At 45.5% G+C, this 72,089-nt stretch overlaps 2 protein-coding genes across 2 annotated transcripts; one reads left to right on the top strand and one right to left on the bottom strand.

Annotated features, from left to right (window-relative positions):
- Positions 1 to 50,333: 50,333 nt before the first annotated feature.
- LOC127305115 (uncharacterized) lies at positions 50,334 to 51,358 on the top strand. The gene is made up of 2 exons (XM_051335491.2): positions 50,334 to 50,408; positions 50,772 to 51,358. The coding sequence occupies exon 2, from the start codon at positions 50,873 to 50,875 to the stop codon at positions 51,356 to 51,358; it is 486 nt and encodes a 161-aa protein (XP_051191451.1). The 5' UTR covers positions 50,334 to 50,408; positions 50,772 to 50,872.
- A 10,608-nt stretch (positions 51,359 to 61,966) lies between these two features.
- Positions 61,967 to 64,533, bottom strand: LOC127309125 (protein neprosin-like). The gene is made up of 6 exons (XM_051340100.1): positions 64,390 to 64,533; positions 64,217 to 64,303; positions 63,687 to 63,872; positions 63,015 to 63,227; positions 62,768 to 62,914; positions 61,967 to 62,388 (listed from the first exon to the last, which is right to left on the bottom strand). The coding sequence occupies exons 1-6, from the start codon at positions 64,531 to 64,533 to the stop codon at positions 62,017 to 62,019; spliced, it is 1,149 nt and encodes a 382-aa protein (XP_051196060.1). The 3' UTR covers positions 61,967 to 62,016.
- Positions 64,534 to 72,089: the final 7,556 nt, after the last annotated feature.

The following is a 72,089-nucleotide window of genomic DNA, read 5'->3' as shown; positions in this document are numbered from 1 at the left end:
ATTTCTGGATCGTAGACTCGTACATGGGCTTCGCCCCACGACCTTCCCGAACCGCACTATATAAGCGCGGATGTAAACCCTACCCTGCACAACACATACCATATGTGACCGCCTCTTTCCAGTTCATTGCGCCGCCACCTTCGTCTTCCTCATCCCGTCCTTCGGCGTGCACCGAGCGGTGGGACATAGGCCTCCGGAACCCTGCCCCTCGTAGACCTGTACGGGTGAGGGGCAATCAGGTTTTTGGGGAGCGCTAACGCGCGACTATTGGCAACACGACATCGTCCGACGATGACCTCTTCCCAAACATCGACAACCTCTTCGGCAACCTCAACATGGGCGACAACCAGGATGATGCCACCTACATCGCTGATGCTGCGGCTGCTGCCGCCAACGCTGGACGGTACACGTTTCTATCCTTCTCGTTTCAGATCTTACTAGAGTTCCTAGTATTGGTGCGATAGGTTTATCTTATCTAGATGCTATATGTACTTCTACTCTGTTGATCTGCATGATTAGTTCATTTGCTATCTATGTAGTCATGATTTATCAAGTATTAGTTCAGATTAATTCATATGATAATTTGCTTATATATTCAATAATCCAAAAACCTGATTATAGGCAAATGAATTCAAGTGACATTGTCGCTGCTACTAGGCCTCCTCTCTTTGATGGTTCGCACTATAAGAGGTGGCGCACGAGGGCAGTTCTCTGGTTTCAAAACCTTAACTGCGATAGCGCCCTTCTTGGCAAGCCTGAGGGTGATCTTTCTCCTGCTCAGCAGGAAGGTTACAAGAAATTCGATGCCATGTTTAAGGCGGCTCTCTTCAGGATTCTTGCGTACAACATTGTTGACCCGTACATGACTTTTGAGCATGGTAAGGATGCATGGGATGCACTCGAGGCCAAATTTGGGGTCTCTGATGCTGGCACTGAGTTGTGTGTCATGGAGCAATACTATGACTACAAGATGACTGGTGAGCGCTCCGTTGTTGAGCAAGCTCATGAGATACAGTCACTTGCCAAAGAACTTGAGCAGTTTAAGTGTACCTTACCGGACAAATTTGTGGCCGGTGGCATTATTGCCAAGTTTCCTCCTTCATGGAGGAACTTTGCTACTTCTCTGAAACATAAGAGACAAGAGTTTTCCGTTTCGGATCTCATTGGGTCTCTTCATGTGGAAGAAGAGGCGAGAGCAAAGGACACACGTGCTCGAGATTTTGAGGGAGGTTCTAGTGCCAGTGTGTACAGAAGAAAAACTTCCAATCCCACAAGTTCAAGAACAAGAACAAATCTGAAGGCAAAGGCAAGTTTGATGGCAAGAACAAGGCCTCACACTCTACCAACTTCAAGAAGAAGACTCATAAGAAGATAGGGGCTTGCCACGTCTGTGGTGAGCCTGACCATTGGGCTCCTAATTGCCCTAATCACTATGATAAGCATGGGAACGGCGGCAAGACCGCTAATGTTGTTATTGTTGGCGATACTGAGATGAAGGACGTTGGGTACGGTATTTCCCCTACTGTCCTTTCAGTATGTAACTCTCCTGATTGGTGGATTGATACGGGTGTCAATACACACGTATGTTCTGATGTTTCCATGTTTTCTTCTTATCAGGTCGCAAGGACTTGGTCCGTGCTTATGGGAAACGGCTCACGTGCTTCTGTTCAGGGTGTTGGTACGGTAAATCTGAAGTTTACTTCGGGAAAGACCATCCAGCTGAAGAATGTGCAGCACGTTCCCTCCATCAATAAGAATCTCATCAGCGGATCGCTCTTATGTCGAGATGGTTTTAAGTTGGTTTTTGAGTCCAATAAAGTTGTAATTTTTAAGTATGGACAATTTGTTGGAAAAGGCTATGAGTGCGGAGGCTTGTTATGCTTATCTTTATCAGACTTATGTACTCAAATTATTAATCATGTTAGCAATAATAGTGAGTCCAATATTTGGCATTCACGACTTTGTCATATTAATTTTGGGTCCATGACGCGGCTAGCCAATATGAATTTAATTTCGAAATTTACTACTGCCAAGAGTTCCAAGTGTCAAGTGTGTGTGCAAGCTCAGCAACCTCACAAGTCTCACAAGACCGCTGAGGTAAGTGATTTGTCACCGCTGTAACTCATACGTTCAGATCTTTGTGAGATGAATGGCGAGTTGACAAAATGTGGAAAAGGATACTTCATGATGTTAATTAATGACTCCACTCGATATTGTTATGTGTACCTTCTGAAATATAAAGATTAAGCTTTTAATCACTTCAAACTCTATATAGCTGAAGCAGAAAACCAACTTGATCGAAAGATTAAACGGCTTAGGTCTGATCGTGGTGGAGAGTATTTTTCCAATGAGTTTGATTCTTTTTGTGCGGAGCATGGTATTATCCATGAGAGGACGCCTCCCTACTCACCTCAATCTAATGGGGTGGCCGAAACAAAGAACCGTATTCTAACTAATTTGGTTAACGCTATGTTAGATACATCGGGTCTATCCAAGGTATGGTGGGGGGAGGCGATAATGACGACGTGTCATGTCCTAAACAGTGTTCCTACAAAGAACAAAACCATTACTCCATTTGAGGAATGGGAAAGGAAAAGGCTGAAACTCTCCCACTTATGTACTTGGGGTTGCTTGGAGAAAGTGAATGTGCCAATACCCAAGAAGCGCAAGCTTGGACCAAAAACCGTGGATTGTGTTTTTCTAGGATATGCATTTCATAGCATTGGCTATAGATTTCTGATAGTGAAATCTGAGGTTTCTGACATGCATGTTGGTACAATTATGGAGTCAAATGATGCGACTTTCTTTAAGGACATCTTTCCCATGAAAGACAAGCCTAGCTCATCAAATCAGGAGATACGTAATTCATCATGTCAGGAGTTAGTTACAATTCCTGAACCTACCATTGTGATAGAACACTATGATAATCCTGTGGAGGACGACAATGAAGCTCCCAAAAGGAGCAAGAGACAGAGGACTGCAAAGTCCTTTGGTCATGATTTAATCGTGTACCTCGTGGATGACACTCCCACTTCTATTTCAGAAGCATATGCATCTCAGGATGCCGACTACTGGAAGGAAGTTGTCCGGAGCGAGATGGATTCCATCTTAGCTAATGGGACTTGGGAGGTTACTGATCGTCCTTATGGGTGCAAACCTGTAGGATGCAAGTGGGTGTTAAAGAAAAAGTTTAGGCCCGATGGTACTATTGAAAAGTACAAGGCACGACTTGTGGCCAAGGGTTATACTCAGAAAGAAGGCAAAGTCTTCTTTGATACATACTCACATGTAGCTCGACTGACCAGTATTCGAGTACTACTTTTCTTGGCTCCCTCACATGGTCTTCGATCTTGTTCATCAAATGGATGTTAAGACAGGTTTCCTAAATGGAGAGCTCGATGAGGAAATTTATATGGAGCAGTGATGCTGTCCAGGACTGGCGCGTGGTTGACGAGGGAGGAAATCTCTGTTGTGTAGCTTTTCGTTCCCCGGCAACGGCGCCAGAAAATAGCTTGATGTCTACGCACACTACTTTTCCTATAGACAGTGTTGGGCCTCCAAGAGCAGAGGTTTGTAGAACAGCAGCAAGTTTTCCCTTAAGTGGATCACCCAAGGTTTATCGAACTCAGGGAGGAAGAGGTCAAAGATATCCCTCTCAAGCAACCCTGCAACCACAATGCAAGAAGTCTCTTGTGTCCCCAACACACCTAATACACTTGTCAGATGTATAGGTGCACTAGTTCGGCGAAGAGATAGTGAAATACAAGTGATATGAATGAATATGAGCAGTAGTAACGGCGCTAGAAAATAGCTTGCTGTCTATAACTGGCGTGCAGTTGATGGTGGTAATATTGCAGGAAGTGCGAGATGCGATGAAACGATAAACAAGCGATGATTGCAGTATTTGGAAACAAGGCCTAGGGATCATACTTTCACTAGTGGACACTCTCAACATTGATCACATAATAAAACCACTCTACACTCTATTGTTGGATGATGAACACCATTAATTGTGTAGGGCTACAAGAGCACCTCAATGCCGGAGTTAACAGGCTCCACAACATCGATATTCATATTTAATTAACCTTAGAGTGCATGATAGATCAACACAATTATACCAAGTACTAACATAGCATGCACACTGTCACCATAACACTATGAAAGGAGGAATAGATCACATCAATACCATCATAGTAATAGTTAACTTCATAATCTACAAGAGATCACAATCATAAACTACGCCAAGTACTACATGATGCACACACTGTCACCATTACATCATGGAGGAGGAATAGACTACTTTAATAACATCACTAGAGTAGCACATAGATGAATAGTGATACAAAGCTCATATGAATCTCAATCATGTAAGGCAGCTCATGAGATCATTGTATTGAAGTACATAGGAGAGAGATTAACCACATAGCTACCGGTACAGCCCTTAGCCTCGAGGGAGAACTACTCCCTCCTCATGGGAGATAGCAGCGGTGATGAAGATGGCGGTGGTGTCGATGGAGATGCCTTCCGGGGGCACTTCCCCGTCCCGGCGGCGTGCCGGAACAAAGACTCCTGTCCCCCAGATCTTAGCTTCGTGATGGCGGCGGCTCTGGAAGGTTTCTCGTACCGTGGCTTATTCGTCTCGAAGATTTAGGTCAGGGGGCTTCTTATAGGCGAAGAGGCGGAGTCGGAAGGCTGACGGGGCCGCCACACAATAGGGGGGCACGGCCCCCCTCTTGGCCGCGCCGGCCTACTGTCTGGTGGCCCTGTGGCTCTCCTCTGGTCCCTCTCGGGTGTTCTGGAAGCTTCGTGGAATTATAAGATGCTGGGCGTTGATTTCGTCCAATTCCGAGAATATTTCCTTACTAGGATTTCTGAAACCAAAAACAGCTGAAAACAGGAACTGGCACTTCAGCATCTTGTCAATAGGTTGGTTCCGGAAAACGCATAAAATCATCATAAAGTATGAACAAAACATGTAGGTATTGTCATAAAACAAGCATGGAACATAAGAAATTATCGATACGTTGGAGACGTATCAGCATCCCCAAGCTTAGTTCCTACTCGTCCCGAGTAGGTAAACGATAACAAAGATAATTTCTGAAGTGACATGCTACCAACATGATCTTAATCATACTATTGTAAAGCATATGAGATGAATGCAGCGATTCGAAGCAACGGTAAAGACAATGATTAAACAACTGAATCATATAGCAAAGACTTTTCATGAATAGTACTTTCAAGACAAGCATCAATAAGTCTTGCATAAGAGTTAACTCATAAAGCAGTAAATTCATAGTAAAGGCATTGAAGCAACACAAAGGAAGATTTAAGTTTCAGCAGTTGCTTTCAACTTGTAACATGTATATCTCATGGATAGTTGTCAATGCAAAGTAATATGATGAATGCAAATATGCAAGTATGTAAGAATCAATGCACAGTTAACACAAGTGTTTGCTTCTAGGATAGATGGAAATGGGTAAACTGACTCAACATAAAAGTAGAAGAAAGACCCTTCGCAGAGGGAAGCATTGATTGCTATGTTTGTGCTAGAGCTTTTATTTTGAAAACAAGAAACAATTTTGTCAACGGTAGTAGTAGAGCATATGTATTATGTAAATTATATCCTACAAGTTGCAAGCCTCATGCATAGTATACCAATAGTGCCCGCACCTTGTCCTAATTAGCTCAGATTACCTGGATTATCATCGCAATACATATGTTTTAACCAAGTATCACAAAGGGGTACCTCTATGCCGCCTGTACAAAGGTCTAAGGAGAAAGCTCGCATTGGATTTCTCGCTTTTGATTATTCTCAACTTAGACATCCATACCGGGACAACATAGACAACAGATAATGGACTCCTCTTTAATGCATAAGCATTCAGCAACAAATAATATTCTCATAAGAGATTGAGGATTGTTGTCCAAAATTGAAACTTCCACCATGGATCATGGCTTTAGTTAGTGGCCCAATGTTCTTCTCTAACAATATGCATGCTCAAACCATTCAACTCATGGTAAATCGCCCTTACTTCAGACAAGACGAACATGCATAGCAACTCACATGATATTCAACAAAGTGTAGTTGATGGCGTCCCCAGGAACATGGTTATCGCACAACAAGCAACTTAATAAGAAATAAGATACATAAGTACATATTCAATACCACAATAGTTTTTAGGCTATTTGTCCCATGAGCTATATATTGCAAAGGCGAAGAATGGAAATTTAAAGGTATCACTCAAGCAATTTACTTTGGAATGGCGGAGAAATACCATGTAGTAGGTAGGTATGGTGGACACAAATGGCATAGTTATTGGCTCAAGGATTTGGATGTATGAGAAGTAATCCCTCTCAATACAAGGCTTAGGCTAGCAAGGTTATTTGAAGCAAACACAAGTATGAACCGGTACAGCAAAACTCACATAAAAACAAATTGCAAGCATTATAAGACTCTACACTGTCATCCTTGTTGCTCAAACCCTTACTAGAAAATATCTAGACTCTGGAGAGACCAATCATGCAAACCAATTTCAACAAGCTCTATGTATTTCTTCACTAATAGGTGCAAAGTATATGATGCAAGAGCTTAAACATGATCCTCATGAGCATAACAATTGCCAAGTATCAAATTATTCAAGACATTTTACCAATTACCACATGTAGCATTTCCCGTTTCCAACCATATAACAATTAATGAAGCAGTTTCAACCATCGCCATGAAAATTAAAAGCTAAGAACACATGTGTTCATATGAACCAGCGGAGCGTGTCTCTCTCCCACACAAGCATTTATTCAAACATAAACAAAAACAAAAACATACAGACGCTCCAAGTAAAGTACATAAGATGTGACCGAATAAAAATATAGTTTCAAGGGAGGAACCTGATAGTTTGTCGATGAAGAAGGGGATGCCTTGGGCATCCCCAAGCTTAGATGCTTGAGTCTTCTTGAAATATGCAGGGATGAACCACCGGGGGCATCTCCAAGCTTAGAGCTTTCACTCTCCTTGATCATATTGTATCATCCTCCTCTCTTGACCCTTGAAAACTTCCTCCACACCAAACTCAAAACAAACTCATTAGAGGGTTAGTGCATAATCAAAAATTCACATGTTCAGAGGTTACACAATCATTCTTAACACTTCTGGGCATTGCTCAAAGTTACTGGAAGTCAATGGAACAAAGAAATCCATCAAGCATAGCAAAACAGGCAATGTGAAATAAAAGGCAGAATCTGTCAAAATAGAACAGTCCGTAAAGACGAATTTCTAAGAGGCACCAGACTTGCTCAAATGGAAATGCTCAAATTGAATGAAAGTTGCGTACATATCTGAGGATCACTCACGTAAATTGGCAAATTTTTCTGAGTTACTTAGAGAGAACACTGCCAAAATTCGTGACAGAAAAAAATCTGTTTCTGCGCAGTAATCCAAATCTAGTATGAACCTTACTATCAAAGACTTTACTTGGCACAACAATGCAATAAAATAAAGATAAGGAGAGGTTGCTACAGTAGTAACAACTTCCAAGACACAACAAAACAGTAGCAAAATAAAGACATGGGTTATCTCCCAAGAAGTGCTTTCTTTATAACCATTAAGATGGGCTCAGCAAATTTAATGATGCACTCGCAAGAAATAAGAGTTGAAGCAAAAGAGAGCATCAAAAAGCAAATTCGAAACACATTTAAGCCTAACCCACTTCCTATGAAAAGGAATCTTGTAAATAAACAAGTCATTTAAGCATAATGCAACAAGCATAGGAAAACTAGACAAGCTCAACTTCAAGATTTTAGGCATGTAGAGAGGTGTTTTAGTAACATGAAAATTCCTACAACCATATTGTCCTCTCTCATAAAGATTTTCAGTAGCATCATGAGCAAACTCAACAATATAACTATCACATAAAGCATTCTTATCATGAGTCTCATGCATAAAATTATTACTCTCCACATAAGCATAATCAATTTTATTAGTAATAGTGGGAGCAAATTCATCACCATAATCATCAAATGTAGGAGGCATATTATAATCATAATAAAATTTATCCTCCATAGTAGACGGCACCAAAAGACCACTATCATTATAATCATCATAAATAGGAGGTAAATTATCATCAAATAAAATTTTCTCCTCAATGCTTGGGGGACTAAAAATATCATGCTCATCAAAGCCAGCTTCCCCAAGCTTAGAATTTTCCATAGCATTAGCAACAGTGGTGTTCAAAGCATTCATACTAATTACATTGCCATTAGCATGAAAATAAGGTTCCATAGGTTTTTTAATTTTTGCAACACACCATTTATGTCTTAACTCAGGAAATAGATTAAAAAGCTCATAGTTGCTTTCCATTATGCCAAACTAGTGATAAACAAGAAACAAAAAGATGCAATTGCAGGATCTAAAGGAAATAGCTTCGAGCACTTACAACGGCGCCGGAAAATAGCTTAGTTGCCGAGATCCGGGGTGTGAGTACCTTTTACCTTTCCTCCCCGGCAACGGCGCCAGAAAATACTTGATGCTGTCCAGGACTGGCGCGTGGTTGACGAGGGAGGAAATCTCTGTTGTGTAGCTTTTCGTTCCCCGGCAACGGCGCCAGAAAATAGCTTGATGTCTACGCACACTCCTTTTCCTGTAGACAGTGTTGGGCCTCCAAGATCAGAGGTTTGTAGAACAGCAGCAAGTTTTCCCTTAAGTGGATCACCCAAGGTTTATCAAACTCAGGGAGGAAGAGGTCAAAGATATCCCTCTCAAGCAACCCTGCAACCACAATGCAAGAAGTCTCTTGTGTCCCCAACACACCTAATACACTTGTCAGATGTATAGGTGCACTAGTCGGCGAAGAGATAGTGAAATACAAGTGGTATGAATGAATATGAGCAGTAGTAACGGCGCCAGAAAATAGCTTGCTGTCTATAACTGGCGTGCAGTTGATGGTGGTAATATTGCAGGAAGTACAGATGCAGTAGAACAGTAAACAAGCGATGATTGCAGTATTTGGAAACAAGGCCTAGGGATCATACTTTCACTAGTGGACACTCTCAACATTGATCACATAATGAAACCACTCTACACTCTATTGTTGGATGATGAACACCATTAATTGTGTAGGGCTACAAGAGCACCTCAATGCCGGAGTTAACAGGCTCCACAACATCGATATTCATATTTAATTAACCTAAGAGTGCATGATAGATCAACACAATTATACCAAGTACTAACATAGCATGCACACTGTCACCATCACACTATGAAAGGAGGAATAGATCACATCAATACCATCATAGTAATAGTTAACTTCATAATCTACAAGAGATCATAATCATAAACTACGCCAAGTACTACATGATGCACACACTGTCACCATTACATCATGGAGGAGGAATAGACTACTTTAATAACATCACTAGAGTAGCACATAGATGAATAGTGATACAAAGCTCATATGAATCTCAATCATGTAAGGCAGCTCATGAGATCATTGTATTGAAGTACATAGGAGAGAGATTAACCACATAGCTACCGGTACAGCCCTTAGCCTCGAGGGAGAACTACTCCCTCCTCATGGGAGATAGCAGCGGTGATGAAGATGGCGGTGGTGTCGATGGAGATGCCTTCCGGGGGCACTTCCCCGTCCCGGCGGCGTGCCGGAACAGAGACTCCTGTCCCCCAGATCTTGGCTTCGTGATGGCGGCGGCGCTGGAAGGTTTCTCGTACCGTGGCTTATTCGTATCGAAGATTTAGGTCAGGGGGCTTCTTATAGGCGAAGAGGCGGAGTCGGAAGGCTGACGGGGCTGCCACACAATAGGGGGGCGCGGCCCCCCTCTTGGCCGCGCCGGCCTACTGTCTGGTGGCCCTGTGGCTCTCCTCTGGTCCCTCCCGGGTGTTCTGGAAGCTTCGTGGAATTATAAGATGCTGGGCGTCGATTTCGTCCAATTCCGAGAATATTTCCTTACTAGGATTTCTGAAACCAAAAACAGCAGAAAACAGGAACTGGCACTTCGGCATCTCGTCAATAGGTTAGTTCCGGAAAACGCATAAAATCATCATAAAGTGTGAACAAAACATGTAGGTATTGTCATAAAACAAGCATGGAACATAAGAAATTATCGATACGTTGGAGACGTATCAAGCAGCCTGATGGATTTGTAGTAGATGGTCAAGAAGGAAAGGTGTGTCAGTTCCTGAAGTCTTGGTATGGTCTTAAACAAGCACCTAAGTAGTGGCATGAGAAGTTCGAAAGAACCTTAACTGCTGAAGGCTTTGTTGTAAACGAAGCTGATAAGTGTGTATACTATCGCCATGGTGGGGGCGAGTGAGTTATCTTTTGTCTCTATGTTGATGACATATTGATATTTGGAACCAGCCTTATTGTCATTAATGAGGTCAAGGAGTTCCTATCTCGCTGCTTTGAGATGAAGGACTTAGAAGTAGCTGATGTGATCCTAAACATCAAGCTTCTCAAGGATGATGATGTGGGGATTACATTGCTTCAATCCCACTATGTGGAAAAGATATTGAGTCGCTACGGGTATAGCAACTGCAAGTCTTCTCCAAAGCCTTATGATCCTAGTATGCTAATTCAAAAGAATATGAGAGTTGCTAAAGATCAATTGATATATTCTCAAATCATTGGCTCGCTTATGTATTTAGCCAGCGCCACAAGGCCTGACATCTCTTTTGCTGTAAGAAAATTGGCTCGATTTGTATCAAGACCTGGAGATGTTCATTGGCATTCTCTTGAGAGAGTTTTGCGCTATTTGAAAGGCACTGCGAGCTATGGTATTCACTATACTGGGTATCCGAGGGTACTTGAGGGTTATAGTGATTCCAATTGGATTTCTGATGCTGACGATACTAAGGCCACAAGTGGTTATTTGTTTACACTTGGTGGTGGCACTGTTTTCTGGAAGTCTTGCAAGCAGACCATCTTAACGAGGTCAACAATGGAAGCAGAACTCACAACACTAGACACTCCCACTGTTGAAGCAGAGTGGCTTCGTGAGCTCTTGATGGACTTACCTGTGGTTGAGAAATCAATGCCCGCTATTCCTATGAACTGTGATAATCAAAATGTGATCATCAAAGTAAACAGTTCTAAGTATAATATGAAGTCATCAAGGCATGTGAAGAGGAGATTGAAATCTGTCTGGAAAATGAGAAACTTCGGAGCTATTGCGTTGGATTATATCCAAATGGAAGATCCTTTCACAAAGGGTCTATCACGAAATGTGATAGAGAATGCATCGAGGGAGATGGGCTCGAGACCCAAAATATGAGTTGCCTACAGTGGTAACCCACTCTATGTGATCGGAGATCCCGTGAATTAGAGCTGGGAGACAAGCTGTTAGTCAGCTGGGAGGAGAGTATCCCTATACTGAATTTACCCTCTCCATGAAGATGCAATACTCTCCTGATCTGCATGGTAGGTTGATATTTATCTTAATATGTTCTAAGTGGCTTATTCAAGCAACGATGTTGTCCTGCAGAACATCTTTTGAAGAACACACCTATGTGAGTCTGATTGTTAAACGTCGCAATCTATGAGAGTTGGATGCTCTCTAATAAGCTCATGAAATGCCCTGGAGTACGACGTATAAGCTCCACACCGCGAGGAAGCCTCGCGGCAGTCCTGTATCGGTCTAGGCTTTGTGTGAAGCTAGTTCGCAGAAAACATGTAGTTCAAGGCCTAGTCCACTATCCAAGTTGCAAACTAGTGTAATATGAAGTTCTTAGTGGAAGTTCAACTTAACAGTCTCCACCGTGCACCGGTATATAAAACAATGATTCTGGAATAATGGTTTTAGATGTGCCAATGAGACTTTGTGGGGGATTGCTGGAATTTGTCCTTGGGCCTTAGCCCATGTCCCAATACAAATTCTGAAATTCTCCTGGCCCATGTGGGAATGGCAAGGGGTGGGACTAAAGTTTAGTACCACATTGCTAGTTGGGAGAGAGTTTGAGTGGTATATAAGGTGGGTTGTTCAAGTCCTAGTAAGTGAGTGAGAAGGAGAGAGCCCTCGCGCACCCCTCCTCCTCCACCGCCTGCCTCGCCTCGTCACGACGCGCCGCGGGTTGCGGGAATCTCGCCGACCCGAGCTTATCTTTTTGCTGTTCGGGAAAATTAATTGTGTAATAAATTACGAGTCATTAACGGACGCGTTAACGCAGCCGTTTCGTTCCGGTATTTCTGGATCGTGGACTCGTACGTGGGCTTCGCCCCACGATCTTCCCGAACCGCACTATATAAGCGCGGACGTAAACCCTACCCTGCACGACACATACCATATGCGACCGCCTCTTTCCAGTTCATTGCGCCACCGCCTTCATCTTCCTCATCCCGTCCTTCGGTGTGCACCGAGCGGCGAGACAGTAGGCCTCCGGAACCCTGCCTCTCGTAGACCTGTACGAGTGAGGGGCAATCAGGTTTTTGGGGAGCGCTTCGGCAACCTCAACATGGGTGACAACCAGGATGCTGCCGCCAACATCGCTACTGCTGCGGCTGCTACCGCCAATGCTAGACGGTACATGTTTTTGTCCTTCTCGTTTCGGATCTTACTAGAGTTCCTAGTATTGCTATTTGGAGTAGATGCGATAGGTTTATCTTATCTAGATGCTATATGTACTTCTACTCTGTTGATCTGCATGATTAGTTCATCTGGTGTCTATGTAGTCATGATTTATCAAGTATTAGTTCGGATTAATTCATATGATAATTTGCTTATATATTCAATAGTTGTAACGAAATCAAAGCAGGGATTTGGCTAGACGCTCACCGGAAATGGTAGCCGCCAATGTCGTGCTTGGCGCCGCACTTAACTCTCCTACCTAGGACCTTCCGTCGGAGCAGGTGCGCTTCTTGCGAGTGAGGAAGAAGATGGATGTCGACGAGCTTCGGGTGGCGGATGACGGCCCTCCGAGGAGGCGCTTCGTGGCGATCGGCAACCCGTCGCCGGCTTGCAGTAGCAGGTCGGGGAAGAAGCCCGCACCGGAGGGCCACCATCAGCCCCTTCCTCCGTTGCTCCTCGCCGTTCGTGGACAACGCGCTAGGGCCACTACCGTCCCAGTAGCCCCTTCCTCCGGAGGCGGCGACGCGGTGGCCACGTGAGGAGGATGACGGAGTTGGGCTTCATTGGCGCATCGACGAGATAGACTTAGGGTTAGATTTTTTGGGTGGAAGATACCACACGAGCAAGAATAACTGAATTTTCTTGGGCTAGGGGGTATTGGGCCCTGGCCCGTCTACGCAACTTTTTTTGTTGTGCCGATTTTCCTCACCAGTATGAATCCTACTGGTCCACCTTTTGCCAACAGTATGAATTGTTACGGACCATTAGATGCACAAAAATTAATGGCTGATATTTATTCGAGGGTACCACAAAACATCTCGTATATAAACATCACGCGGCTCGATATGTGACATCGAGTAGAATAGCTTCCACAGTTTTACATGGTATCAGGAGCCACCTATTTCTAGATCCAATCTACGATCGAAACTACCTTACCCATCCTCACTTCAAGATGTCGTCCTCAAGCTCGGCGTCGCTCACCCTCTGCTCCCCCGTTCTGGCGGGTGCAGGTTTTGCCGGCCATCCGAGGGGCTCAAGCGATGGGATACCTTGACGGTACTGATGCAGCAACGCCAAAGACATTGGCGCAGGACAAATCTGATGCTGACTAGCCGCCGGCGCCAAATCCAGCATATGAAACATGGTTTGGCCGAGACCAACTCGTCCTCGCCTACTTGACTACCTCCTAAACTCGTTCTCGCCAGAGATACTTCAGCATGTTCTCCGCCTTGAACACGCTGCCGATGTCTGGATAGCGGTGGAGGCCATGTTTGCATCTCAAAGTTGCTCCAAGGTCACGAACCTACGGATCGCCATGGCAAACACCAAGAAACTAAACATGAGTACTCCAGCGTATTTTGCAAAGATGCAGAACCTCGCTGACTCTCTTGCTGTAGCTGGGCGCCCTGCTGATGACGAAAGCTCGTCTCCTTTATTCTGGCCTGACCAGGCCATCCATACAGTGGACTTGTTGAGGCCATTGGTCTCATGACAGTACCAATATCGGTAATTGAGTTGTACGCTCAGTTTCTTGCCAAAGATGAGCGTGATGAGATGCTCTCTAGGACACAAGGTGGAAGCTTAGACAGTTCCGCAAACGCCACTATGAGACGTGGTGGCTACATCCGAGCACGTGGTGGCAAGGGTGCTCCTCGCACCGTGATGATCGCGCTCGTGATGGCCGTTCTCGTGATGATCGATGCGATGACCTCCCTCGTTATAACAATAAAGGGGGTGGTCGCGGCACTCCGGCTGGAGGAGGACGTGGCCGTGGCCGCAGTCATCGTTGAACCTATGAGGAGGTGACTTGTCAAATATGCAACAAAGAAGGCCACCGTGCTAAGGATTGTTAGTGGCGCTTTGAGGATGATGAAGATGATGACTCATATCAGGACAGGGAGGTGAACGTTGCTTCCTATGGTGTCGATACCAACTAGTATTCTGACATCGGTGCCACGCATCACATCACTGGCGAGCTTAACAACCTTACTGTCTGTGACAAGTATAGAGGACGTAACCAGGTGAACACCGCCAATGGGAAAGGTATGGAAATTTTCCATGTTGGTCATTCAATAGTTCATAACCATGTTCAAAATTTCCATCTTCGACATATTTTACATGTTCCAAATGCATCAAAAAATCTCCTTTCCATTCACCGATTCACGTACGATAATAGACTCTTTATTGAGTTTCATCCTTTCTTCTTTTTGACAAAGGATCAGGTCACGGAGAAAATAATTCATAGAGGGAGGTGTGTTGGCGGCCTCTACCCACTTATTTCATCCTTGGTATTTTCCAGATGCCCCAAGTAAGATCAACAAAGCTCATTGCCGATGCGCCGCACGCCAAGCAAGCTTTTGTTGCCTCTAAGCCATCCCATGAGAAGTGGCATAGATTTCTAGATCATCCCTCGATTGTAATTGTTAAGAAAATTCTTAGTAAAAATAAACTTGCTTTCTTTAGAGATTCTAGTATTCAATCTATTTGTGATTCATGTTAAGAGGCTAAGAGTCATCAACTTCCATATCTTCTGTCCACCAGTGTATCTACTGCTCCTCTTCAGTTAATATTTTCTTATGTACGGGGTCCCGCTCCTACCTCTAATGGACGTCATGATTAATATCTTAGTTGTATTGATGATTATAATAAGTTTACTTGGATATATCTTCTCAAAAAGAATCCTGATGTGCTTTCTCCTTTTGTCAACTTTCAAAAACTCGTTGAACATAAGCTTGATCGCAAAATTGTTACGGTGCAATCAGATTGGGGAAGCGAGTATGTCAACTTAATGCCTTCTTTAAAAATAAGGCATTTCACATCATATGTCATGTCCTCATGCCCATCAACAAAATGGTTCTGCAGAAAGAAAACATCGTCATTTTATTGAGGTTGGTCTAGCTATCTTGGCGCATGCATCTATGCCTTAAATTTTTTGGGATGAAGCTTTCCTTACCGCTACATATCTCATCAATATTCTTCCTAGGAAAGTTGTCAATAATGACACACCGGTTCATCATCTCCTTAACACTTCCCCAAATTACTCCTCTCGGGTTTTTGGGTGTGCTTGTTGGACTAATCTTCGTCCGTACAACAAAAGAAAGCTTGTTTTCCGTTCCTAATGGTGTGTGTTCTTGGGATATAGTCCTATGTACAAGGAAGTCAAATGTCTCGATGTATCCACTGGACGAGTTTATATCTCTCGTGATGTTGTCTTTGACGAGATTTTTTTTCCTTTTGCCCTTCTTCATCCCAATGCCGGTGCACAACTCCGCAAAGACATCATCTTACTTGATTCCTCATGAAGGAGAACTGCTAGGGCTAGAGGACAACACCAAATACAGGAGTATGAGTTGGTGCATTGCAGTATTTAACTCTCACAAGACCTGATATTTCATATGTAGTTAACAAGGTTTTGTCAGTGTTTGCATGCTCCAACTACTCTAAATTGGACTGCTGCAAAATAGATTATGAAATATATTAAAAACACGCCTAGTGTTGGACAAACCTTCATGAGATATCGGTCTAATTTGGTTAGTGCTTTTTCAGATGCTGACTGTGCAGGTTATTCAGATGATTGTCAATCCACTGGAGGCTTTGCTGTTTTCTTTGGACAAAATTTGAGTTTTTGGAGTGCAAAGAAACAAGCTACAGTTTCTAGTCTAGCACGGAAGCAGAATACAAGTATCTTGCAAATGCAACAGCCGAAGTGATTTGGGTTCAGTCTTTGTTTGAAGAACTTGGGATTGAGCTAAGCCAACCGTCGTGTGTATGGTGTGATAATTTGGGAGCTACATATCTATAAGCTAATCCTGTATTTCACACAAGAGCTAAACACATTGAAATAGATTTTCATTTTGTGAGATAAAGAGTTTTAAGTAAACAACTGGAGATTCATTTTGTTCCTTCCAGGGAAAAAGTTGCATACGGTATTACAGAACCACTTCCAGTACACAACTTTGAAGAGTTCAAGCGGAATCTCATCTTAGCTAAGTTGTGATTAAGGGAGGGTCTTAGAAGTAGCACTATTAAAAAACAGGTCTTTTGTTTGAAGCGAGCATTAGTCCCGGCCGTGATATGATTCGGGACTATTAGGGTTAGCTTTAGTCCTAGTTCCAAAGGCTAGAACGCGCTGCCACATCTAGTCGCAGTTCAATCGGGCAATTTAGTCCCGGTTGGTATTACCAACCGGTACTAAAGGGCTGCCTCAGGTGCGAAACCCTTTAGTCCCGGTTGGTGTTAGCAACCGATACTAAAGGTGTACCCTTTAATCCCGGTTGGGGATAACATCCGGGACTAAAGGCTTTCTGGGTTTTTTGCTCCCGGCGCAACCTCCACACCATCCCCTGGTGGATCGCCTTTTTTGCATTGTAAAATACAAAAGAAAATGATAGAAAATTCAAAAAATAAATATTTTCACATTCATGTATGTTATGCAACGTACTATTAGGGGAAACTAACAAAATTGAATTTTGATATTTTTTGCAAATAAAGTTTGAAAGATAGTAAAACGGTTTTTCTGGTTGCATATGATGTCAGGAAAAACGTATAATTTATCAAACTGGTCGTGGGAAAAAGTTACATCCGAATTCACCCGGTTAGCTAATTATTATATCATCAAAATTCCAAAGGGAAGTATGAAAGAAAGATTTTACTTTTTACCAGAAATTCAGGATTATATATATTTTTTCAAAAAAATTAAAATTAATAATAGCAAAGATTATTATTACACCATTACTAGTATGAAAAGTTTTTAGGTTTTGCAAAAACAAATAAGAAGTAAAAAAATTAGAAAAATATTAATTATATATTCAAGATTATTTTAGCATCATTACTTTAGTATCAAAGCTTCAAAGAATTATTTGGAATTCAACCAATATAGAAGTGGGACATCGTGAGCAACATGTTAATAGGATTGATATGATACTAGTATCAATAACATCCACGCGAAGCACTTGGAAATGGTACACGATAGGACTTGGAGCAGTTTGAGGATGGGGGAGCGAGCGGGAAGTTTGACCACGAGTAACTAATTTGATTAGAGATTAAGTGTAGTTACAAACTAAACTTGTCAAATAACTGAAATACTATAAATTCTTAAAGGATAAGGCAAGATGACGTCGTTTAAGGAAAAGATAGATTAGATCTTGTTGTAATCTAGTCGAATCCGTGTAGGACTCTCGGGACCTGGCCTCCTATATAAAGGCCGGGAGAGGGCCTGCCGGAGGACACCTACACAATCCCACATACACCAAACCCTAGAAACCTTGATTCTCGGCGAGATCATCACCACGTAGTCTACCGGCTGCCCATTGTAACCTTTTTCACCAATAATCAAGATTAGACAAGCAGGAGTAAGGTTTTTACCTCATCGAGGGCCTCGAACCTGGGTAAAATCTCACCTTCTGTTCGGTTGGTATCCGATATCTTGTGCTAACTTGAAGGATTCCATCAACCCTAAGCCCCTCATGGTTGTCATTGCCAAGGATCCCCCTCGACAATTGGCGTCGTATGTGCGAACTCTGCTCATTCAAGGCACATCATCGGCTATTCTGATAACGCCGGCCACTCCTGCGTCGGCATCAACTTCATCGACACTGTCGTCACCGATCTTAGAAGACTCGATCTGTTTCGGGTCCTTCGAGTTCACCCCCCCCCACACCTTTGCATCGCGTTCGGCCTTCTCGGGTTTACACGGCGGGATGGACCTAGCTATCGGGAGCATCCACCTCAGTGTCAGCTCCGGTGGCATTCTTCGACTTCCTGGCCCGATCTGCTCAGGACCTGTGGCAGTCGTGACTTCATCGACTACTACATGTGCTGCTTCATCACCAATCGTGTCCGATCTATCGGCTACGACTTCATCGACTACACCGACAACGCTGATTGTGTCGGCTCCTTCATCACCATCGGCGTCCTCACCGTGCCATACCACGTCTACAATGCATGTCGGATCTGATAACTCCAAGTCATCGGATCTAACGTTGTACTACTACATCAGCTGCGACTGCAGGCATGAGTGATACGTCTCCAACGTATCGATAATTTCTTATGTTACATGCTTGTTTTATGATGATACACACATGTTTTATACATACTTTATGTCATATTTATGCATTTTCCGGCACTAACCTATTAACAAGTTGCCGAAGAGCCAGTTGCTGTTTTCTGCTATTTTTGGTTTCAGAAATCCTAGTAAGGAAATATTCTCGGAATTGGAAGAAATCAACGCCTAGGGGCTTATTTTTCCACGAAGCTTCCAGAAGACCGTAAGGGAAACGAAGTGGGGCGACGAGGCGGCCACACAGTAGGGCGGCGCGGCCAGGCCTGGGGCCGCGCGGCCCTAGCGTGTGGGCCCCTCGTGGCGCCCACTGATCTACCCTTCTGCCTACATAAGCCTTCATCGAGAATAACTCTAGTACCGAGAGCCACGATACGGAAAACCTTCCAGAGACGCCGCCGCCGCCAATCCCATCTCGGGGGATTCAGGAGATCGCCTCCGGCACCCTACCGGAGAGGGGAATCATCTCCCGGAGGACTCTTCACCGACATGGTCGCCTACGGAGTGATGTGTGAGTAGTTCACCCCTTGACTATGGGTCCATAGCAGTAGCTAGATGGTCGTCTTCTCCTAATTGTGCTATTATTGTTGGATCTTGTGAGCTGCCTAACATGATCAAGATCATCTATTTGTAATGCTACATGTTGCGTTTGTTGGGATCTGATGAATATGGAATACTATCCTATGTTGATTATCAATCTAGCTATGTGTTGTTTATGATCTTGCATGCTCTCCGTTATTAGTAGAGGCTCTGGCCAATTCGTTACTTGTAACTCCAAGAGGGAGTATTTATGCTCGGTAGTGGGTTCATGCCTCCATTAAATGCAGGACGATGTGACAGAAAGTTCTAAGGTTGTGGATGTGCTGTTGCCACTAGGGATAAAACATCAATGCTATGTCTAAGGATGTATTTGTTGATTACATTACGCACCATACTTAATGCAATTGTCTGTTGTTTGCAACTTAATACTGGAGGGGGTTCGGATGATAACCTGAAGGTGGACTTTTTAGGCATAGATGCATGATGGATAGCGGTCTATGTACTTTGTCGTAATGCCCAATTAAATCTCACAATACTCATCATAACATGTATGTGCATGGTCATGCCCTCCTTATTTGTCAATTGCCCAACTGTAATTTGTTCACCCAACATGCTATTTATCTTATGGGAGAGACACCACTAGTGAACTGTGGACCCCGGTCCATTCTTTACATCGAATACAATCTACTGCAATTCTCGTTCTACTGTTTTCTGCAAACATCATCATCCACAATATACATCTAATCCTTTGTTACAGCAAGCCGGTGAGATTGACAACCTCACTGTCACGTTGGGGCAAAGTAATTTGGTTGTGTTGTGCAGGTTCCACGTTGGCGCCGGAATCCCTGGTGTTGTGCCGCACTACACTTCGCCGCCATCAACCTTCAACGTGCTTCTTGGCTCCTACTGGTTCAATAAACCTTGGTTTCTTACTGAGGGAAAACTTGCCGCTGTACGCATCACACCTTCCTCTTGGGGTTCCCAACGGACGCGTGCTGTACGCGTATCAAGCACTTTTTCTGGCGCCGTTGCCGGGGAGATCAAGACACGCTGCAATGGGAGTCTCCACTTCCAATCTCTTTATTTTGTTTTTGTCTTGCTTATTTTATTTAACTACTTTGTTTGCTACATTAAATCAAAACACACACAAAAATTAGTTGCTAGCTTTACTTTATTTACTGTCTTGTTCTCCATATTAAAACCACAAAAAATTAGTTACTTGCATTTATTTTATCTAGTTTGCTTTATTTACTATTGCTAAAATGAGTAATCCTGAAGTTGAAGTTCGTTCGTTTAAGCAACAAGGGGGAGAATGTTTAAAAGATGCTTAGTATAGAATTAGTGATGCTCATAATAGGTGTACTAAGAAACACTCCACCACTATCCTACTCAGGAATTTTTATGTTGGTATCTCTAGCTGGAATAGGTATGTTCTTGATTGTCTTGCGGGAGGTAATTTCCTAGGCACTCCTGCTTTAGAAGCTAGTTGCATAATTGAGAGTCTATTTGGAATACCACCTGTTAATAAAGTTAAAATTGAAATCTCTCTTGAAGATGTCATGAAAAAGTTGGAGACCATAGAGCAAAATGTTCCAAGTGTTGAGACTAAACTGGGAGAATTACTTAATAGCACTGATAAACTTGACAAATCTCTAGGTGGAATTAATGAGAGAATTGCCATCTTAGAAGCTTGTGCTATTCATGATAATCAAACCCAAAGGAATACTGAACTTGAAGAAGCTATGGGAACCTTGGGTTCAACTTTTTCTTCTCTTAAGTTTAAGGAGAAAGCTTATGTGGGTAAGGAGCAAAAGTTCATGTATGTCTCTAAGGTGCCTAAACCAAAAAACTATTATAGGCCTAAATTGACAAAGCCCTTAATATCACTATAGATAATGGAGCATCTAAGATACCTAATGTGACAAGTTGTGAAAATTATGATGTTGATGCTTCATCTCTTGATGTTACTTGATGCACACTTTCTGCGCCTAGCTGAAAGGCGTTAAAGAAAAGCGCTTATGGGAGACAACCCATCATTTTACTACAGTACTTTTGTTTTATATTTGAGTCTTGGAAGTTGTTACTACTGTAGCAACCTCTCCTTATATTTATTTTGTTGCATTGTTGTGCCAAGTAAAGTCTTTGATAGTAAGGTTCATACTAGATTTGGATTACTGCGCAGAAACATATTTCTTGCTGTCACGAATTTGAGCAGTAGTCTCTGTAGGTAACTCAGAAAATTCTTCCAATTTACGTGAGTGATCCTCAGATATGTACGCAATTTTCATTCAATTTGAGAATTTTCATTTGAGCAAGTCTGGTGCACCTAAAAAATTCATCTTTACGGACTGTTCTGTTTTGACAGATTCTGCCTTTTATTTCGCATTGCCTGTTTTGCTATGCTTGATGGATTTCTTTATTCCATTAACTTTCAGTAGCTTTGTGCAATGTCCAGAAGTGTTAAGAATGATTATGTCACCTCTGAATATGTGAATTTTGATTATGCACTAACCCTCTAATGAGTTGTTTTGAGTTTGGTGTGGAGGAAGTTTTCAAGGATCAAGAGAGGAGGATGATACAATATGATCAAGGAGAGTGAAAGCTCTAAGCTTGGGGATGCCCCCGTGGTTCATCCCTGCATATTTCAAGAAGACTCAAGCATCTAAGCTTGGGGATGCCTGATGTCTACTTCCCCCTCCTTTTCCTGTAGACAGTGTTGGGCCTCCAAGAGCAGAGGTTTGTACAACAGCAGCAAGTTTTCCCTTAAGTGGATCACCCAAGGTTTATCGAACTCAGGGAGGAAGAGGTCAAAGATATCCCTCTCATGCAACCCTGCAACCACAAAGCAAGAAGTCTCTTGTGTCCCCAACACACCTAATAGGTGCACTAGTTCGGCGAAGAGATAGTGAAATACAGGTGGTATGAATATATATGAGCAGTAGCAACGGTGCCAGAAAATAGCTTGCTGGCGTGTAGTTGGTGGTGGTAGTATTGCAGCAGTAGTAACACAGTAAAACAGTAAACAAGCAGCGATAGCAGTATTTAGGAACAAGGCCTAGGAATTACACTTTCACTAGTGGACACTCTCAACATTGATCACATAACAGAATAGATAAATGCATACTCTACACTTTTGTTGGATGATGAACACATTGCGTAGGATTACACGAACCCTCAATGCCGGAGTTAACAAGCTCCACAATTAATGTTCATATTTTAGTAACCTTATAGTGTAAGATAGATCAACATAACCAAATAGATCACATCAATACCATCATAGTAATAGTTAACTTCACAATCCACAAGAGATCATGATCATAGCCTACGACAAGAACCACATGGTGCACACACTAGTCACCTTTACACCAATGCAGGAGGAATAGAATACTTTAATAACATCACTAGAGTAGCACATAGATGAATTATGATACAAAACTCATATGAATCTCAATCATGTAAAGCAGCTCATGAGATTATTGTATTGAGGTACATGGGAGAGAGATGAACCACATAGCTACAGCGAAGCCCTCAGCCTCGGGGGTGGATTACTCCCTCCTCATCATGGAGGCAGCGATGGCGGTGAAGATGGCGGTGAAGACGGCGGTGGAGATGGCTCCGGGGGCAATTCCCCGTCCCGGCAGGGTGCCGGAACAGCGACTTCTGTCCCCCGAATTGGAGTTTCGCGATGTGGCGGCGCCCCTGGAGTCTTTCTGGAGTTTCGTCAAGCGGTGTCGAAGTTTTAGGTCACGACGGCTTAAATAGGCGAAGAATCGGAGTCGGAGGGGCCACGGGCTGCCCAAACCATAGGGGGGCGCGCCCCCCCCTTGGGCCGCGCCGCCCTAGGGTGTGGGGCCCCCCTGGCACCCCTCTGACCTTTCTCCGGTGCTCTGGAAGCTTCGCGTATTTCTAAGACTTTCGGCGTTGATTTCGTCCGATTCCGAAAATATTTCCTTACTAGGATTTCTGAAACCAAAAACAGCAGAAAACAGCAACTGGCACTTCGGCATCTTGTTAATAGGTTAGTTCCAGAAAATGCACGAATATGACATAAAGTGTGCATAAAACATGTAGATAACATCAATAATGTGGCATGGAACATAAGAAATTATCGATACGTCGGAGACGTATCAGCATCCCCAAGCTTAGTTCTGCTCGTCCCGAGCAGGTAAAACGATAACACAGATAATTTCTGGAGTGACATGCCATCATAACCTTGATCATACTATTTGTAAAGCATATGTAGTGAATGCAGCGATTAAAACAATGTATATGACATGAGTAAACAAGTGAATCATAAAGCAAAGACTTTTCATGAATAGCACTTCAAGACAAGCATCAATAAGTCTTACATAAGAGTTAACTCATAAAGCAATAATTCAAAGTAAAGGCATTGAAGCAACACAAAAGAAGATTAAGTTTCAGCGGTTGCTTTCAACTTGTAACATGTATATCTCATGGATAATTGTCAACATAGAGTAATATAACAAGTGCAATATGCAAGTATGTAGGAATCAATGCACAGTTCACACAAGTGTTTGCTTCTTGAGGTGGAGAGAAATAGGTGAACTGACTCAACATTGAAAGTAAAAGAATGGTCCTCCATAGAGGAAAAGCATCGATTGCTATATTTGTGCTAGAGCTTTGATTTTGAAAACATGAAACAATTTTGTCAACGGTAGTAATAAAGCATATGTATCATGTAAATTATATCTTACAAGTTGCAAGCCTCATGCATAGTGTACTAATAGTGCCCGCACCTTGTCCTAATTAGCTTGGACTACCGGATCATCACAATGCACATGTTTTGACCAAGTGTCACAAAGGGGTACCTCTATGCCGCCTGTACAAAGGTCTAAGGAGAAAGCTCGCATTGGATTTCTCGCTATTGATTATTCTTCAACTTAGACATCCATACCGGGACAACATAGACAACAGATAATGGACTCCTCTTTTATGCATAAGCATGTAACAACAATTAATAATTTTCTCATATGAGATTGAGGATATTTGTCCAAAACTGAAACTTCCACCATGGATCATGGCTTTAGTTAGCGGCCCAATGTTCTTCTCTAACAATATGCATGCTTAATCATAAGGTGGTAGATCTCTCTTACTTCAGACAAGACGAACATGCATAGCAACTCACATGAAATTCAACAAAGAGTAGTTGATGGCGTCCCCAGTGAACATGGTTATCGCACAACAAGCAACTTAATAAGAGATAAAGTGCATAATTACATATTCAATACCACAATAGTTTTTAAGCTATTTGTCCCATGAGCTATGTATTGCAAAGGTGAATGATGGAATTTTAAAGGTAGCACTCAAGCAATTTACTTTGGAATGGTGGAGAAATACCATGTTGTAGGTAGGTATGGTGGACACAAATGGCATAGTGGTTGGCTCAAGTATTTTGGATGCATGAGAAGTATTCCCTCTCGATACAAGGTTTAGGCTAGCAAGGTTATTTGAAACAAACACAAGGATGAACCGGTGCAGCAAAACTCACATAAAAGACATATTGAAAACATTATAAGACTCTACACCGTCTTCCTTGTTGTTCAAACTCAATACTAGAAATTATCTAGACCTTAGAGAAACCAAATATGCAAACCAAATTATAGCATGCTCTATTTCTTCATTAATGGGTGCAAAGTATATGATGCAAGAGCTTAAACATGAGCACAACAATTGCCAAGTATCACATTACCCAAGACATTAATAGCAATTACTACATGAATCATTTTCCAATTCCAACCATATAACAATTTAACGAAGAGGAAACTTCGCCATGAATATTATGAGCTAAGAACACATGTGTTCATACGAACCAGCGGAGCGTGTCTCTCTCCCACACAAGCATGATGTAATCCAATTTATTCAAACACAAACAAAAACAAAAGCACACAGACGCTCCAAGTAAAGTACATAAGATATGATGGAATAAAAATATAGTTTCAGGGGAGGAACCTGATAATGTTGTCGATGAAGAAGGGGATGCCTTGGGCATCCCCAAGCTTAGACGCTTGAGTCTTCTTGATATATGCAGGGGTGAACCACCGGGGCATCCCCAAGCTTAGAGCTTTCACTCTCCTTGATCATGTTGCATCATACTCCTCTCTTGATCCTTGAAAACTTCCTCCACACCAAACTCGAAACAACTCATTAGAGGGTTAGTGCACAATAAAAATTAACATATTCAGAGGTGACACAATCATTCTTAACACTTCTGGACATTGCATAATGCTACTGGACATTAATGGATCAAAGAAATTCATCCAACATAGCAAAAGAGGCAATGCGAAATAAAAGGCAGAATCTGTCAAAACAGAACAGTTCGTATTGACGAATTTTAAAATGGCACCAGACTTGCTCAAATGAAAATGCTCAAATTGAATGAAAGTTGCGTACATATCTGAGGATCATGCACGTAAATTGGCTTAATTTTCTGAGCTACCTACAGGGAGGTGGACCCAGATTCGTGACAGCAAAGAAATCTGGAACTGCGCAGTAATCCAAATCTAGTACTTACTTTTCTATCAACGGCTTTACTTGGCACAACAAAACACAAAACTAAGATAAGGAGAGGTTGCTACAGTAGTAAACAACTTCCAAGACACAAATATAAAACAAAGTACTGTAGCAAAATAACACGTGGGTTATCTCCCAAGAAGTTCTTTCTTTATAGCCATTAAGATGGGCTCAGCAGTTTTAATGATGCACTCATAAGAAATAGTATTTGAAGCAAAAGAGAGCATCAAGAGGCAAATTCAAAACACATTTAAGTCTAACATGCTTCCTATGCATAGGAATCTTGTAAATAAACAAGTTCATGAAGAGCAAAGTAACAAGCATAGGAAGATAAAACAAGTGTAGCTTCAAAAATTTCAGCACATAGAGAGGTATTTTTGTAACATGAAAATTTCTACAACCATATTTTCCTCTCTCATAATAACTTTCAGTAGCATCATGAGCAAACTCAACAATATAACCATCACATAAAGCATTCTTATCATGAGTCTCATGCATAAAATTATTACTACCCACATAAGCATAATCAATTTTATTAGTTGTAGTGGGAGCAAATTCAACAAAGTAGCTATCATTATTATTCTCATCATCAAATGTAGGAGGCATATTGTAATCATAATCAAATTCATCCTCCATAACAGGTGGTAACAAAAGACTACTATCATTATAATCATCATATATGGGAGGCAAAGTATCATCAAAGTAAATTTTCTCCTCAATGCTTGGGGGACTAAAAAGATCATGCTCATCAAAACCAGCTTCCCCAAGCTTAGAATTTTCCATATCATTAGCAACAATGGTGTTCAAAGTATTCATGCTAACATGTTCCATGGGTTTTTTAATTTTCGCATTAAACCATTCATGTCTTGACTCAGGAAATAGAATAAAAAGCTCACAGATGTTTTCCATTATGCCTTACTAGTGTAAACAAGAAACAAAAAGATGCAATTGCAGGATCTAAAGGAAATAGCTTCGAGCACAAACACAATGGCGCCAGAAAAGTACTTTACCTGGAACCGAAGTATGAGTGCCTTTTACCTTTCCTCCCCGGCAACGGCGCCAGAAAATAGCTTGATGTCTACTTCCCCCTCCTTTTCCTGTAGACAGTGTTGGGCCTCCAAGAGCAGAGGTTTGTACAACAGCAGCAAGTTTTCCCTTAAGTGGATCACCCAAGGTTTATCGAACTCAGGGAGGAAGAGGTCAAAGATATCCCTCTCATGCAACCCTGCAACCACAAAGCAAGAAGTCTCTTGTGTCCCCAACACACCTAATAGGTGCACTAGTTCGGCGAAGAGATAGTGAAATACAGGTGGTATGAATATATATGAGCAGTAGCAACGGTGCCAGAAAATAGCTTGCTGGCGTGTAGTTGGTGGTGGTAGTATTGCAGCAGTAGTAACACAGTAAAACAGTAAACAAGCAGCGATAGCAGTATTTAGGAACAAGGCCTAGGAATTACACTTTCACTAGTGGACACTCTCAACATTGATCACATAACAGAATAGATAAATGCATACTCTACACTTTTGTTGGATGATGAACACATTGCGTAGGATTACACGAACCCTCAATGCCGGAGTTAACAAGCTCCACAATTAATGTTCATATTTTAGTAACCTTATAGTGTAAGATAGATCAACATAACCAAATAGATCACATCAATACCATCATAGTAATAGTTAACTTCACAATCCACAAGAGATCATGATCATAGCCTACGACAAGAACCACATGGTGCACACACTAGTCACCTTTACACCAATGCAGGAGGAATAGAATACTTTAATAACATCACTAGAGTAGCACATAGATGAATTATGATACAAAACTCATATGAATCTCAATCATGTAAAGCAGCTCATGAGATTATTGTATTGAGGTACATGGGAGAGAGATGAACCACATAGCTACAGCGAAGCCCTCAGCCTCGGGGGTGGATTACTCCCTCCTCATCATGGAGGCAGCGATGGCGGTGAAGATGGCGGTGAAGACGGCGGTGGAGATGGCTCCGGGGGCAATTCCCCGTCCCGGCAGGGTGCCGGAACAGCGACTTCTGTCCCCCGAATTGGAGTTTCGCGATGTGGCGGCGCCCCTGGAGTCTTTCTGGAGTTTCGTCAAGCGGTGTCGAAGTTTTAGGTCACGACGGCTTAAATAGGCGAAGAATCGGAGTCGGAGGGGCCACGGGCTGCCCAAACCATAGGGGGGCGCGCCCCCCCCTTGGGCCGCGCCGCCCTAGGGTGTGGGGCCCCCCTGGCACCCCTCTGACCTTTCTCCGGTGCTCTGGAAGCTTCGCGTATTTCTAAGACTTTCGGCGTTGATTTCGTCCGATTCCGAAAATATTTCCTTACTAGGATTTCTGAAACCAAAAACAGCAGAAAACAGCAACTGGCACTTCGGCATCTTGTTAATAGGTTAGTTCCAGAAAATGCACGAATATGACATAAAGTGTGCATAAAACATGTAGATAACATCAATAATGTGGCATGGAACATAAGAAATTATCGATACGTCGGAGACGTATCAATGCCCAAGGCATCCCCTTCTTCATCGACAACATTATCAGGTTCCTTTAATGAAACTATATTTTTATTCCATCACATCTTATGTGCTTTACTTGGAGCGTTTGTATGCTTTTGTTTTTGTTTTGTTTGAATAAAGTGGATCCTAGCATTCATTGTGTGGGAGAGAGACACGCTCCGCTGTTGCATATGGACAAATATGTCCTTAGCTTTACTCATAATGTTTATGGCGAAGGTTGAAACTGCTTCGTTAATTGTTATATGGTTGGAAACAGGAAATGCTACATGTGGTAAATGGTATAATATATTGAATAATGTGATACTTGGCAATTGTTATGCTCATGTTTAAGCTTTTGCATCATATACTTTGCACCTATTAGTGAAGAAATACATATAGCTTGCTAAAATTTGGTTTGCATGATTGGTCTCTCTAAGGTCTAGATATTTTCTAGTAAGGGTTGAACAACAAGGAAGACGGTATAGAGTCTTATAATGCTTGCAATATGTCTTTTATGTGAGTTTTGCTGTACCGGTTCATACTTGTGTTTGCTTCAAATAACCTTGCTAGCCTAAGCCTTGTATTGAGAGGGATTACTTCTCGTGCATCCAAATCCCTGAGCCAAAAACTATGCCATCTGTGTCCACCATACCTACCTACTACATGGTATTTCTCCGCCATTCCAAAGTAAATTGCTTGAGTGCTATATTTAAACACTTCAAAAGTTATTACCTCTTATTTGTGTCAATGTTTTATAGCTCATGAGGAAGTATGTGGTGTTTATCTGTCAATCTTGTTGGGCAACTTTCACCAATGGACTAGTGGCTTCATCCGCTTATCCAATAATTTTGCAAAAAGAGCTGGCAATGGGATTCCCAGTCCCAAATTAATTAACCTTCATAATTTTACAAAAATAGACACTCCTCCATGGTATGTGATTGTTGGACGGCACCCGAGGATTCGGTTAGCCATGGCTTGAGAAAGCAAAGGTGGGGAGGAGTTTCATCTAAATAAAACTAAAATAAAAGGCACTCCTTCATGGTATGAGATTGTTGGCAGGCACCCGAGGATTCGGTTAGCCATGGTTTGTGAAAGCAAGGTTGGAAGGAGTGCCACCCAAAATAAAATTCATGGGAGCCGCTCTTTGAAAGTTTGTCTGGCAAAGGGGTTAGAGTGCCCACTACCATTCGTTGACAACAACAAACACCTCTCAAAACTTTACTTTTATGCTCTCTTTATGTTTTCAAAATAAAAGCTCTAGCACAAATATAGCAATCAATGCTTCCCTCTGCGAAGGGCCATTCTTCTACTTTTATGTTGAGTCAGTTTACCTATTTCCTTCTGTCTTTGAAGCAAACACTTGTGTTAACTGTGCATTGATTCCTACATACTTGCATATTGCACTTATTATATTACTTTGCATTGACAACTATCCATGAGATATACATGTTACAAGTTGAAAGCAACCGCTGAAACTTAATCTTCCTTTGTGTTGCTTCAATGCCTTTACTATGAATTTATTGCTTTATGAGTTAACTCTTATGCAAGACTTATTGATGCTTGTCTTGAAAGTACTATTCATGAAAAGTCTTTGCTATATGATTCAATTGTTTAACCATTGTATTTACCATTGCTTCGAATCGCTGCATTCATTACATGTGCTTACAATAGTATTGATCAAGATTATGATAGCATGTCACTTTAGAAATTATCTTTGTTATCGTTTACCTACTCGGGACGAGTAGGAACTAAACTTGGGGATGCTGATACGTCTCCAACGTATCGATAATTTCCTATGGTCCATGCTTGTTTTATGATGATACACACATGTTTTATACATACTTTATGTCATATTTATGCATTTTCCGGCACTAACCTATTAACAAGATGCCGAAGAGCCAATTGCTATTTTCTGCTGTTTTTGGTTTCAGAAATCCTAGTAAGGAAATATTCTCGGAATTGGACGAAATCAACGCCCAGGGGCTTATTTTTCCACGAAGCTTCCAGAAGACCGAAAGGGAAACGAAGTGGGGCGACGAGGCGGCCACACAGTAGGGCGGCGCAGCCAGGCCTGGGGCCGCGCGGCCCTAGAGTGTGGGCCCCTCGTGGCGCCCCCTGACCTACCCTTCCGCCTACATAAGACTTCGTCGAGAATAACTCCAGTACCGAGAGCCACGATACGGAAAACCTTCCAGAGACGCCGCCGCCGCCAATCCCATCTCTGGGGATTCAGGAGATTGCCTCCGGCACCCTGCCGGAGAGGGGAATCATCTCCCGGAGGACTCTTCACCAACATGGTCGCCTCCGGAGTGATGTGTGAGTAGTTCACCCCTTGACTATGGGTCCATAGCAGTAGCTAGATGGTCGTCTTCTCCTAATTGTGCTATTATTGTTGGATCTTGTGAGCTGCCTAACATGATCAAGATCATCTATTTGTAATGCTACATGTTGCGTTTGTTGGGATCCGATGAATACGGAATACTATCCTATGTTGATTATCAATCTAGCTATGTGTTGTTTATGATCTTGCATTCTCTCCGTTATTAGTAGAGGCTCTGGCCAATTCGTTACTTGTAACTCCAAGAGGGAGTATTTATGCTCGATAGTGGGTTCATGCCTCCATTAAATGCAGGACGAGTGTGAAAGTTCTAAGGTTGTGGATGTGCTGTTGCCACTAGGGATAAAACATCAATGCTATGTCTAAGGATGTATTTGTTGATTACATTACGCACCATACTTAATGCAATTTTCTGTTGTTTTCAACTTAATACTGGAGGGGGTTCGGATGATAACCTGAAGGTGGACTTTTTAGGCATAGATGCATGCTGGATAGCGGTCTATGTACTTTGTCGTAATGCCCAATTAAATCTCACAATACTCATCATAACATGTATGTGCATGGTCATGCCCTCTTTATTTGTCAATTGCCCAACTGTAATTTGTTCACCCAACATGCTATTTATCTTATGGGAGAGACACCACTAGTGAACTGTGGACCCTGGTCCATTCTTTAGATCGAATACAATCTACTGCAATTCTCGTTCTACTGTTTTCTGCAAACATCATCATCCACACTATACATCTAATCCTTTGTTACAGCAAGCCGGTGAGATTGACAACCTCACTGTCACGTTGGGGCAAAGTAATTTGGTTGTGTTGTGCAGGTTCCACGTTGGCGCCGGAATCCCTGGTGTTGCGCCGCACTACACTTCGCTGCCATCAACCTTCAACGTGCTTCTTGGCTCCTACTGGTTCGATAAACCTTGGTTTCTTACTGAGGGAAAACTTGCCGCTGTACGCATCACACCTTCCTCTTGGGGTTCCCAACAGACGCGTGCTGTACGCGTATCAATGAGCTTGGCTCGGATGCCCCTCCCTTTGTGTGCGGCATTAAGTACTCCTCTAACGATAAGTTTTTACCACGAGTCAATCGATAGTACATGTAATATCCCAGAATTTGAGACGATTGCGGGGTAGATTTTAGAAAGGGGTGTGCATTGCATCATAAAATCTGGGGAACTTTTGCGCTTTATTGCAAAATGCATCTTTGAGGGGACAAGTTTCTCTCTCGACGCCAGATAGCGTTAGGGTTTCGAGAGTGCAATAAACTTGAACATGACCTTTTCTGAAATTAGGGTTTCGAGAAGAGAGGGGAACATTGCATCTCTTAACTTAAGTTGCATGATTGAATCTAAACAAGTTTGAGATAAAATTCAAACTCAAACCACACGAAGTTAATTCATAATTCAAATAATTGTTTATTCAAGCAATTAATAATTCAAAAAAGAATAAATGGAAATATAAATATAAAAAGAATACAAATAATTATGAAAAGCTCATTAGAGAAATTTGAGATTTATTGATCATCACACACAATTTACATTGTCTATACAATATTCATATAAATTAAATAGTACATCACACATTTCAGAAATTGAAAAAAGGAAAAAAATTACAAAGAATAGGAACTAGCTAAACTACACTACATGATCTTCATGAATTTCTTGATCAACAAGAGGATTGAGACATTCTTGATCATCATTTGATCCCTGCAAACACAAACAGAAAAGAAGAAAAGCACATTAGGCCAAGTGGCAGGTTAGTCAAGAAAAGAGAAATAGGAAGGATAATAGCAACCCTGCCAAGTTGATCCATAGTCACAAGTACCAACATGAGCAGTAGAAGCATCTCACTAGGCAGTATGCATGCTCACCAGCACACACACACAAGGAAGAGTCACCACACACACATCACACTGCTGTCGAGCAGAGAAGTGACCAGAAGAGAGTATATAAACTTTTCAGCAGCAAAACCCTAGCTGCTCATCGACATCATCTTCCTAGAGTAAGAACAGCAAGAACAGATAGAAAAGGAAGAACATCAATCCACCAAAACCATCCAGAAACAATTCCACCAAGAACTGCTTGCTGTTGAGCAAGGAATGATTAAGTAATCCAAGCACCAGCTAGCCAGGAGGAGCAGGACAAGCATCAACACATCACAGAAGCAAAAAAACCTGTACAACAACACAATTTCTAGGAACTGGAGTGAGGTATACATAAATTCATGAGCGAGCACTAGTTTTGCTCATAAATAAGCATGTGCATCACACACACACAAGTCAGTGGGTATGATTACCAGTTTGTATCATCATTTCGTGTAAACCAATGGATGCTGGCAAAATAGGAGAAAAGCCAGTAGAGTTTAATCCCAGGGAAGATTGGCTAAAGCCATGTGTATCACCACTACACCAAACCAAAGGATCTAGCAAGGATTTGATACACCACTAGCCTAGCCCAACTCACCTAGCACTAACTGGTTCATTTAACCAGCAAACATATAGACAAATTACTGTCTATTTGATTTTCAACATGAAAAGCTACTGGCAATCTAAAAGAAGATCGCCCAGCAAGCATCTATCAAGCCACAGCAAGCCACAGTAATTGTATCATCACCCAGAAGGGTTCAAAGGGAGCTAGGGTCCCCAATAATGGTTGGCATCCCTCTAGCTCAGACAAATCATTTATAAGAATCGTCACTACACTACAGTTCATCTCATTTATCCATTTAATCAAGCCAAGTTGAACAGATAAATGAAATACACAAGTAATCAGTGGCTTAGACACTTGCAAATGATCCAATGGATCACTGCAAGCATAAGCATATGCTTTACTAAGCATCAGCAATCACCAGGACATGGTGAACTGCTATACAAGTGCAAAGACAACCATCAGCAAACACAGATAGCATCATAGTAAGAAGCTACCAAGCAACTCATGATCATATGATCATCAGAGCTTGCTAGATCTTGCTAGAATCAGCCAGAGCATGCATCATATAAATAACACAGATATGAAAACAGTAAGCACCTGGAGATCACATGATCATCCAAAGCCACCAGCATAAGCTGTACCAACTGCAAGCAACCGCAGATAAGAATACAACACATAATCCACCTTTTATAATTGTATCCACAAGCACATCAAAGAATTGATGTGTTACTGAATCAAGCCACACAGGGATGGCACAGCAGCAGCTGGAGCAACGTGGCAAGTCATGAGCATCATACCATGCTCTTGCGCATGTACATAAGCATCACAACAGTAGCAATAGCATGAGCATAAGCATGAGCACAATAGTAGCAGTAAACATGATGGAACATCACATGTATCAGTATCGCAGGAGCAGCAAGAACACATATATGAACATGAGCATAACAATAGCAGTAGCTAGAATACCACAGCACACACAATAGCATGAGCATAAGCATGGCTAGTAGCAGCAGCTCTAGCCATGGCTTAGACAGCCAGCAGCATTGCACAGCAGCTGCACGGCATATCCCTAGCAGCAGCACAACAGGGCTAGCCTCTCCAAGAGGAGAAGCAGAGCCAACAGCTAGAGCTAGACCAAGAGGCAGTAGAGGAGGAAGAGAAGCAGGGGGGTGGCGTACCTAGAGCTTGAAGCTACGAGCGTGCCATGGAGGCACGGCGGCGCACACCTGAGTGTGGCGGCGCCAGGCCACGACCTAGCCATGGAGCACGCCGAGCACACCGCTCCGGCGCACCACCATGACGCTCCGAAGTCACCATGGCGTCCAAGATCGTCGGCACGGTGAGATCGGCGCGGATCCCGTAAGCCTAGCCATAGAGGAGGGGTCGGGGATGAGCGAGATCGATGCCAACTGTAGATCGACGCGGATGAAAGTGTTCGGCGCTGAGAGGCGGTTCGATTGCGCACCATCTCGTCGCCGGGGACCAACGGAGGTGGCTAGGAGACGCCGGTGACGGCGGCGACCACGGGTCGCTGGAGTGCGAGGGGATTAGGGTTAGGTCGTGAGAGGGGCGACGCAAGCGACTGGGTCGGTTGGACCGATCCCAACGGGCTGGTCCAACCTAACCAGCTGGGTGGCCTCGCAGGTGGGCCCGGGGGAATTTTGGGAATTTCCCAAACTATTTAAAAAAACCCAGAAACTTTGAACTAATACCAAAAATATAATATAACTCTAAAAAATAAAGAAAAATATGTAAACCACTTAAAATTTTATGCTCTATTTTAATAAAATATAAAATAAGACTTTTAAGACAAATAAAATTGAACCATTATTATGTTCAAATAAAAAGGAATTAATAAAAGATCATTAAAAATAAACTCATATTTTTTATGATTAAATAAGTCCATGAATTTTTGGACTTAAACAAAACTTGGAAACATTCCAAGACAATAATTTTACTCTTAAGGAGTATTTTTAAATTGTTCTTACTCGACACCCCGGACATTAAATAACAAAGCATCGGGAAGGGGGGGAACCAAACCCTAAAAGTCGAAAGCATGCATATTTGAATCCTTAACCATTGCCCTTATCGTACAATGATTCTATCTTTCAGAAACAGAGGACCAGGGTCAGTCCAAACAATCCAACTGCACTGCATTGCACTCGCCAGGCAAGTTCATTGCTTGCACATGTTACTTTGAGTATTTTTACCAAATTACTTACAAAGTACTACACGTATCACTCTTGCATGAAAAGCAAAGATGCTAATCTCACAACTATGAATATGACTATGTGGTGGCAAATGGAACCATGGTATGAGTATGGTGGAGGTTCCATTGCAAGGGTTTGTATCCATCTAGGGTTAACAACCAATGTCGTCCAGTGATTCTTGTGCCGTAACACACGTGTTAACCATACGATCTGGAGTGGGACGGAGTAGTCAAGTGTGTTCCTTCCTCTCGTACATCAACGGATGCGCTTACCGTAGCAGTTGTATCTCTAGAGAACAACCGGTGGGTGGGGATCCCATGCCAATTCCCCACGGTAATGAGGTCTATGATGGGTTGCAACGACCGGCGAAGGTATCGAGGTCACGAAACCTGATAGTAGTCGAGGTCGGATGGTATCCAATGGATACGCTGACCGGCAAGGACCCAAGGTCGGAATTGCAAAAAAGGGTGGGTGTGTGAGGTCGCGAAGGAATACAATTTGACTAAGACCTTATACCGGGCCTCACACCACGGAAATGTGGACGGGAAAGCTGCCTAGTTGGCACCAAGGTTAAGATCTCTTATGGGTAAAGCAACACACCTCTGTAGAGTGTAATTAATCATGACATGTCACGCCTTGTTCCGGTATTTGGAACTGCGAACGCTGCCGGAAATGAACTCCATGAAGTTCTAGTAAAACGGTGAAGGCTGACAGACATAGTTCTTCTGAATAAAAGCAACCTTTTAAAGAAATGGTTATGAAAACCTGCATTGGTATTAGACTTTCTGGCCTAATGCCATGGCTAGTGCATTAAACACCTCTTTCCTATAGTGAACTTGTTAAGTATGATCATACTCATAGCTCTTATAATCTCCTGCTTAGATTGTCTGAATCACCTTGAGGAGGCTGACGAAGGACAAGATGGAGCAGATGGGATCTGCTACGAAGAACCAGACCTCTCTGGAGGAGTAGAGGGGGTCGACTACCTGATAATGTATAGAACCGGGGAGGTTCCAGAAAGAGAACAAGCTTGAGCCATGAAAGTAGTAATAGTAATCGATCAGCACGAACTCAATAGTATTTAGCTGCTCGAGTCGAATAATGTTAAACTTGTTAAGACATATATGGTGTAAGTTAAGTAGGGTTCACCTCGAACCTAGGAGTAAACCCTTATGGACCCAGGAGGAGCTCTGAGATGATCTATATATATGGTTTGTAATATTATGTGATTGACCTAAAGACCAGCTATGCTTCTGTTGTACTACTCTGAGGGATGTAATATTTGCGGACTGGTACTTCACACATATTATGTCAACGACTGGCATACTACAACATGCAGTGGTATGCAGGCGTAAGCAAATGAGGAAACTTACGACTCAAACAACAAGTAAGCCTTGTTGGCGAAGATGTTGGATGGCCTCTTGGGTGGCTGAGCAGTCGATGCTTCGAGAGCTGCATCAACAAAAGGAATACGATCAACATCATCATCATTTTAGCCGATAGGACTCGACTCCGTTGCATCGGCAGAATCATCAATGGCTCCTCCCTGACGCTTGACAATGAAGTCCCCGCATCATGTTATTCTTCTTCTCTCTCTTCTTCGTCTTCGGTGACCTCACTTTCATCAGCCACCTCGACGGTCTCCTCGACATCTCCTGCTGCTTCGTCATCTTCGGGCTTGTCCCCAGATTTGGGTGCAGGGGGATAGCACCTTGGAATAATCGATGCCTGAAAAATTAAAGAAATGCCAAAGTCAAATCAAATTCTCGGATGTGAAAATTATATTGAGTGCGAAAACTTTAGGACAATGCAAAATCAGCTCTATCGGAAGATGATAAAGCTCGTATGGATCTTGGAGGGTTACCAAGGAAATGGTATCCTCTTGAATGAAGTGCGTCAAGCACCTGACTTCATCCAAGAGTTCCTTTTCTGAAAGTTTGGCAGCATTGATTCGGGTCACGTCCTTGGTGTCGGTGTATAACCACATCTGGTGAGCTCTAGACATCACCGGTTGAATGCGACGCCCTGGGAACAGAGCAGCAACTTCATTACCCGACATTGTTTGGCCCCCGGTGTTTGTCAGCTCAAAGACCTTCTCGTGTAATTTGTTGGCTACTACCTTTTCATCGACGGTTAGGATATTTTCCCAAGAAACCTTCGGCGTCGCCTCCAAGATATCTTTGAACTCTGGCAGATCGGAGTGGTGACCCAAGGCTGGAAGATCCCCAAGGTAGAACCACTTCGAACGCCAGCCCTGGATGGACTCCCTCATCGGGAAGTTGAAGTAGTTAACTTCCTTCCGAACAATGAAGCCGACACCTCCTATGACGTAGGGTCCGATGCCCCCACTGTGGCGCTTGACGAAGAATATATTCTTCCATAAGCCCCAGTGAGGGTCAATTCCAAGGAAGGCCTCGCAAATAGTGAGAAAAATTGCAAGATGGAAGATGGAATTTGGGAGCTGGATGTCGTAAGAGAACAAGAGGCAGCAAAGAAATTTGTGGGCTGGAAGGGACAACCCACGAAACAGGAATGCGGAAAACATGACGATGAATTCGGTGGGAGGTTTGGAGCGAGAGTGTGAACCTAGAAACTAAATGTCCCTCACGTTGCTGGAGATCAAACCTATGCTCCTCATCTTCTTCTCATCACGCTTGGTGATGGTAGAGGCCATCCAATTGCATTGAGGATCTTTGGTGGAAGCAGTAGACTTTGGTGCGTCACCGGTCGCCTTTGGGACGATAGTGCTCGTGGTGGCGCTGGAGGACGCGGTGACCTTTTTCTTGCCCATGGTGCGTGGGAGCTCTCCTTTAAGTTTTGGGAGCTTGGGCGCAACGGCAGTGGTGGGCAAAGAGCAAGGAAGAAGATAAACAATGATGTAGCGGTGAAGCAATTTAACCTCTACTTCTCTTTATAAAGAAATGTTACTTAGGATCCGGGCCATCAGATCTGCACCGGTAAAAATGGAATGAGATCTGGCTCTACATGTGTCGCAAAGCATGAGAAACCAGCAGCCCACTACCTCCAATACGCATGAGGATCAAGGAAACACCTCGGTCAAACGCGCAAGTACCGGTCATTTCTTAACTGACTGCGCAGGCGAGGGGCGGGCCCGCTAGGTCATGTCCCATCAAGAACGACGCAGCGGTTGCCACGCCACTGATGACATCATCAAAATCATCGACTCCTCGATAATGGAGCAGGTCGTGCACCCGATAACAAAGATGAAGGCTTCGTTGACAAAGAAGAAAAAACAAACCCGAAGGTTCTAACAATCCAGGCTCGAGCCCGAGGACTCGAATCTGCATAAGGTAACATTGTTTTGCTCCGGCAGTTAACCAATTTCGATTCATCGAGTAAATCTAGGCTTGTTACATCATCCCTTACGTATATTCAATTCTTTGGCTTACTTCAATCCTATATTATTTGACGACCCGATAGATTCAACATCAACGGAAGGTTCTTTTGAGTAGTACAACTTGAGTCTACGCACAGTTGCAAGAACCTGCCCATAGACTCGGGGGCTACTCCCATCGGGAGCGCTGGTCGTGCACCCGATAAAGAAAGAACATCGACATCTTCGTCAAATTTGTTCGAGTGGTTCAACTAGAGACTATACGCGGCTGCAAGCACCCACTCATATACTCGAGGGCTAATCCCATCGGGAGCACTGGTCACGCACCCGATAGAAGATAAAATTTCGACTCTACCTTAAGCACAAGGTTTAGCACTTTTCAGATGATCAAGACATTCGGATGACGTCAGCTTTAGTCCCTGCCCGAAGCCTTGCTTCAACCACTCACTTGGGGGTTACTGATGTGGGCATAACCCTTTGGGTACCCAATATTATCTTACCTCCTCCGGCCCAACAGGGGGCCCATGTGGGTCAGTGAAGACCATGATGGACCAACACGTCATTTGCGGTGATGATAATAAGGAAGGAGGTGGATTCTTGATGGACAAGGAAAGAAGACATCGTTTAACGAAAATATAGATTAGATCTTGTTGTAATATAGTTGAATCCGTGTAGGACACTCGGGACCTGGCCTCCTATATAAAGCCAGGAGAGGGCCTACCGGAGGACACCTACACAATCCCGCATACAACAAACCCTAGAATCTTTCCTCTCGCCGAGATCATCACCACACATTCTATCGGATGCCCCATTGTAACCTTTTTCACCAATAATGAAGATCAGACAAGCAGGAGTAAGGGTTTTACCTCATCGAGGGCCCCAAACCTGGGTAAAATCTCACCTTCTGTTCGTTTGGTATCCGATGTCTCATGCTAACTTGTAGGGATTTGATAACCCACAAGTATAGGGGATCGCAGCAGTCTTCGTGGGTAGTATAACCCAATTTATTGATTCGAACCAAGGGGAGACAAAGATTACTTGAAAGCCTTAACAGCGGAGTTGTCAATTCAGCTGCACCTGGAAACAGACTTGCTCGCAAGAGTTTATCAGTAGTAACAGTTTTATAGCAGTAGCAGTAGTGAAATAACAGCAGCAGAGTAACAGAGACAGCAGTAGTGATTATAGTAAACAGCAGGATTAAAATACTGTAGGCACGGGGACGGATGACGGGCGTTGCATGGATGAGAGAAACTCATGTAACAATCATAGTAGGGCATTTGCAGGTAATAATAAAACGGTGTCCAAGTACAAAGCAATCAATAGGCATGTGTTCCAATTATAGTCGTACGTGCTCGCAATGAGAAACTTGCACAACATCTTTTGTCCTACCAGCCGGTGGCAGCCGGGCCTCAAGGGAATCTACTGGATATTAAGGTACTCCTTTTAATAGAGCACTGGAGCAAAGCATTAACACTCCGTGAAAACATGTGATCCTCACATCACTACCATCCCCTCCGGTTGTCCCGATTCTTGTCACTTCGGGGCCATTGGTTCCGGACAGCGACATGTGTATACAACTTCCAGGTAAGACCATAAACAATGAATATCATGATGAAACAATAACATGTTCAGATCTGAGATCATGGCACTCGGGCCCTAGTGACAAGCATTAAGCATAGCAAGTTGCAACAATATCATCAAAGTACCAATTACGGACACTAGGCACTATGCCCTAATAATCTTATGCTATTACATGACCAATCTCATCCAATCCCTACCATCCCCTTCGGCCTACAGCGGGGGAATTACTCACACATGGATGGGGGAAACATGGCTGGTTGATGGAGAGGCGTCGGTGGTGATGATGGCGATGATCTCCTCCAATTCCCCGTCCCGGTGGAGTGCCAGAACGGAAACTTCTGGCTCCCGAGACGGAGTTTCGCGATGTGGCGGCGTTCTGGAGGGTTTCTGGTGACTTCGACTTCCGCCCGTGCGTTTTCAGGTCGAAGGCAATAAATAGTCCGAAGGAGGGCGTCGGAGGCCGGCCGAGGCCGCCACACGGTAGGGCCGCGCGGGCCCCTCCTGGGCCGCGCCGCCCTATGGTGTGGGGCCCTCGGGCCTCCACCTGGCTTGCCCTTCTGGCTCCGCCAATATTCTTGGAAAATAGGGCCTTCTGCATAAATTCCGAGGATTTTCCTGAAAGTTGGATTTCTGCACAAAAACGAGACACCAGAACAGTTCTGCTGAAAACAGCGTTAGTCCGTGTTAGTTGCATCCAAAATACACAAAATAGAGGCAAAACAATGGCAAAAGTGTTCGGGAAAGGAGATACGTTTTGGACGTATCAACTCCCCCCAAGCTTAGCTTATTGCTTGTCCTCAAGCAATTCAGTTAACAACTGAGCGATAAAAGAACTTTCACGAACACATTTGCTCATATGATGTATATATCCTCATGCTATGGCTAACACTTAGGCAGTTCATAATGAGATGCATACAAATAAGATCATCCAATAGCTATGTCAATCATGGAGAGGTACCAACAATTAATAATAAGCATCATGAATCATGTATATAAGCAGGATTGCAATGTTCATAAGAGAGTATGATAAAGTGGTATCTCGCTTGCCCGTATTTGATCGGCAAAACATAAATGCCCAGGCACCTCTGAAGTTCATAGAAAGACTAGAAGTAGTGATTGTCAAAGATAAAAGCATCAAAGTTATACCACAATCAATCATATTTTGAGACAAGCATATTATACTAAGAATGACAGTTGTGCTCTCAAGATAGTGCTCAAAGGAAGAATGGAGACACAACATAAAAGTAAAAGATTGACCCTTCGCAGAGGGAAGCAGGGATTAACATGCGCTAGAGCTTTTCATTTTTAAAACAGGAGTAAAATTATTTTGAGAGGTATTTGTTGTTGTCAACGAATGGTAATGGGTACACCAACTACCTCGCCAACCGGACTTCCAAGAGCGGCTCCCATGAATTATTTTTATGTTTATGTGGCACTCCTTCCAACCTTTCTTTCACAAACCATGGCTAACCGAATCCTCGGGTGCCTGCCAACAATCTCATACCATGAAGGAGTGCCTTTTTATTTTAGTTTTATTATGATGACACTCCCCCCAACCTTTGCTTACACAAGCCGTGGCTAACCGAATCCTTCGGGTGCCGTCCAACAATCATATACCATGGAGGAGTGTCTATTTAGGTTAATTAATTTGGGACTGGGAATCCCATTGCCAGCTCTTTTTGCAAAATTATTGGATAAGCGGATGTGCCACTAGTCCATAATGAGAGTCCGTCAAAAGTAAATGACAAGGTTGAAAGTTAAACACCACATACTTCCTCATGAGCTATGAAACATTAACACAAATTGAGAAGCATTTTGAAGGTTTTAAAGGTAGCGCATGAGAATTTACTTGGAATGGTTTGAAATGCCATGCATAGGTATTTATGGTGGACACTTTGGAACAACTTGGTTTTCAGGTGTTTGGAAGCACGAGCAGCGTTCCCGCTCAGTACAAGTGAAGGCTAGCAATAGACTGGGGAGCGACAAATCAAGAGAGCAGTAACTGTCATAATCATGCTTGCGGCAAAATAAATTAACAGAGGCATAAAAGTGATACAAGAACTCTGAAGCAATATAAATCATCGAGGCTTAATTGAACTTTGTTCAGTCATATGCATGCGTGAGCATGTGCCAAGTCGATACAAATGAATTATTCAGAGGAGGATACCACGATGCCATACCTACTTATGAATAAAACAATGCAAGCAAACATCCATGACATGCTACTCATATTAATAAATTGGAGCTAAACATGAGAGATCATGAACTACTAGACTTTCTCAAATGACATATACCTCACATGAACCAACTAAGCATGCTCACATGGATGAGTATATGTACAAAAATGAAAACAAATAGAGTTCATACTAGCCTCTCACCACAATCCAATTGTCGTAGATCGTCATTATTGCCTTTCACTTGTGTAGCTTGGATAATATGAAATGAAAACCACGCTCCAGCCACCGAAGACCATTGAACTCATGATGAACTTTACAAACCAAAGAAGAACAGCAAATATTTTTGGTGTTTTCGAATTGGAAACAAGAACAAAAGGAAACAAGCAAACAAAGCAAAATCTTTTTGGGTTTTCTTGTAGCAAACCAACGATAGCAAATAAAGCGAAACAAATGCAAGAAACCAAAACAAACAAATGGTGAAGAGAAACAACAGAAATATTTTTGGTCTTTTTGTGTTTTGGGAAAGAAACAAAGCAAAAAAAAAGAAATAGCAAACTAGAAGACTCACATAAACACAAAGCAGCAGAAATTCGTCAAACTTGACAGCAGTACAGTACTCGATTTTTAAGAAATTCTTCCACTGCTCAAATCAAAAAGTGTTCAACTAATGAAAGTTAGATAACAACCTGGGGAACATGCACAAAAATTGGCTTCACAAAATACTGTTCTGGCTATTTTTGGGAATTTTTCGGTAACAGTCCAGAATCTGTTTTCAGGTAGCACTTCCCCAAATATCATCTCCCTCTCATTAGAAAACCACTCAAACAAACTAAACAAGTATATACAAGTATCCAGCAATCATAATATGCAAAGAATAAGTGATGCCGGTATACCTCCCCCCATGCTTAGGCTTTTGGCCTAAGTGGAGTTCAATCCCATCGAGGCCATGAGGTAGCATCTCCGTAGTACGACGAAGATGGATCATATTCCGGGTATGTGCTAGAAGAAGCACCCGGATACGTGATGGTGTAGTCGTAGGAGGGCTCGGCGTCCTCGGAGTCATGCTGCTGGTGGAAGTCTTGTATCTTCATCTTTTCCTCCACCTCCTCCTTAGTGCGCCACCATGGTTCCCTGTCAATGCTGAACAAATCTTGCTGGGGAAGAGGGATTTCCTTCTCATCCCCGTCAGCAAACAACATTCTATAGACCATATTATCTAAAGTGGAATCAGCGGTAACAAAATGATGGCTTTTCATAGCAGTAATATCAAGCCTCCTAGGAGTTAATGGCACATCATTAGAATCAAGAGGAAGTCTTAAATGTGTTAAAATGCGCAATTCAATAGTTCCTCCAAAAATAGGCCCCCTGTTAGACAGGCGGCGAGCAATAAGAGAACCAAGATGATAAGGTGTCTGTCCAGTAAGTGCAGCATTCAAGAAAGCAAGATGGTAGCTAGAAATATTGCTAGTGTTCTCCCTACCAAGAATGCTAGTAGAAATGTAATAGGCAAAATACTTAATGGCGGGGAGTTGGATGTTTCTTATCTTGCCACGCTGAATGGTGCGACAATCATCATCAGTGATACCTCGATAGAGCTCCAACAGATCCCGGGGGTTGTCATCAATCCTCCTTGCTGTACCTATAGGGGCAATATCCAATGCAACACAAAATTCTTCCAATTCCATAGTAATAGGATTACCATAGATCTTGAATGCAACTGTCGGCCCATATTGCTTGTTGTGGAACTTGAAGCTCTCGACGAAGATTTTGGTGAGCATGTAGTATTGCTCCCTTTCATCTCCCACGTAGGCGGCTAAGCCCGCCCTATTGACGAGGGTGAAGAAATCATCCAACAACCCTGCATTTCTCAGAAAATCATAACACGGGAAAGACGAAGCATTAGGAGCCCCATTGTCTTCCTCGGGCGCGAAGCTTGGCGCGATGATATCCTCATTGTAGGATCGCCTAAGTCGGGTGGCGGTCCTAGATGGCCTTCCGGTGCTGGTTGTCCCTCTCTTGAACAATTCTCCAAAGTTGAAGTTCTTCATCCTTCTTTTCTGAAATTTTTCAACAAATGATATAAAACTTGATTTGGTGACATATAATCAAGGGGAACTACTATAGGAACTTGCTAGAGTGCTAATCATGCATCAAAACTAGTTTATACAACTTAGAACAAGCATGCAAGCTCACTAAACATGTTACCTACAGCAGCAAAATATTCAAGATATACTCAACGAAACAAAATTCTACTTGGATAATCGGAGGAGTCACATACCGGAGAGCAAATGTGCTAAATTTCAGACAGAAATCTGGGCTCAGCAAAGAGATCGAAAAATCCTGAGCTCTTGAGCAAAAATGCGAGTGAGAGGAAGCTGGTGTTGATTTTTTCGGGAGAGAGAAGAGTCTGGGAGAAAGAGATGCTAAAGTGGGGAAAAGGGGGGCCCATACGCCAGGGTGGCGCGCCCCCCTTCCAGGCCGCGCCGGCCTATGGGGTGCCACCCTGGGGTGCCCCACAGGTCATCCCCAGGTGCATTTTCGAAAAATAGGACCAACGGTATAATTTTGTGAATTTTTGAAAACTTTGAAAAATGCACATTTCTGGGTATTAAGTTTATTATTACTGGCCAGGAAATTTTTTGAAATCTCTAATTAACTAAGGAACTTTGCAAATCAAAAGTGCTACAGCAAATAAAGCAAGTGGAGGAAGAAAGAGATGTTGTTTACCTCCTCTATGCATATAAAAAGTATTTGTTAACAAGGTTGATCAAGTCTTGCCACCAAATAAATTTTACATAGCATATGAAGAAATAAACCTCAAATCAATCATGTTACCTTGAATTGTATTGATATGGATCCAATCATAAGATTTTGATAACCTTCTTTAGGCTCATATATAGGACAATCAATAGTTCCAACTTTGATAGTTCTCACATTAGAAATAGTATTGACTCCACATACTTTATCAATCCTCTTGGGGAAATAAACGGTATGCTCCTTATCATCAACATTGAAAGTAACATTTCCTTTATTGCAATCAATAACAGCCCCTGCGGTGTTAAGAAAAGGTCTCCCAAGAATAATAGACATATTATCATCTTCAGGCATTTCCAACACAACAAAATCAGTTAATATCAAGCAGTTATTAGTAACTTGAACAGGAACATCCTCACATATACCAACAGGAATAGCACTAGATTTATCAGCCATTTGCAAAGATATATCAGTAGGTATCAACTTATCTAAGTAAAGTCTCTTATAAAGAGAAAAAGGCATAACACTAACACCGGCTCCCAAATCATATAGAGCAGTTTTAACATAATTATTCTTAATAGAACAAGGAATAGTAGGTATACCTGGGTCGCCCAACTTCTTTGGAACCTTGCCATTGAAAGAGTAATTAGCAAGCATAGTGGAAATTTCCTCATTGGGGATTTTCCTTTTGTTAGTAACAATATCTTTCATATACTTTGAATAAGGAGGCAATTTAATAGCATCAGTCAAAGGGATTTGTCGTGGTATCGTCACGGCATATGCCATAGGGTGGCTAATCGAAGTGGTTCCTGAGAGATCTCACGGCGGTATCCGGAAGCGGGTATGGGCACGAGCGACACGGCGACGTACCCAGGTTCGAGGCCCTCCGATGGAGGTAAAACCTCTACTCCTGCTGTGAGTGTATATGATGGTCACACAGTACAAGGTTGCTCCTTGAGCTGTGTCCGGCTGGCCCTGAGAGGCTAAGGGAGACGATGGTCTCTCTCACAGGGCAGCTCTGTAGGTAGGTGAAAGCAATAAATGATCGATCCTTCTGCACGAGAGGGGGTAGTGCGGCTTATATAGGCACCGGCACTTTACATATAAGACCCTATAGTTCTTGCGCCGGGCTGGGCCGCTCGCTTCCGCTCCTTCCCGAGGCGGTGACGTCAGGAGTGGTTGAGCATCGTGGCCTGTCCCATCCGGCTGCCACGGTCAGCGGTATGGAGGAGGTGTCCCTGTCGCCGTCAGCCGCTGTAGCCTGTACGGATCGTCGTAAGCCCTGACGGCCTGTCCATCGCGCGGCACTATTTCTCCACAGTGCCCCGCGTTTTACGGAAGATGGAGTCAGCGTGGACTTTAGGAACCCGGATCACCAACCCGGTTCCTTCCAGTGCAAGACTCGCCAGCCTCGAGTCGGTCTGAGGTTCAAGCCCCAGTCGGATATGGCTTGTAGAAGCCGGCCCAGCTACAGCATTGGTGGCCGTAGCCAGGCCGACTAGGACCTAGAGCCAGCCGGCTTCCGGACCAGCCGGCCACGGCGCCAGCCGGCTGCACCTCAGCCGGCCTTTGCCGCGAGCCGGCCAGTGGCCAGCCGGTTGCTCCGCGTCCATTGCCCTACCCGGGGTCTTCCCCCCGACATTAGCCCCCGAAGCTGGCAAGGTCCTGCGCCCAGAAGGACCTAGGCAGGTTTTCCTGGCTTCTCGAGTATATTAGACGGCACTTGGAGGGGCCGACTGAGAATTTCCATTCAGCCGGCTGCGCCCTCATCCGGCTCGTTCCTGCCGGCTGCTTCTAGCCGGCCGCTTTTTACACTTGTGCAGTTTTTTGCTTTCTCGCAAGATCTGATGGCGCCTCCGCCTTGCTGATGAATTTTGGCTTGAGTGGAACTTTTGGTCCGGCTCCGGCTTGCGGCGCGCCGGAGTCTCCGCCGCCTCGGGTCCCGCGCCCGACTTGACGGGCCTGACGCCTGGCCCGGTGGTCGGTTTGTCTGGTCACATCAATGTTCCCCCGGATCCGGTGCGGTAGTGGGCGACGTGGTGTGGCCGTTTTCGGTAACCGTCGTGGACGTGGGAGGAGTTACGGCGCAGTTACGGCGCAGTAAATCCGGCGACGTGGGAGGAGTTACGGCCCACGACCGCCACTTGGAGGCCAACCGCCCGCATCGGGTGGCTATAAATGCCGCGGGGGGGGGCGCCCCGAGGCGGCCACTTGCCATTTCTTCTTCCTCGCGCTCTTGCCCCCATCGCTATCCTCTGCGCGCCCGAGCTCGCTGCTGCTCCGGCGAACATCTTCCGCTGGCGAACTCCGGCGGGCGAATCTCCACCGATCCGCCGCCGCCACCCCGCCAATCCGGCGCCACGGGGCCGCGCGTCTCGACGGAGCGTCCTCAGCCGCCGCTGTCGCCGCCGCGGTCGCAAGGTTCTTCCTCGCCGTTCAGCCTCTCCTGGTCATCTTCTTCCTCGACCTCGTCAATGGCGTCCCCGGTGGATCGTGGAGGGGCTCCTACATGCGGGAGGACGACATCGAGCGCTCTGGTACGCCTCCGGCGAGTCCCGCGGTCGGTCATCACGCGGGTGCCCGGCGAGGAGACGGAGCCCGAGCCGAGGAACGGCGAGCGTCGTCTTTGGCGCGCACCTCGACCGCGGGCTGGGTCTGCCGGCCGCCGTTCTTTCGGCAATTCCTCGACCACTTCGGCCTTCAGCCGCACCACCTGCCGGCCAACGCGTGCGTCCTCCTGAGCTGCTTCGTAGCGTTCATGGAGGCTTACGCCGGCTTGTGGCCCGACATCGACTTCGGAGCCGGCTCTTCTTCTTGAAGGCGCAGACCAACGACGGTCGCTGCGAGCCAGCGGCGCCGCCGCGATCTACACCCGGCCTGGTACGCCTTTCCCCAAGATCCCCACCGTCGACTCGGTGAAGAGCGGCAAATGTCATTCTTCTACGTGCGCAACGAGGGGGAGCTCGTCGACCGGATCAACCTGCCGGAGTTCAATCCGGCTCCACCGCCGGCCGGATCAACTGGAGCCACAACGCCCGCTCGACGGACCAGAACGCCGAGGTGAACCTGCTCGGGATCTCTGGCGACAGCCACCGCAGCGGGCTGACTGCCGAAGATCTTCTCGCACCATCGCCGAGCGCCGGGTGCTGCCGCTCCAGATGCGCACCCACAAGATCGGGCACATGTCCGGCCGGTTCGATCCGAACCGGACGTCCAAGGCGCCGCTCACCAAGGCCTGTGTGGCCAGCCGGGTGAACCACATCACCAAGGCGAACTTGGCGGAGGACGGAGCTACGGGCTGGCGCCTGCGACAGGAACCATCCACCGGCGCGGGTAAGCTTCGAGTCTTTGCCATTTTCCGGCTTGCGGCTGCGAGGCCGACTTCTTTTTCTTACGCCGACTTCCGGCTTGTCATATGCTCATGCTTTTCTGTCTTTCTAGGTTTTGAGCGCCGAACGCCGAGGACGGCGACCTGGCGACGAAGAGGTGGACGCCGGATCTCGTCGATCCGGCTGACCAAGCCGGCGACCATGCCGGCGACGACGATCTGCCGCAGCGCCCGATCCCTAGGCGGCCGGGGGAGCACAATCCGCCCCTTCACCGAGCACCAGGAGGAGGAGGAGGAGCCGGCGACGTCCGGCACGGGGCCAATCCCCGCCGTGCCTCTGCGCTCGAGGCCGCCAAGCACCACGGCGACTTCGGCGCCCAAGGGCACGAACGAGCCGGCTCCACCGCCGCCTTGGAGGCGAAGGCGAAGAAGCAGCGCCGGCAGCAGCCGAAGAAGGTCCCGGAGCAAGCCGGGTGAGTTCTCTTTCTCTTTTTCTTGTTTGATTCCTTTTCTTTCCTTACTTTTATGCTTATTATCTTTCGTTTATCCGGCTAGGGCCCCTATCAAGTTTGCTCGGGCGGCGGCTCCCGGCAAGCTCCACGCGTGGTGTCGCCGCTTCCGCGCGGAGGAGGGAGCAGACGCCGCAACCTTCCTCGCGCGCACCTACGCCGCCGCCGCTGCGACAGGGGCTTCTTCCTTTGCCGTGCCGCTGGCCTCCGCGCCAGATCGCGGCACGCGGGTCGAGCCAACGCGGCAGCCGACGCTGGACGACATGTTCCCGCGCCGGACGCCTCTTCGGCCGCCGGGGCCGGGCGGGGCATGCCGCCTTCAGCCGGGGCCGGAGCCGGCGGGGCTGCTCCTAGGGCCGGCGCCGGCAGGGCCGCGCCGCTGCGGCCGGAGCCGGCAGCAGGCCCACCGTGGTGGAGTTGGACGAGAGTCCGGAGGGGGCGCCCTGGGCGCCCGGAGACAACTGGGCCGGCTGGGCCATCCGCTGCGCCCGGAGCGACGCCGCCGCCTCGGCCGACGAGGGACGAGCCAACCAGGCAGAGCCGGCGAGGACGAGCCGGCGCGCACGGAGGGCGCCGACTCGCACGCGCTGGTGAGGACGGAGGGCGCAGCGGGCCCGCCTACGAGGGCCTTCATGTGGCCAAGGGTGCCCGGCTGGTGGCTGTGCCATCCGCCTCCGACTCCAGCTTTGGCTCGGCAGGAACCATGGAGAGGGCATGGCATCAGGCGAACTCCTGCGAGGTACTCAGCCGGGAGGGGCAGCCTGGCACGGCGCCCATGAAGATGCTTTTCTCCGGCTATCGGGCCAGCCTCAAGACCAAGGCCGCCGAGACCCTTGCCCAGCTGGCGACGCTGGAGGATGCTGAGAAGGTGTGTTTTCTTTTCTTTTGCAATTTTCTTGTTCTGGTAGCCCTCCGAGACGTGGGCCGGCTGCACAGAAGCCGATCCAGGTCTTGTCTAAGCAACTGATTCTTTCGGACGGTTGAGGAGCGGCGCACCTTCTTGTACAACCAGGTGGTGACCAGCTACCACAAGGCTAAGATCGAGCGAGCCGGCTTGGCTCGCGAGCTGGAGGCTGTCAAGGGTAAGCTCTATGCTTCTTTCGACTTGATGTCTTGTTTCTTTCTTAATCTTGGTTGGCTGACATTTCTTTCCGGCCGCCTCGCGATTGAGGCCGCCAAGGTCCCGCAGCTGGAGTCGGATCTCCGAGCCGCTCGCGCGCAGTGCGCCGAGAGCGAGGAGGCGGGCCGATCTGCCGCAGCCAAGCTCAAGCTGGCTGAGCAGGAGCTGACACGGCTGCGCCTGCTGGAGAAGAACCACATCGCCGAGCTCAACTCCCTCAGGACGGCGGAGAAAGAGAAGGTGGATGATCTGAGCCGGCGGCTGTCGGAGGTGGAGAAGCAGCGGCTTGTGCTTTGCAGAGGAGGTCACCGCCAAGTCCACAGAGCCGACGGCTACCGCCAAACGCCGGATCGATGACTTTAGCGCGCTTGATCGCGGCTTGGCGGGTGAGTGCATCTTTATGTTCCTACCCGTGCCGGCTTTCGGCTGTCGACCGCCGACTTTCGTTGGTGGCCGGCAGCGAAACTTCTGATTTTTCGATATCTCCATCTTCGGGCTGGGGGCGATCGGTTCTTGCCGGCTGCCGCCGAGCTTTCTTGTTTCCTTCGAAATCTCCATTTTCGGGCTGGGGGCAGTCGGTTCTTGCCGGCTGCCGCCAGGCTTACTTTAGAGCTTCGGAATCTCCATCTTCGGGCTGGGGGCAGTCGGTTCTTGCCGGCTGCCGCCAGGCTTACTTTAGGACTTCGAAAATTTGCATTTTTCAGCTTATTTCGGCTTTGATGGCTTCTGACATGCTTCTTCTTCTTCAGCGGCCTTCCCTGAGACGCAGGAGGCGGCTTTGGCAGCCGTCGGCGCCGCACGTGACTCCAGGAGGCAGGAGACTGGCGAGGGCAGCTCGGAGTACTTCTCCATGGAGGACCACCTGGCGTCCATGGCCGCCCGCATCGAGCCCATCACCCAGCTCGGCTGGGAGTTGCGGAAAGCGGCTGAAGAGCTGGTGCCCATGCTATGGCCTGGGGAGGCGGTGCCGCAAGACATCTCCGGCCTCATCTCCGCGATGGAGCGGGCGCCGGACCGCTTCCTCGACTGGAAGGAGTCGGCCACGCGCGCCGGTGCCGACATGGCGCTGTCCTTCGTCCTCTCCTGGTACAACGAGGTGGACCTGGGGCAGCTGGAGTCCCGGCGAGCCGGCGTGGAGACCAAGCTCCCAGCCGATCTCAAGGCCGCCCGCCTCGCTCGAGCCAGCACCATCGCCGAGTTCGTCGACAAGACCCTCTTCGTCGCGGATCCGAACCCTCCTCCATCCAATGATGAAGAATACATGGATGAGGAGGAGGCGGAAGACGTGCCTGAGGACGACCCGGCCGCCGGCTCCACTGATGCCCCTCCGGCTTAGATTTCTGGCTTTTCGGTTGTTCTTTTGCAAGACAATTTATTAAATCCCGGGATGCCGGGTGCAGATGTAAGACAATATTATCGCCTTTTATTAAGTCACACTTTAGTGTGTTTGTTAATCATTTGTGTGCCGATTTGCTTTCTTTCGACTCGTTCGCTTTTTCCCATCCGCCCCACTCTTTGGCTGTGCCCTTGCCGGTCGTACGTCCGACTTGCGATCCGTCGCCGGATCAAGAGCGGGCCGATGGGTTAGGCCTACAGTATTTCAGTCGAACGAGCTGAATTCGGCAATCCGGCACTTTATGAAAAGTTGCAAGTCAACTCGCTTTTACTCTTTCCCTTAGTCGTTTTTCGCGTGCCGGCTCCCTAGGCCTTACTCCCGCCAGCCGGACAGCCGGGTTGCGGTCTGTAGCTGGATCGGAAGCCGGCTGTCGGAAACCGGATCACGTTGCGAGCCGGCCGCGTGAGAGGGTTCAAGCCAATTGGCGAAACAAGGTAAAGTACGCGAAAAACTTGTCGGAAACGGCGCTCTTGGCGCAAGCTTTTTCATAACTTGCAAAAGGGATACAAGGGATACATACATTCCTGCTCTCATGTGTAAAATGGGCGGAGTAACCCGACATTCCAGGGACGTTTAGTCTCCTCGTCAGCCTTGTCCGGCTTGTTTTTCTTAGCCTCTTGGGCATCTATGAGATAGTAGGAATCATTGCCTACCGCCTTGCTCACGATGAAGGGACCCTCCCATGGGGATGACAGTTTATGCTGTCCGGCTGTCCTCTGGATCAGCCGGAGCACTAGGTCTCCTTCTCGGAATGCTAAGGGCTGGACCTTCCGGCTGTGATAGCGTCGGAGGCTTTGCTGGTAGATGGTAGATCTAGACTCAGCCAGCAGCCGGGCCTCTTCGACCAGGTCGACTCCATCTTCGCGAGCTTCTTTGGCTTCGGCTTCTGTGTAGAGCTTGATCCTTGGCGCGTCATGCTCGATATCAGTCGGCAAGACGGCTTCGGCCCCGTATACGAGGAAAAATGGTGTGAAGCCGACTGAGCGGTTTGTCGTTGTGCGCAGGCTCCACAGCACATTGGGCAGCTCCTCAATCCAGCAGCCGGCTGCTCGCTCGAGCGGCTCCACCAGCCGGGGCCGGATGCCGGCTAGGACTAAGCCGTTAGCCTTTTCCACTTGTCCGTTGGACTGCGGGTGTGCCACGAGAAGATAGGGCCATCCGGATCCCCATTTCACCGCAATAGCGAGAGAACATGCCTTGGGAGAAGTTGGTGCCGTTGTCGGTGATGATGCTGTGGGTGTAGCCGAATCTCACAATGATCTCCTTGAGGAATGTGACGGTGTGGACCCGTCCAGTTTCTTGATTGGCTTGGCTTCGATCCACTTGGTGAATTTGTCAATCATCACCAAGAGGTGTGTCATGCCGCCTCGCGCTGTTCTGAATGGGCCCACCATATCCAAGCCCCATACGGCAAATGGCCATGTGATGGGGATGGTTTTCAAGGCGGAAGCCGGCTGGTGTCTTTGCTTTGCGGCGCTGACAGCCGTTGCACTTCTTCACCAAATCTTCTGCGTCTCGAGCGCGATCGGCGATAAAAGCCGTGCCGGAAGGCTTTGGCCACTATGGCTCTAGATGAGGCGTGATGTCCGCACTCTCCTTGATGGATTTCCCGTAGGAGTTCAATCCCTTCAGCCGGCTCGACGCACCGCTGGAACACCCCACTTACGCTGCGTTTGTACAGCTGGTGGTTGATGATGGTATAGGCCTTGGCCCTTCTCTCAATCTGCCTGGCCTGGACTCTATCGTCGGGCAGCACACCGTCGGTGAGGTAGGAGAGGAACTCTTGTGCCCATGAAGGTACGCATTTTATCTCGAATACGCTGACCAACAGGGCCTCCTGCGTGGGAGCTTCCGGATTCGACTGCATGGTCGCCGGGTCCGGCTTGCTAGCCGGCGGGTTCGGCTTGTTAGCCCCCGAGTTTGGCGATGAAGCCCCCGGGTTGGACTGAGAAGTCCCCGGGTTCGGCATGCTAGCCGGCGGGTTTGGCTTGTTAGCCCCCGACTTGGGCGGTGAAGCCCCCGGGTTCGGCTGAGCAGCCCCCGGGTCAGCCGGCACGAATATTGAATCCGAGTCCGGTGACGGTATGATGGACGGCTTCTTGAGGACCGCCAAGGCGATGCCCGGCGGAATGGCTTGCCGGGTTGAGCCAATCTTGGACAAGGCATCAGCCGCCTCGTTGTTTGCCCGTGGCACATGGTGGAATTCGCAGCCGTCGAAGAAGCCGGATAGCTGCTGGACGTGGAAGCGGTACGAGGCCATGTTGGCGTCCTTCGCGTCCCGATCGCGGATGCTTGCTGTATGACCAAGTCGGAGTCGCCGAAGCAAAGTATGCGGCGCACGCCAATCTCCTTGGCCAGCTTCAGCCCATGAATGAGCGCTTCATACTCCGCCACATTGTTGGATGCGGCGAAGTGGATCTGCAGGACGTAGTCCAGCCGGTCCCCCTTAGGAGAGGTGATGACGATGCCGGCTCCCAAGCCGTTGCGCATCTTCGAGCCGTCGAAGTGCATCTTCCAATGCGTGGAATCCGGCACAGGCGGCAAGTACTGCATCTCAGCCCAGTCGACGAAGAAGTCCGCGAGGATCTGCGACTTGATGGCTGTGCGTGGCTCGTAGAGGATGGTGTGGGCGGCTAGCTCCAGGGCCCACTTGGCAACCCGGCCATTGGCATCCTTGCTGCCGATGATTTCCGCCAGAGGTGCTGTGGCGACCACCCTGATGGGATGTTCTTGAAAGTAATGCTTGAGCTTCTTGGCCGCCATGTAGACGCCGTAGGTGACCTTCTGGTAGTGGGGGTAGTTTTGCTTCGACTGGGAGAGCACCTCGCTGAGGTAATAGACTGGGCGCTGGACCAGCTTCTCTCTGTTTTCGGCTTCTTTGCGCTCCACCACCAGGACAACGCTAACCACTCGGTTGGTGGCTGCGATGTACAACAGCATCGGCTCCATGGAAGCCGGCGTCGCAAGGATTGGCGCGGTTGAGAGCACGCGCTTCAAGTCACGGAAGGCTTCATCCGCCTGCGGTGACCAGACGAACTTGTCCGCCTTCTTCATTAGTTGATACAGGGGCAGTGCCTTCTCCCCCAGCCGGCTGACGAAGCGGCTCAAGGAGGCCAGGCAGCCAGCAAACTTCTGGACGTCGGCTGGCGCGCGCCGCTTGCTTCGGGAGCCGACCGGTGATGACGGCGGGGCCCGGAGTCTTGTTCCTGGTTCCGGCTTGGAGGGGGCCGGCTGCGGCCGCTGCCGCTCGGCTGGTGGCTTGGCCGGCCCGAGCTGTGCGTGGCCCGGGAGTCATGGCGCCGGCTTGGTCCTGGGGAGGCGGACTCGGCAGTGTCCCTGGCGCCTTCCCTGTCGTTGCCTGCAGCTCCACGAGCGTGAGAAGCTCTGGGGGCATTGACATACCTGGGGTCGGCGATCTGCCTGTTGGCTGCGTTGAGCAGCTCAGTCACCCGCCTGGTCTGGCGGCGTAACTCTTCGCCTTCGAGGCGGTTCAGCTCTTCTGCGGCGGCTTCTGCCGCGCGCACGTTCTTGTCGGGGGTGTTGTAGACGGGGAGCTCCGCGGACGGAGCCGGCGAAGGAGCGCCGTCGCGGGCGATTTCAGCGCCGAGGTCGCGGCCCCTGCGGCGGATGTGGCCGGCTCGGCTTGGCTCGTCGCCGCCTGGAGTGAGGCCGTGGGCGCGGTTGTACTCGCGCTGGGTGATCTCCATCTGGCGCTTAGCAGCAGCCAGTTCTTCGGTTTGCTTGAGGAGGAGCTGGCGGTGCGCCTCCAAGTCCGCCTCGACGGCGGTGGGATCTCCGCCAGGCGTGAGCGGGGTGCTCAGCTTTGCCCGGACTGCATCCAGCCGGGACGGCGGTGGTGGCGCTTTTGGGCCCGAGCCGGAGGCGTTGGGGTCGATGTTGCGCTCCAGGTCGGGGCCGCGCATGCGCGGGTTCTTGGTGGGGAGCTCGTCGCCAGCCATCATGACTTGCACGACGGCGGGGCTGGCGGGAGCGCTGCTGCCGGCTCGCGGAGGAGGGCTAGCGCAGCGCAGCACCTGCCGCGGGTAGCGCGGCGGTGCGACGGTGGCGACGTAGACGTCGAAGCCGCCGAAGGAGATGACGCTGCCGCTGGCTGGGAAGGGCCGGTCAGCGAAGCAGCCAGCGTTGTCGCTGACGCAGTTGAGGGAGCCGAATCTCCAGATCAAGCCTGAAGCGACTCGCTCGCCGGTGGTGATGGTGAGGCCCGTCCGGATGAAGACACCGGCCGAGGATGCTGAAGGCCCCACGGTGGGCGCCAAATGTCGTGGTATCGTCACGGCATATGCCATAGGGTGGCTAATCGAAGTGGTTCCTGAGAGATCTCACGGCGGTATCCGGAAGCGGGTATGGGCACGAGCGACACGGCGACGTACCCAGGTTCGAGGCCCTCCGATGGAGGTAAAACCTCTACTCCTGCTGTGAGTGTATATGATGGTCACACAGTACAAGGTTGCTCCTTGAGCTGTGTCCGGCTGGCCCTGAGAGGCTAAGGGAGACGATGGTCTCTCTCACAGGGCAGCTCTGTAGGTAGGTGAAAGCAATAAATGATCGATCCTTCTGCACGAGAGGGGGTAGTGCGGCTTATATAGGCACCGGCACTTTACATATAAGACCCTATAGTTTACTGGCCGGCTGGGCCGGCTTCGGCTTCCGCTCCTTCCCGAGGCGGTGACGTCAGGAGTGGTTGAGCATCGTGGCCTGTCCCATCCGGCTGCCACGGTCAGCGGTATGGAGGAGGTGTCCCTGTCGCCGTCAGCCGCTGTAGCCTGTACGGATCGTCGTAAGCCCTGACGGCCTGTCCATCGCGCGGCACTATTTCTCCACAGTGCCCCGCGTTTTACGGAAGATGGAGTCAGCGTGGACTTTAGGAACCCGGATCACCAACCCGGTTCCTTCCAGTGCAAGACTCGCCAGCCTCGAGTCGGTCTGAGGTTCAAGCCCCAGTCGGATATGGCTTGTAGAAGCCGGCCCAGCTACAGCATTGGTGGCCGTAGCCAGGCCGACTAGGACCTAGAGCCAGCCGGCTTCCGGACCAGCCGGCCACGGCGCCAGCCGGCTGCACCTCAGCCGGCCTTTGCCGCGAGCCGGCCAGTGGCCAGCCGGTTGCTCCGCGTCCATTGCCCTACCCGGGGTCTTCCCCCCGACAGGATTTGCAAGAATAAAGGTTTCATCCAATCACAAAATTTATTATAGTGTTCTTCTTCCTTTGATTTTAATTTCTTAGCAGGAAAAGGCATTTGCTTTTGTACCCAAGGTTCTCTTTCATTACCATGTTTTTTAGCAATAAAATCTTCTTTAGTATACTTTTTATTTTTATCATGCTTTTCAGGTTCATTTTCAACTTCTTCTTTATCAGAAGCATCATTCTTATCATTATCATTATCATTATCATGTTCATTTCCACTTTCAGTTTCAGCATCGGAAATAGAAATACTATAAGGATCATTAATAGGTTCAGAGGATTCTACAACATTTTTATGTTTCTTCTTCTTTTTCTTCTTAGAAGGAGCTCTAGGTTCAATGCGTTGAGAATCTTGTTCAATTCTTTTGGGATGCCCTTCAGGATATAGAGGATCCTGGGTAGAGACACCACCTCTAGTTGTTACTTCATAAGCATGTTTCTCTTTAGAATTATTTTTTAGCAAGTCACTTTGCACTTTAGTGAGTTGATCAATTTGAGTTTGAACCATTTGAAAATGTTTAACAAGCATCTTAACATCATTGGAGGTTCTCTCCACAATATCATGCAAATTGCTAATAGCTTGAGAATTTTCCATTAGATGATTCTCTACTCTCATATTAAAATTTTCTTGCTTAACAATATAATTATCAAACTCATCTAAGCATTGCGCAGGAGGTTTTGAATACGGAATATCTTCCCTAGTAAAGTGTTGAAGGGAGTTTACCTCAATCATGGATGAAGGGGGAATTATCTCACATATATCTTCTATGGGAGGTAGATTCTTCACATCTTCGGATTTAATACCTTTCTCCTTGAGAGACTTCTTAGCTTCCCTCATATCTTCATCATTCAATTCAATTAAACCCCTCTTCTTCAATATTGGCGTTGGAGTTGGTTCAGGTGTATTCCAATCATCATGATTCCGGCTTATTCTAGCCAATAATTCTTCAGCTTCGTCTGGAGTTCTTTTCCTGAAAACACACCCAGCACAACTATCCAAATATGCTCTAGATTCAATGGTTAGTCCACTATAAAATATATCAAGTAGATCATTCTTTTCTAAATCATGTCCAGGTCGAGCTCTGATAAGAGAACAAAATCTTGCCCATGCCTCAGGCAATTTCTCTTCATCTCCCTGGTCAAACCTATAAATTTTCTGTAGAGCAATATGTTGAGCACTAGCAGGAAAGTACTTTCGAAAGAAAACATCACGCAAATCAGTTGGACTTTTAATAGAACCAGGAGGCAAATTGTTATACCAAGTTTTAGCATCATCCTTTAATGAGAAAGGAAAAAATTTAATGACAAAGTAAGTACGCATCTTGTCATCATCAGAAAACAAGCTACTCATAGAAGAAAGTTCAATCATGTGCTCTACAGCACTTTCTTTTTCAGTACCACAAAAGGGTGCTTTCTCTACAATAGCTATATGAGATAGATCAAGAGAAAAATCATAATCTTTATCCTTAATGCATATAGGAGATGTGGCAAATTTAGGATCAGGAGATAGCTTATGTCTAACAGTATATTGTGTAAGAAACTTTTTAATTTTACTTGCATCAGCAGTAGCATTACATCTATTAATAAAATCATCATTAAGCTCCACATAATCTTCATCAGGATCATCACTAGAATAATCAAGTTCAGATGAACTAACAGGTGTAGTAGCATTTTCATTAGGAGTTTCAGCATTTTCAATTTGTCTAGACCTAGCAATTGTAGCATCTAGAAAGGATCCCAATGAACCACTATCATCAAGCACAGCAGAAACAATATCAATATTATGAGAGTTTTCAGATTCAGCAGTAGTACCAGCAAGTGAAGCTTGTGGCGGTGAAACAAGTTGACTTATCACAGATGGTGAATCAAGAGTAGCAGAGGTACTCAGAGTTGTACCTTTTCTTGTAGTGGATGGTAATATGACGACTTTAGGATCGCGAGATTTACCCATGATGGAGAATTTGCAGCGAACAATATCAATCCAAGTGAACTTCCAAATAAAGCTATGCTCCCCGGCAATGGCGCCAGAAAACAGTCTTGATAACCCACAAGTATAGGGGATCGCAGCAGTCTTCGCAGGTAGTATAACCCAATTTATTGATTCGACACAAGGGGAGACAAAGATTACTTGAAAGCCTTAACAGCGGAGTTGTCAATTCAGCTGCACCTGGGAACAGACTTGCTCGCAAGAGTTTATCAGTAGTAACAGTTTTATAGCAGTAGCAGTAGTGAAATAACAGCAGCAGAGTAACAGAGACAACAGTAGTGATTATAGTAAACAGCAGGATTAAAATACTGTAGGCACGGGGACGGATGACGGGCGTTGCATGGATGAGAGAAACTCATGTAACAATCATAGCAGGGCATTTGCAGATAATAATAAAACGGTGTCCAAGTACAAAGCAATCAATAGGCATGTGTTCCAATTATAGTCGTACGTGCTCGCAATGAGAAACTTGCAAAACATCTTTTGTCCTACTAGCTGGTGGCAGCCGGGCCTCAAGGGAATCTACTGGATATTAAGGTACTCATTTTAATAGAGCACCGGAGCAAAGCATTAACACTCCGTGAACACATGTGATCCTCACATCACTACCATCCCCTCCGGTTGTCCCGATTCTTGTCACTTCGGGGCCATTGGTTCCGGACAGCGACATGTGTATACAACTTGCAGGTAAGACCATAAACAATGAATATCATGATGAAACAATAACATGTTCAGATCTGAGATCATGGCACTCGGGCCCTAGTGACAAGCATTAAGCATAGCAAGTTGCAACAATATCATCAAAGTACCAATTACGGACACTAGGCACTATGCCCTAATAATCTTATGCTATTACATGACCAATCTCATCCAATCCCTACCATCCCCTTCGGCCTACAGCGGGGGAATTACTCACACATGGATGGGGGAAACATGGCTGGTTGATGGAGAGGCGTCGGTGGTGATGATGGCGATGATCTCCTCCAATTCCCCGTCCCGGCGGAGTGCCAGAACGGAGACTTCTGTCTCCCGAGACGAAGTTTCGCGATGTGGCGGCGTTCTGGAGGGTTTCTGGTGACTTCGACTTCCGCCCGTGCATTTTCAGGTCGAAGGCAATAAATAGTCCGAAGGAGGGCGTCGGAGGCCGGCCGAGGCCGCCACACGGTAGGGCCGCGCGGGCCCCTCTTGGGCCGCGCCGCCCTATGGTGTGGGGCCCTCGGGCCTCCACCTGGCTTGCCCTTCTGGCTCCGCCAATATTCTTGGAAAATAGGGCCTTCTGCATATATTCCGAGGATTTTCCTGAAAGTTGGATTTCTGCACAAAAACGAGACACCAGAACAGTTCTGCTGAAAACAGCGTTAGTCCGTGTTAGTTGCATCCAAAATACACAAATTAGAGGCAAAACAATGGCAAAAGTGTTCGGGAAAGGAGATACGTTTTGGACGTATCAGGATTCCATTAACAATAAGATCCCCATGGTGGGCATTACCGAGGAGCCCCCTCGACAGCAGGTGCTACATGGTGTAGCATATCGTTGGTGCGGGTCAAGGGAGACGTGGCCATCTACAGCATAAGATGCATATGAACACGGGTTTTACCTAGGTTCATCCCCTCCGGAGGATTAAAAGGCCTATGTCCTACTAGATTTGTATTTCTTGGAGAATTGCAATGGGGGGTCTCAGTCGGCGGAGCGACCAAGAAAAATGGAGGTACATAATTGCGAGATTGGATCCCTCCTAGGGTTTAGGCTGGGGGTTTATATGAGCACCCACAGTCTGGGGTTTTAGGGAGATAAGATCGAGCATAGCAGATCGCTATAAGGCAGGGATTCTTTGCCCCATGCCAAGTCGTCGTGGGCCAATCACCAGCTTCCAGGGTCTTAGCCCAGTCGCCAGGGGTTTTAGCCCAGTCGCCCGGCGACTAGACCCTTCTGGTCCTTCTTCCTTCCGAAGAGTGGGCCCAATGGTGGACCCTCTAGGGCACATCCCATCAGCTGTTGATGTTGATGTTGTTATTATTATTGTTGTTGTTGCTATTGTTATTGCTATTGTTGTTGTTGTTGATGCTATTATTATTGTTTTCTGTGTTTGTTGTGTTGTTGTTGTTGTTGTTGCTGGTGTTGTTGTTGTTGTTGTTGTTGTTGTTGTTGTTGTTGTTGTTGTTGTTGTTGTTGTTGTTGTTGTTGTTGCTGTTGTTGTTGCCATTGTTGTTGTTGTTGTTGTTGTTGTTGTTGTTGTTGTTGTTGTTGTTGTTGTTGTTGCTGTTGTTGTTGTTGCTGTTGTTGTTGTTGTTATTGTTGCTGTTGTTGTTGTTGTTGATGATGATGATGCCGTTGCTGCTATTGTTGCTGTTGATGCTGATGCTGCTGCTGTTACTGCTGTTGTTGTTGCTACTGTTGTTGTTGTTGTTGTTGTTGCTGCTGCTGTTGGTGCTGTTGTTGCTGTGTTGTTGTTATTGATGTTGTTGTTGCTATTGTTGTTGTTGTTGTTGTTGTTGTTGTTGTTGTTGTTGTTGTTGTTATTGTTTTTATTGTTGTTGTTGTTGCTGTTATTGCTGTTGTTGTTGTTGTTGCTGTTGTTTTTATTGTTGTTGTTGTTGATGTTGTTGTTGTTGTTGCTGCTGCTGATGGTGATACTGATGTTGCTGATGTTGTTGCTGTTGCTGCTGATGCTGATGTTGATGTTGTTGTTGTTGTTACTGTTAGACTCCAATTCGTACATAGATGGGAGTATGCGATTGTGTTCATGTGAGATACAATCATAGGTTAGTTTGCCAAATTGAGCATGTCGTTATTTTTTCAGCCATTTTTCATAATTAACATCTCAATTATGTCTTGATTTAAGTGCCCATAATATATTTCAAGTATAGCTTGTGTGTCATATAACTTGGAAGATCATTATCCGTACCAGAGTTCAAATTCCAATAATTAAATGTCCAACTAGACACATGTTTTTGGATATAAGATCCATTCTATAGTGCCTATAGTTTTTTGGCACGGAAATTAGCGTAAGAGTATTTTTTACACAAGACCCCTTAGCTGAACGATTTGAGATCAACGTAAAATTTGGAAAATCCATTTCTTCCTAACTTATCATAACAAATCCCACAAATCTCTCTTGTTGATTTTCCATATATGTGCAGCCAAGTTCAATTAAGAAAAGTAAAACATTGATGCCTAATTTTAAAGAATCGTTGGGCCATGCATTAGGAATCTCAATTAATTGTTTCCAATTTTATATAGATTTTTTCTCATGCATGTTGTGTGGGAGCTGAACGGGGGAGGGGTAATTGAAAAAAGCCAAACTACAACCTTATATTCTGAAATAAATGCCAAAAATCTATAGGCACTATAGAAAGGAACTGAGGTAGTAAATCGTAGAAAAGCTTTATTAAATGCAACACTATATATTATCAAACAAAATCACCGGGTCCACCATAGTACATATGTAGACCATATTTATTGTGTCCATAGTCATCTGTAGTATATTTGGAAAAATTGGTACCGCCTGGGTGTGCACTATGAACATTAGGGGAAACAAGCTTATTGGTCTTATCTACAATTTGGATATTCTTCATAAATGATGCTTTTCCAAAGCCTTCTGAAGCAAAATGACCACTACCCATTTGTGGAGAATCCATCGATGCTGTTGGGCCTTTAACAAATCCACCCCATAATGCAAATTCACCCTTGTCTTTCATGTATTGAAAGAGCGAACTCGGCCAATATCCGATTGGTGTATTTTTTTCACCATAAGCCACCCACCAATTATTAGTCTTTGGATCCTAGAAAAATCATGGTCGCATGGTAAATGGTTGCTGAAAATTTAAAGGAATATGCAATCAACTATGTGTGATGTCATATTTATACTTGTAGTTGTATAAAAGATAATGAATGTAAAGTGGGAGACATATTTTCACACTTACTATTGTATAACCGATAATGAATGCGAAGAGGGAGACGTATTATTTCTCTAATCATTGTATCATCAAATATTTTTCATTATCAAAGGTTCTATCATGTTTTTTTCTATCTAATAGTTTGTGCATTGATTTGTTCATTAAATTGTGGTTTCGAACTTATCGAGTTTGAATCAAAAGATAACTAGTGTATTTGATATAATAAAATACATAAGTTAACAATGAAAATTTAAGATAAGAATACCTTAAAGATTAGAACATCTATTTCATATTGTGGTCCGTTATAGATAGAAATCGGTTGTATTCTTCCTCCGAGACCAACACTTTGGCTAACTTGCACGAAAGCACGACAATCATGATCCACGCAAGTTGTGATTGGTGGGCCATGATCCTTTACCTAATGTATACAATGTCAATAAGATATTGTGAGATTACAAATCATTTGTAGTTCATAACAGAATGTGCATCCAAATAAATATTTTATTGTTTACCCAATAAACATGAAACCTAGCATAATTGTCACCACTGTAGCTTGGATATACCCAAGAACCAGCACCTATCCCATCTCGACGACCCCGTGTTCCCTTGTGAATCTGTATGGTTGCTCCACTGATATCCTTACTATTTGTCTTCACCATTGGCTCATAAACATTTATTTTAGCGCGTGTTCCATATAACTCATCCAGATATTCGATTGTTGCTACCTACAAGACAAAATAATTGCTTATTTTCAGTGAAAATACTAAAACCTACTCGGAATAGTAGAAACAATTTGACAACATAAGATAAATATATTTGATGAATATCAGTTTATGTTGGATACTAAGGTCAATATGGACCAAGAACTTACACAAAATGTAGGTGGAACTTATTAGAATGAATAAATATTTATTTTCCAGTGGCAACAAGAGTGTGAAAGTGTAAAAGGAGTTGTAAGATTCAAGTTTAAAAAAATAATTTTGCAATATACTTATGGACTCTTTAACCTAATTTTTCAACTCGAGGATGAATTTCCATGGGATATTATTCTATAATGTAGTTTGGAGTCAACTATGGTCTACAGCTGTTGCGCATAGAACAACACCTCACCAGTATTTATATTTTCATAATATACCTAGATTACTAGACCACTACAAAACTATATTGAAAAATAAAATACTTACCTCTTGTTGTACATCATTGCTAATCACTTCATCAATGGTTTTTTCTGCCATGTGGTCCCTTCTATTGTTACGCAATATTGGAATTGTTCCTGTAGGGCACTCAATGATAGGCAACTGTACTTGTGGCATGGCATTCTTCGATGGAAAATCTGTGTATGTTCTCAGTGGGAGAGAACTTGGTTCCATCTATTGAGGAGCCATACTTATTCATCACATAATCAAATATATATTTTTAATGCATAATCAATCATATGTATAGCACATGTCATTTTTTTACATTTGTATTGTTTGACAAGATGTTGTTAGTTCCTCTTGTAGTGAAAAATCAATGTCTACATAGCATCAGGAAAAGAATTTATGAACAATATAAGTGTGAAATCTATTTTAATTTTTCTTTGATTGTATATCTACCTATGTGTTAATACTGTAGTTTAGAGAACTCATCGTTCGTTGGAGATTCTAAACGTAAATATTTACATTGAATTTACTCATAAAATGAAAATATCCATTTCTTCATGATAATTATTTACCTGAATTTTGTGGTCTTTCAGCAATGGGTGGTCAAAGGCTGGTTGTACATTCACACCAATGCAATCGTATACATCTCCACCTTCAACCTATATTGATGTTTCCTCAGATTCATAATCTCAAAATATTAGGATAAATATACATAAAAAGCAAGAGGAATGCATACACATACTACCAGAATAGTCTTATTAACTTGATAACTCGTGAGGACCCTGCTAGTATTTTCCCCCTGTTTGATAGATTTAACTCCACATCCTCCAATGGCTTGAATAAAAAATGGCAAGAGAATGGTCATTCTAATCAGTAGTTTTTCTTTCATGGTGGAAATATGGAATGCTCAATTTCTAGTGTCGATATATACCACCGTTTTTATAAGGTTATGGACATATCTTTAATTGAACAGTAGTCATCCAGGAAGGTCCATAAATTGCATTGATGTGTGATTGATCTTGAAGATATCACATTTATTGCATAAGATACGATAATATACCATTTATTGGTTTTCTTTTTCGAATAAGATCTTGACATACTAATGAGGAAAGCTAATTTGACTTATTTAATACAGTGGAAAATATATACCTAATTATTAATGGATGAACATTTCCTGCGGTACATCGTTTCGACTGCCCCTGTAGTTGGAGAAAATTACCCCACTGCCACTAGTAAATGGAAAAAGAAGTTTCATGTGAAGCCAAAGACCAAAGCGTATGGAGATTGAAAACCTCCTTGACCAAGAAGAAATGTACTGGGTTCAAAGGAGTAGGACAAATTGGCTTCAGTTTGGAGATATGAACACTTCCTAAATCCACAATTTTGTGATCAATAGAAGCGGTAGAAATTAAATAAAGAAAATGAAAAATGACTAGGAAGCTGGGTGGAGTACAGGGTATCTTTGAATCCAATAGTCACTAATAGAGAAAATCCTTGCAGTGGTGCGATAAAACCAACCTAGTGGCGCAGTTTTACCACGCCACATGTGTCGCATCACGGGTACTTTTTTACCGGTGGCATGTCCTCAGCATGCCATACGTATTTCCGATACATGTGGTGTACTGACACATACACGCCAGAGGTGTATGTATGCTCACGCCACAGATGTACAATACCGGTGGTGTGTTTGGAACACACCACTAAAATTACCTAGGTAGTTGCGTGCCATATATATATGCCGTGCCAGTTAGTATATATACGCCGCTGGTAGATACTTAGACATGCCAATAGCGTATTTCCTTGACAACATATTTGGGCTATGTGGAGACGTATTATACACTAACATGGCAGTGTATTTTCTACATTTTTATACAATACATGTGAAGAGTAAAAGCACTAAAATATATTAGTTCAATCTCTCTTTAAATTAGTTCACCACACATATATCGATATATATGTCCAAATAGATTTCACTACACATATTTTGTCCAAATACAATCTCTCACAATTGTTCAGTTCATCATCTGAAATCTATGCATCACACAAAAAGATATATCAAGTACATGACTAAGAGAAGCAAGACCAGGGTCATCATCCTTGTCCCACTAGACATCGCAACTCCGTGGTTGTGAGAAACTTCCTGGTTCTCGCCCTGCTACGCTTTTTTTTCGAAATGGGGGAAATATCGCTCCAGCTTCTACATTCAAGGGATACACACGGTTTTTTTTATTAGATTATTCACATCACCTTAAGAGGAAGAGCAATACAAAAGATCAAACTCAAAACCACCTCGCTAAACCTACAGAGGGATGAAGGGGTTGACAATTCACCAACATATCATCCAAAAACCAAATGCCTTCCCCGGCCGCCCAATAGCAGATGAGAAGCACATCCAGTCAAGCAGACTCTCAGCATACGCCATAGAAGTTGCTACCGCCGTCTTCCTCGACTCCATCTTCAAGAGAGATCATCGCATTGACCATGCTAGGCCTGCCATCGATGCCGCCACGGCGCCAGACGACTCCACCATCCTGCGCATGTCCATCACACTGCATCCGTCCCGAGACACCACTGCACCATGATGCGGCGACTCGACGACGTCGACACATCAAAAGCACACCGCTCCACCTCAGCACCACCGCCATTTGTTGTCTGCTCCAAAAATGATACCCCCAACAGGGAGAACGGCGTTGCGCGCCGCTAGTGTCCGATCCGGGAGACTCGGGTCTAGGGTTTCCCCTGGAGTAGCCCAGGCGAAGAAACGCAGACTGCAGAGATAATGCATTCAACAAGGTAACGACGAAAGGCTCCGCCATCATCCGCCATGACCATAGTCTGGGGCGGCTTTCACCGGCAGCTGCGCCTCGCCATCGGGAGCTAGGCGACGGATCGCAAGATCCGCCACAGCTAGCCACACAACTAGTCGATCTCCTCCGGCGAGAGAGAATACCACCACCGCAGTGCCACGGTCAGCGGCACCTGATGCCCGCCACCTGCCACCAGGTCGGCACCATCACCACCATCGCCATCCAGGGCCGCCGCCCTTGGTGTCGTGGTCGAAGATCTTGAGGAGGAGCAGCACGAGATCCACCCCCATCCCCACCCGCCCGGCCATGCCAAGGTGAGGAAGGAGGAGAGGACCGCGCCAGGGTCCAGGGCCGCGCTGCCACCCCCATCACCGCCCTCCCGGCGAGGCCACGGCGAGGAACGGCGGAGAGGGCTTTATACATCTCTAACGTATCTATAATTTCTGATGTTCCATGCTAGTTGATGACCCACAAGTATAGGGGATCGCAACAGTCTTCGCGGGAAGTAAAACCCAATTTATTGATTCGACACAAGGGGAGACAAAGAATACTTGAAAGCCTTAACAGCGGAGTTGTCAATTCAGCTGCACCTGGAAACAGACTTGCTCGCAAGAGTTTATCAGTAGTAACAGTTTTATAGCAGTAGCAGTAGTGAAATAACAGCAGCAGTGTAACAAAGACAGTAGTAGTGATTACAGTAAACAGCAGGATTAAAATACAGTAGGCACAGGGATGGATGACGGGCGTTGCATGGATGAGAGAAACTCATGTAACAATCAAAGCAGGGCATTTGCAGATAATAATAAAACGGTATCCAAGTACTAAGCAATCCATAGGCATGTGTTCCGTATATAGTCGTACGTGCTCGCAATGAGAAACTTGCACAACATCTTTTGTCCTACCAGCCGGTGGCAGCCGGGCCTCTAGGGAATCTACTGGAAATTAAGGTACTCCTTTTAATAGAGTACCGGAGCAAAGCATTAACACTCCGTGAACACATGTGATCCTCACATCACTGCCTTCCCCTCCGGTTGTCCCAATTTCTGTCACATTGGGGCCTCGGGTTCCGGACAGCGACATGTGTATACAACTTGCAGGTAAGATCATAAAACAATGCATATCATCATGAAACAATAACATGTTCAGATCTGAGATCATGGCACTCGGGCCCTAGTGACAAGCATTAAGCATAACAAGTTGCAACAATATCATCAAAGTAACAATTACGGACACTAGGCACTATGCCCTAACAATCTTATGCTATTACATGACCAATCTCATCCAATCCCTACCACCCCCTTCAGCCTACAGCGGGGGAATTACTCACCACTGGATGGGGGAAACATTGCTGGTCGATGGAGAGGCGTCGGTGGTGATGATGGCGATGATCTCCTCCAATTCCCCGTCCCGGCGGAGTGCCAGAACGGAGTTTCTGGTCCCGAGACGGAGTTTCGCGATGGTGGCGGTGTACTGGATGGTTTCTGGCGAATTCGACTTCCCGTCTCGCGTTTTTTGATCGAACCCCTTAAGTAGTCCGGAGGGGGGCGTCAGAGGCTGGCCGAGGGGGCCACACGCTAGGGCGGCGCGCCCCCCCTCCAGGCCGCGCCGGCCTGTTGTCTGGGGGGCCTGGGCCTCCCCCAGGCCTGCCCTTCTGGCTCCGTGATTCTTCTAAAAAAATAGGCCCTTCGACATAAATTCCGGGGATTTTCCTGAAAGTTGAATTTCTGCACAAAAACGAGACACCAGGGCAATTCTGCTGAAAACAGCATTAGTCCGTGTTAGTTGTATCCAAAATACACAAATTAGAGGCAAAACAATAGCAAAAGTGTTCGGGAAAGTAGATACGTTTTGGACGTATCACTAGTTTAATGACAATACCTACATGTTTTGCTCACACTTTATAATGATTTTATGCATTTTCCGGAACTAACCTATTAACAAGATGCCGAAGTGCTAGTTCCTGTTTTCTGTTGTTTTTAGTTCCAGAAAGGTTGTTCGGGCAATATTCTTGGAATTCGACGAAACAAAGGCCAAACATCTTATTTCACCGAGACGGACCAGAACACCGAAGGAGAGCCGGAGGGGAGGCCCAGGGCTCCCAGACCACAGGGCGGCGCGGCCGAGAGGAGGGGCGCGCTAGCCTATGGGGTGGGACCCCCAGGCACCCCCTCGCGCCGCCTCTTTGCCTATATAACCCCTCGTGACCTAAAAAACCCTATACCAATTGACGAAACTCCAGAAAGACTCCAGGGGCGCCGCCGCCATCGCGAAACTCAAATTCGGGGGACAGAATCTCTGTTCCGGCACGCCGCCGGGACGGGGAAGTGCCCCCGAAAGCCATCTCCATCGACGCCACCGCCTCCATCATGCTCTGTGAGTAGTTCCCCCATGGACTACGGGTTCTAGCAGTAGCTAGTTGGTACTCTCTCTCCCATGTACTTCAATACAATGATCTCATGAGCTGCCTTACATGATTGAGATTCATCTAATGTAATCGGTGTTGTGTTTGTTGGGATCCGATGAATTGTTACATTATGATCAGTCTATCTATAAATTTTGTGAAGTTATTGTTGCTGCAATCTTGTTGTGTTTAATGCTTGGCATGATCTTAGATTTAAGCTCTATAATTATTGCTTAGATTGTATCTACAAGTTGTTTGCACATGTCTATGTCCGGAACCCGAGGCCCCAGAGTGACAACAACTGGGATAACTGGAGGGGAAGGCTTAGGTATGAGGATCACATGTTTTCACCAAGTGTTAATGCTTTTCTCAGGTGCTCTATTAAAAGGAGTACCTTAATTACCAGTAGATTCCCTTGAGGCCCTGGTAGGACAAAAGATGTTATGCAAGTTTCTCATTGCGAGCATGTATGACTATATATAGAAAACATGCCTACATGATTAATAATCTTGATGTTCTGTCTTAATGCTATTTCAATCCTATCAATTGCCCAACTGTAATTTGTTCACCCAACACTTGTCACTTGTTATTGGAGAGTTACCACTAGTGAAGATAGCTGGGAACCCCGGTCCATCTCTCATCATCATATACTCGTTCCTATATGACATTGGAAGTAGTATCTGAAGGAGATATGCCCTAGAGGCAATAATAAAGTGGTTATTATTTATATCTTTATGTTTATGATAAATGTTTATATATCATGCTAGAATTGTATTAACCGAAACATTAGTACATGTGTGATATGTAGGCAAACAAGAAGTCCCTAGTATGCCTCTTAAACTAGCTTGTTGATTAATAGATGATTAGTTTCATAATCATGAACATTGGATGTTATTAATAACAAGGTTATGTCATTGTGTGAATGATATAATGGACACACCCAATTAAGCGTAGCATAAGATCTCGTCATTAAGTTATTTGCTATAAGCTTTCGATACATAGTTATCTAGTCCTTATGACCATGAGATCATGTAAATCATTTATACCAGAAAGGTACTTTGATTACATCAAACACCACTGCGTAAATGGGTGGCTATAAAGGTGGGATTAAGTATCCGGAAAGTATGAGTTGAAGCATATGGATCAACAGTGGGATTTGTCCATCCCGATGACGGATAGATATACTCTGGGCCCTCTCGGTGGAATGTCGTCTAATGTCTTGCAAGCATATGAATGAGTTCATAAGAGACCACATACCACGGTACGAGTAAAGAGTACTTGTCAGGAGACGAGGTTGAACAAGGTATAGAGTGATACCGAAGATCAAACCTCGGACAAGTAAAATATCGCGAGACAAAGGGAATTGGTAATATATGTGTATGGTTCATTCGATCACTAAAGTCATCGTTGAATATGTGGGAGCCATTATGGATCTCCAGATCCCGCTATTGGTTATTGGTCGGAGTGAGTACTCAACCATGTCCGCATAGTTCTCGAACCGTAGGGTGACACACTTAAAGTTGGATGTTGAAATGGTAGTTCTTGAATTATGGAATGGAGTTCGAATATTTGTTCGGAGTCCCGGATGAGATCCCGGACATCACGAGGAGTTCCGGAATGGTCCGGAGAATAAGATTCATATATAGGATGTCATTTTATGTGAAATAAAATGTCGCGGAAGGTTCTATGGAAGGTTCTAGAAGGTTCTAGAAAAGTCCGGAAGAAACCACCAAGGAAGGTGGAGTCCACAAGGGACTCCACCTCCATGGCCGGCCAGCCCTAGTGGGGGTGGAGTCCCAAGTGGACTCCACCATAGGGAGCCGGCCACCCCCCACATGGGAGGTGGGAATCCCACCTTTGGGTGGGAGTCCTAGTTGGGCTAGGTTTGCCCCCTCCTATGGAAGGTTTTGGTTTCGGGTCTTATTCGAAGACTTGGACACCAACACTTGGGATCCACCTATATAATGAGGGGCCAAGGGAGGGGGCCGGCCACCCCAAGACCATAGCTTGGCCGCCCCCTTGAGTGGCCGGCCACCCCCTCCCAAACCCTAGCTTTGCTCCTCCACTTCATATTTCCCGCGTAGCTTAGCGAAGCTCCGCCGGACTTCTACACCGCCACCGACACCACGCCGTCGTGCTGTCGGATTCAAGAGGAGCTACTACTTCCGTTGCCCGCTGGAACGGGGAGGTGGACGTCGTCTTCATCAACAACCGAACGTGTGACCGAGTACGGAGGTGCTGCCCGTTCGTGGCGCCGGAACCGATCGTGATCAAGATCTTCTACGCGCTTTTGCAAGCGGCAAGTGATCGTCTACCGCAGCAACAAGAGCCTCATCTTGTAGGCTTTGGAATCTCTTCAAGGGTGAGACTCGATACCCCCTCGTTGCTACCGTCTTCTAGATTGCATCTTGGCTTGGATTGCGTGTTCGCGGTAGGAAAATTTTTGTTTTCTATGCAACGTTATCCTACAGTGGTATCAGAGCCGTGTCTATGCATAGATGGTTGCACGAGTAGAACACAATGGTTTGTGGGCGTTGATGCTCTTGTTATCTTTAGTTTGAGTACTTTGCATCTTTATGGCATAGTGGGATGAAGCGGCTCGGACTAACTTTACATGACCGCGTTCATGAGACTTGTTCCTCGTTCGACATGCAACTTGTATTGCATAAGAGGCTTTGCGGGTGTCTCGTCTCTCCTACTATAGTAAAGATTCAATTTACTCTTCTATTGACAACATTAGTATCAACGTTGTGGTTCATGTTCGTAGGTAGATTAGATCTATAACGAAAACCCTAAACCACGTAAAATATGCAAACCAAATTAGAGAGCGTCTAACTTGTTTTTGCAGGGTTTGGTGATGTGATATGGCCATAATGTGATGATGAATATGTATGAGATGATCATTATTGTATTGTGGCAACCGGCAGAGCCTTATGGTTGTCTTTAAATTTCATGTTGAGTAGTATTTCAAAGTAGTTGTAATAGTTGCTACATGGAGGACAATCATGAAGACGGTGCCATTGACCTTGGTGCTTCACGACGATGATGGAGATCATGCCCGAAGATGATGGAGATCATGTCCGTGCTTTGGAGATGAAGATCAAAGGCGCAAAGACAAAAGGGCCATATCATATCACATATGAACTGCATGTGATGTTAATCCTTTTATGCATCTTATTTTGCTTAGATCGCGACGGTAGCATTATAAGATGATCCCTCACTAAAATCTCAAGATAA

The sequence above is a fragment of the Lolium perenne genome, chromosome 6, assembly GCF_019359855.2.
Source record: "Lolium perenne isolate Kyuss_39 chromosome 6, Kyuss_2.0, whole genome shotgun sequence".
Lineage (NCBI taxonomy): Eukaryota > Viridiplantae > Streptophyta > Magnoliopsida > Poales > Poaceae > Lolium > Lolium perenne.
The sequence above is the reverse complement of the archived record's forward strand: the minus strand, read 5'-3'. Positions and strand labels throughout refer to the sequence as shown.

Coding starts and splice junctions, on each gene's coding strand:
- LOC127305115 (XM_051335491.2), top strand. CDS start 50,873: ATGGAGGACCACCTGGCGTCCATGGCCGCCCGCATCGAGCCCATCACC.
- LOC127309125 (XM_051340100.1), bottom strand. CDS start 64,533: ATGAAAGAAAAACTACTGATTAGAATGACCATTCTCTTGCCATTTTTT. Junction 64,304..64,389: donor AAGTTAATAAGACTATTCTG/GTAGTATGTGTA, acceptor ACATCAATATAG/GTTGAAGGTGGAGATGTATA. Junction 62,389..62,767: donor TAGATGTTCTAATCTTTAAG/GTATTCTTATCT, acceptor TGATTTTTCTAG/GATCCAAAGACTAATAATTG.